General features: G+C 34.4%; 1 protein-coding gene across 1 annotated transcript; it reads left to right on the top strand.

Annotated features, from left to right (window-relative positions):
* The first annotated feature begins 24,877 nt into the window (after positions 1-24,877).
* Positions 24,878-52,284, top strand: LOC100015767 (serotriflin-like). The gene is made up of 7 exons (XM_007484076.2): positions 24,878-25,141; positions 28,581-28,709; positions 34,435-34,525; positions 37,539-37,684; positions 44,608-44,705; positions 46,914-46,999; positions 51,811-52,284. Exons 1-7 carry the CDS (start codon positions 25,028-25,030, stop codon positions 51,936-51,938), a joined length of 792 nt encoding a protein of 263 aa, XP_007484138.2. The 5' UTR covers positions 24,878-25,027; the 3' UTR covers positions 51,939-52,284.
* The last annotated feature ends 19,805 nt before the right edge of the window (positions 52,285-72,089 follow it).

Raw genomic sequence — 72,089 nt, 5'->3', positions numbered from 1 at the left:
TAATATTAACTTCTTTTTAGCTCTACTTGTATATATATGTATATATATGTATACATATGTTTGTATTTATGCATACATACATCTATAGATAGATAGATAGATAGATAGATAGATAGATAGATAGATAGATAGATATTTATGTCTTGGCATTTCATACTACACAGTTTGTCACTGTTCCCTCTAAGTGTAATTCTTTTAGCTGCTCAAGTGATAATAACATTTTTTAAGAGTTACCATTAAATTCTTTTCTTATAGAGATGCATATCATTTTAACTTATTAGGTCTCTTAAAAAAGAAAAAAAAACAGGGGGAGGTTATTTTTTTGTTTGTTTTTCTTTATTCTCTTACTTTCTTTTTTTTTTAAACATTATTTTACTTGGTCATTTCCAAACATTATTCATTGGAAACAAAGATAATTTTCTTTTCCTACACCCCCCCCCCCACCGCTCTCATAGCCGATGCATGATTCCACTGGGTATCACATATGTTCTTGATTCGAACCCATTTCCGTATTGTTGGTATTTGCATTAGAGTGTTCATTTAGAGTCTCTCCTCAGTCATATCCCCTCAACCCCTGTAGTCAAGCAGTTGCTTTTCCTCGGTGTTTTTACTCCCAGAGTTTATCCTCTGCTTGTGGATAGTGTTTTTTATATCCCTGCAGATTGTTCAGGGACATTGCATTGACCCTACTGAAGAAGTCCATTACCTTCAATTGTACCACAGTCTCTGTGTATAATGATTTCCTGGTTCTGCTCCTTTCGCTCTGCATCACTTTCTGGAGATTGTTCCAGTCTCCATGGAATTCCTCCACTTTATTATTCCTTTTTGCACAATAATATTCCATCACCAATATATACCACAATTTGTTCAGCCATTCCCCAATTGATGGGCATCTCCTCATTTTCCAATTTTTGGCCACCACAAAGAGTGCAGCTATGAATATTTTTGTACAAGTCTTTTTGTCCATTATCTCTTTGGGGTACAGAGCCAGCAGTGCTATGGCTGGATCAAACAGTAGACATTCTTTTATCTCCCTTTGTGCATAGTTCCAAATTGCCCTCCAGAATGGTTGGATCAGTTCACAACTCCACCAGCAATGAATTAATGTCCCTACTTTGCCACATCCCCTCTAGCATTCATTACTTTCCTTTGCTGTCATGTTAGCCAATCTGCTAGGTGTGAGGTGATACCTCAGAATTGTTTTGATTTCAATCTCTCTGATTATAAGAGATGTAGAGCACTTTTTCATGTGCTTATTAATAGTTTTGATTTCTTTGGCTGAGAACTGCCTGTTCATGTACCTTGCCCATTTATCAATTGGAGAATGGCTTGATTTTTCTGTACAATTGATTTAGCTCTTTGTAAATTTGAGTAATTAAACCTTTCTCAGAGGTTTTTATGAAGATTGCTCCCCAATTTGTTGCTTTCCTTCTGATTTTAGTTACATTGTTTTTGATTGTATAAAAATTTTTTAATTTGATGTATTCCCAATTATTTATTTTGCATTTTGTGACTCTTTCTAAGTCTTGCTTGGTTCTAAAATCTTTCCATTCCCAAAGGTCTCACATGTATACTATTCTGTGTTCGCCTAATTTTCTTATGCTTTCCTTCTTTATTTTCAAGTCATTCACCCATTTTGAATTTATCTTGGTGTAGGGTGTGAGGTGTTGATCTAAACCTAATCTTTCCCACACTGTCCTCCAATTTTCCCAACAGTTTTTATGAAATAGTGGATTTTTGTCCCAAAAGCTCGGTTCTCTGGGTTTGTCATATACTGTCCTGCTGAAGTCACTTACCCTGAGTCAATTCCACTGATCCTCCTTTCTGTCTCTTAGCCAGCACGAAATTGTTTTGATGACCTCTACTTTATAATATAGTCTGAGATCTGGAACTGCAAGGCCCCCTTCTGTTGTATTTTTTTTTTCATTGTTTCCCTGGATATCCTTGATCCTTTGTTCTTCCAAATCAACTTTATTATGTTTTTCTCTAAATCAGTAAAAAAAAAATTTGGAAGTTCAATGGGTATGGAACTAAATAGATAAATGAGTTTGGGTAGGATGATCATTTTTATTATATTGGTTCATCCTACCCATGAGCAGTTAATATTTTTCCAATTGTTCAAGTCTAGTTTTAGTTGTGTGGAGAGTGTTTTGTAGTTGTGTTCATATAGTTCCTATGTTTGTCTCGGGAGATAGATTCCTAAGTATTTTATTTTGTCAAAGGTGATTTTTAATGGGATTTCTCTTTCTAGTTCTTGCTGCTGAGCTGTTTTGGAAATATTTAGAAATGCTGATGACTTATGTGGGTTTATTTTGTATCCTGCAACTTTGCTAAAGTTGTTGATTATTTCAATTAGCTTTTTGGTTGAATCTCTAGGATTCTTTAAGTAGACCATTATGTCATCCGCAAAGAGTGATAACTTGGTCTCCTCCTTGCCTATTTTAATGCCTTTAATTTCTTTTTCTTCTCTAATTGCTACTGCTAGTGTTTCTAATACAATGTCAAATAATAGAGGTGATAATGGGCATCCTTGTTTCACTCCTGATCTTATTGGGAATGCATCTAGTTTATCCCCATTGCAGATGATATTAGTTGATGGTTTTAGATATGTACTGTTTATTATTTTTAGGAACAACACTTCTATTCCTATGCTTTCTAGTGTTTTTAATAGGAATGTGTGTTGTATTTTATGAAAGGCCTTTTCTGCGCCTATTGAAATAATCATGTGATTTTTGTCTTTTTGCTTGTTGATGTGGTCAATTATGTGGATGGTTTTCCTAATATTGAACCAGCCCTGCATCCCTGGTATAAATCCTACTTGATCATGGTGGATGACCCTTCTGATCACTTGCTGGAGTCTTTTTGCTAGTATCCTATTTAAGATTTTTGCATCTATATTCATTAGGGAGATTGGTCTATAATTTTCTTTCTCTGCTTTTGGCCTGCCTGGCTTTGGGATCAGTACCATGTTTGTGTCATGAAAGGAATTTGGTAGAACACCCTCTTTGCTTATTATGTCAAATAGTTTGTATAGTATTGGGATTAACTGTTCTCTGAATGTTTGATAGAATTCACTGGTGAATCCATCAGGCCCTGGGGATTTTTTCTTAGGAAGTTCTTTGATGGCCTGTGGGATTTCTTTTTTTTTTTTTTTACAAATTTTTTACAAAAATTTTTATTTTTGTAAATATACATCCATATCACCTAGGTTGGTATATTTATTGCCATATAGTTGGGCAAAGTAGTTTTTAATGATTGCCTTAATTTCCTCTTCATTAGAGGTGAGGTCCCCCTTTTCATCCTTGATGCTGTTAATTTGGTTTTCTTCTTTCCTTATTTTAATTAGATTGACCAGTACGTTTTCTATTTTGTCTGTTTTTTCAAAGTACCAGCTTCTAGTCTTGTTTATTAGTTCAATAGTTCTATCACTTTCTATTTTATTAATTTCTCCCTTAATTTTTAGAATCACAAGTTTTGCTTTCTTCTGGGGGTTTTTAATTTGTTTGTTCTCAAGTTTTTTGATTTGCATATCCAATTCATTGATCTCTGCCCTCCCTAATTTGTTAATATATGCACTCAGTGATATGAATTTTCCTGTAAGTACTGCTTTGGCTGCATCCTTTAAGGTTTAAAAGGATGTCTCACCATTGTCATTTTCCTCAATGAAATTATTGTTTCTATGATTTCTTCTCTAAATAACCGATTTTGGTGTATCATATTATTTAATTTCCAATTAATTTTTATTTGGCTCTCCATGTTCCCTTAATCATCAATATTTTTATTGCCTTATGATCTGAAAAGGTTGCATTTATTATTTCTGCTTTTCTGCATTGTATGCCATGTTTCTGTGACCTAATGTATGGTCAGTCTTTGTGAATGTGCCATGTGGTGCTGAGAAGAAGGTGTATTCCTTTTTGTCCCTATTTATTTTTCTCCATATGTCTATTAACTCTAATTTTTCTAAGATTTCATTCACCTGTTTTACCTCTTTTTTATTTATTTTTTGGTTTGATTGATCTAAATTTGATAGTGGTTGGTTCAAGTCTCCCACTAATATGGTTTTACTATCTATTTCCTCCTTCAATTCTCCTAGTTTCTTCATTAGAAATTTGGATGCTATACCATTTGGTGCATACATGTTGATTAGTGATATTTCCTCATTGTCTATAATCCCTTTTAACAGAATATATTTACCTTCCCTATTCCTTTTGATCAGGTCTATTTTTGCTTTGGCTTTGTCAGATATCATGATTGCAACTCCTGCCTTCTTTCTATCAGTTGACGCCCAAAACATCTTACTCCATCCTTTAAATCTAACCTTGTGAGTATCAACCCGCCTTATATGTGTTTCTTGAAGACAACATATGGTAGGGTTTTGGGTTCTAATCCAATCAGCTATTTGTCTACGTTTTATGGGTGAGTTCATCCCATTCATGTTCAAATTTATGATTGTCACTTGTGGATTCCCTGGCATTTTGATATCTTCCCCTAGTTCTGACCTTTCTTCTTTAGCTATATCCTTTTGAACCAGTGATTTACTTTGGGGCAGTCCCCTTAGTCCCCTCCCTTGATATGCTTCCCTTTCTAGCCCCTCCCTTTTTATGCTCCCTTCCCCTTCCCCTTCTCCTTCCCTCCCTTTTTATATTCCCTACCCCCTCCCCCTCCTTAATTTCCCTTTCTCTCTTACCCTGTTGGATAAGATAGAATTCAGGATCACACTGGATCTAGATGTTCTTCCCTCTCAGAGTTGATTTCACTGAGCGTAAGGTTTAAGTAATGCCACTTCTCACTCTCTTCTTCTCCTTCTCATATGAGAGTTCTTCCCCTCCCCTTCCCATGTGTATCTTTGTATGGGAAAGATTATTCTATTTATTCCCCCCCTTATTTCTTGAAGTAAATCTTAGTATTGTCGATGATTCCCCCCCTCCCTTTTTCTTTCTTTGCCCCCCCCTTTCACCAAGTCTTCTTGATGCCCCATTCTTTCCCTATGCATGATTCTTCTAACTACTCTTATGATACATACAATTTTTGAGAGTTACACAAAACATTTTCCCCACATATTAATATATATAATTTGATATAAATGCAGTCCTTATAGAAGAGAGTTTGACTTAAAGAAAAAGATAAGATTTATCTCCTTTTCCCTTTCTTTCATATTTATCTTTTCATGTTTCTCTTTTTTTCTGTGACTGGATGTCAAATTTTCCACTAAGTTCTGGTCTTTTCTTAGCAAATGCTTGGAAATCTTCTATTTTGTTGAATTCTTAATTACCATTTGATGATTCTCTTGAGTTCTGGGTTTGGACATCACATTTTCTTATCAGGTCTGGTCTTTTCTTTACAAATGCTCAGAATTCTTCTTTTTTGTTAAATATCCATACTTTCCCCTTTAAGAATATGATCAATTTTTCTGGATAATTAATTTTTGGTTGTAGACCTAGTTCCCTTGCTTTCCAGAATATCACATACCATGTCTTTTGGTCCTTCATTGCAGATGCAGCCAGATCTTGTGTTAGCCTCACTGTAGTTCCATGGTATCTGAATGACTTCTTCTTAGAAGCTTATAACATTTTTTCCTTGGTCTGATAGTTCTTGAATTTGGCTATAAAATTCCTGGGTGTTGTCAGTTGGGGATTAGGTACAGGAGGTGATCTGTGGATTTTTTCCAATCTCAAATTTTCCCACTTGTTCTAGAATAACAGGGTAGTTTTCTTGGATAGTTCCCTGTAGTATGGTGTCCAAGCTTTTTCTTTTGTCATGGTCTTCTGGTTGACCAATGATTCTTAAGTTGTTTCTCCTGGAACGATTTTCTAAATCTTCTGTTTTATGAATGAGTTGCTTCACATATTCCTCCATTTTTTTCATTCTTTTGGTTTTGTTGTATAGTGTCCTGCTACCTTGTGAAGTCGCTTGCTTCTAGTTGTTGTATTATGAATATTAAATACTGGATTTCTTCCCTGGCTTTTTAGTCATTTTTCTGCTTCTGGTCTGATTTTCTTTGGAGGTCATCTTTCATCTTCTCTGCTTCATATTTCATTTTCTTTGCCTCATCTTTCATCTCCTTTGCCTAATTTTCAAGCTGATTTATTTTGACTTTTAATACACTGATTTCTGTTTCCAGATGATTTATCTTACTTTTAAAATTCTTTTTCCCAAGTATCTTCAGTCTCTCTTAATTGTGTTTTGAATTATATTTCGAGTTCTTTCAAAGCCTGTATCCAATTCACTGTGGTTTCTGTTTTTTTGCTTGATGTTCCCTCATCCTTCTCTGTTCTGTTTGCTCTTTGTTCATTGCCTGTATAGAAGCTGTCAATTGTAATTTCTTTTTTCTTTTTCTGTTGTTTGCTTATAGTTATCCCTTCTTTACTCCCTGCAGTTGTCTGCACTTTTGCTCCTGTCATTTTTGGGGGGGGTTTGGGCTTTTTTGTCATCCTTCATCCTTGAAATTTTATCAGCAAATCTCTCAGCACAATCTGTGGGGGAGGGGTGTTGGAGCTTAAACTTCTCTGCCCTCTGGAGGCTTTTATGGGATTAAATTCAGCAGTCTGTGGGGGAGAGGTGTTGGAACTTGAGCTTCCCTGCCCTCTGAAGGTTTTGATGAGATTAAGCCCAGCTGAGATGCAGAGTGCCCTGAGGCCAAAACCTCCTGAGGGGGGAGGACAATATAGAGTGTCTCCACTGCTGCAACTAGGCTACCTTCTCTGTACTCTGAGCTTCTTTTCTGACTGTTTTCCCACCACCTGTTTGATGCTCTGAACCTGGTACAGTGTTACTTGCAAAGTACTCCCTCCAGACTAGCACCCTTGCCCACTCAGAAGTTCCAACTACTGCTGGAGGCTTTGTGCTCTAGGTGGAGGAAGGGTCCCTTCCCTTAAACCTGAGTGTTCTGGAATTCTGGCTTTTGGGGTCTTTTAAGTTGAATTTCTTTCATAGTTCTTTCCTCCAGAGAGTTCACTTGTAATATCATTTTGAAAGCTGTACTTTAATTATCCTCAGAATTCTAACTGACTTCATGGCAAAGCTCTGTTTTGTTTTGTTATTTTTTAGGTTTCATTTTTCACTGTACCTTCTGGATTTGTGTCTTCACTCATTCTAAATTCATAACATTTCTTTATCATATTGCCTTATTTCATTGAATCATTTTGTAATCCTTAGTTTGGCTTTGCATTAGGACCAGGTCCCACAAATTAGGACCATTCTAATATATTGTAAGGAATATTTGGGCTATCTTAAGGCATTATCTATGTTACCAATCATCTTGTCACATGTGTTTCCATTTATTTGGAATTGTCTTCTTCAAGTAACTCCATTAAATCTCAAGCAGTGTCCTATAACCTTTTCATTCCATGAACTATATGACCTAGAGTTTGGTCTGTATACTGCCATTCTGTTCTGACTTTGATTCCCACACCTTATTTATACTTATGAGTGATACAGATAAAGGTTTGCCTCTACTTGAAATTCCAGTAGATATCTCCTGGCCCCAGTTCCTCTCAGGATGAAAGAAGTCTTAATAATTCAAAGTGACTGGCTTATAATCTTATTATTTCTGGTCCATGGCTCTCCTTTGGGTATACTACTATTCAATCCTAGCTCAAGAACTGAAACATTCCCCAATCTGACCTCTAAACTAGTTACAGAGAGCTACAGGAAAACCCATTGTTCCTCATGTTATATATGATAAAGACATGTGGACAGACCATTGGTCTTAGAGGGTAGGGACATTCACTCTAATTGTTTCTAATATATCCTTTTTCAACATCTTCTAGGTTTGGCAGAGAGTTCTAATCCTTTTTTTTAGCAGCATCCTTGGAGTTGGGCCCAACTTAAAATCAATATGAAGAGGGAGAGAAAGGTAAGTAATGTGGCAGATACAGATAAACACCATGTGGGTGATGAGGGACATAGGTAGATTATAATAATGGGTGCTGGAATCCATTCTCCCTAGACTCACATCCCCACACCCCTGGTATATGTTGCCTAGAGACCTACAGACAAAGGCATGCTCTCAAATCACATGACACTTCCAATCTCCACTTTCCTGGGGTCTGGCATGTAGACATGGGTGGTTTTGTTGTCATAAAATTCTCCTAAATGTGGCTGTTTCTATCGCTGTAAGACTACAAATGTTTGTTAGTTTTTTTTTTTGTATTATATTAATTTAACAGTCCAAAGAAAACTACTGATTACCTTGCTTTAGTTATGTTTAGGGATTTTATTTAATGTTTATCTCTTTTTGTTTGCCTAGCACAGTCCATCAATGCCTAGAACAGATCTGTATGCATAATAGGTCATTAAAAATGCTTGTCAAATTGAATTATTTTTTTTTCTTCTTGTAACAATTGATTTGCAGGGGACTAAAGATGGCAGGAAATGTTTCAATTTCCCAAGTATAGAGTAGAATTCCTAACTTGGATCATAGGATCCAAATATCCCACATACCACATCATCTAATCTTTGTTGCTGTTATTGTTGACACTCTCCCATAGATCTTGGCTGAGGTTAAATAACACCTTTTACAACTGCACAATAACACACCCAGAAATGTGATCAGTTCCTTTATAGGGATAAGGCATTGAGATATTCTTCAAGTACTTGAAGTACACATTAAACCTACTATACGTAACAACTGACATATATTAAGGTAAGGGGATTCCATTTTTATTTCATTCTTTGAGCCATATTGTATCAGCATACATAAAGAGCTCTATGCATCATATTATTAAAGAACAGCTGTAATTCATCACCATGAATTTCAAAATGAGACGGTGGACATCAGAGAATGGTACAAAACCAGACTCAATTTTTTGAAGGAAACAAGGGTATGTATCTTGCAGTTAATAAACAATGCCTGGAGATTATATCAATTAGACCAGAACACAGGGCAGTAGATGGAACCTGGCCTATATCTTTGTTCTGTTGCTCCAGCTCTTTTGTGTTCAAAGACTACATCACTCTGAGCTTATTCTTTAACCTTCTTCTAACATATGTCTTTCTTTAGATTTGGCATCTTTACTCTACTTGTCCAGGTTAGTTTCTGTGAATGCTGCCACTTCCATGAGTAAAACATTAGAATTTCATATCTGAAAGATGGTGGTGATGTTATTTGATGTAAAGAAATAATCCTCAATTTTTTCTCTTTTCAAAAGTTATTTCAAAAATCTATAGAATGTACTATTGATTTTGAAAACTTAGCATTACTATTGAAAATATTTTCATTAGATTATTTCAATTGGCTTTTCCCATCTGACAGAACGAATCATATAATGATAATATTGAAAGAATAGTCAGATTATGACGTGATATTTTAATTAAATTACAAAAAAGGAAAAAATCACTCCAATTTTTAATGTTTTTAAATTGCATGGTTTTTAAAATCTGTAGGATTAATCTATATCATATATATGTGTTTGTATATGTATTTTGACTGTACTTTAAAGAAAGAAGCAAATTTTCTTCCTTTCAGAGTCAGCTTAAGTACTGAAAACAATTAAAATTTCTTAGGAGCTGATTGCTATTGCTAGTTGTCATGCTGGCTAACATGACTTTTTCTTTGACTACAAAATAATGAAATAGATGTCATCCATACCTCATACACTAACTCTGGAGGAAAGTCTAAAAGAGGACATCCAGAAATAGTTTAGGTGATAGAATATAAGAATTATGAAGGGAAAATACATTTGGTGTATTTTCTAGAATTTTATGTTCCATAATGTTAATTTTTATTTAATTCAATCTAAGACATCTTTTAAGTTCTTATTACAAACAAGGTACTGCTCTAGATTCTGGGGATACAAAATACAAAATGAAGCTTTTTGCTCATAGAATGAGCTTACATGAGAGTAGGGAGGAATAATATATATATATATATATATATATGAAGATAAAAATATGCAAAATATATGGGGCATGGGCTATATGGAGCAGTGAGGAAAGGCTTTATGAAGGAGTTGAAATTAGCATTTAGTTTTCAAGGGAGCTAAAGATTCCAAAAATTCTTAAGGGAGAAAGGAGAATATTCAAGGCCCGTGTCAGGGGGAATGGGGTGAGAAAGGAGATGAATGGGTCTGTATCTATAATAGCATATGTCAGTTTTGTTGGAAGATAATAAACGACTTTTTATGTGTGGTATGTTATGGGATGTGTGTATGTACATGTGTGTATCTCATCTCTGAGATGTATTCTCCAAACATATATAGTAAGAGAGAGCTACGTTTCCTTCTCACTGTTTAAAGGAAAATACAAACCATTGGGTGAAAAGGTCTTTCTAATGCTGTTAATTTGAGTTCAAATTCAGGGTTAATTTACTTTGTGTGTCACAAATTAAGTTTGGAAAGGTTCCCTCCTTTAAAGAGATTACTGAGAATTTTATAGTACTTTAAAACTTATTTATACCTTTTGACCACTACTTTATTAGAGACTAGCTTTTAATCTGTTATATTTACATAAATTCTCTATATATTATATGACAGAGCTAGTTCATATAAAACTCTTATTCCACTCTTTTAAAAAAATTAACTGTTTTTCATGCAAATACTTTAAATTTTATATAATTGATTAATTTTGTGTTTATGGGTTCTATGTTATTTCTGATGTCTCAAATTCCACAGTGTTAAATGTTAAAGCCTTCATATACTAATTTTAATTTGTTTTAATTGATATAATTAATATATTTATTAATTATTGCATAAGATATAATAGGCAGAACTCTATTTTCCATCAGACTACTTTCTAGTCTTCCAAAAAGAGCTCATTAAATATAAAATTACTTATGTACTAATTTCTGTTCTGAAATTAACTCAGCACTAGATGATCATATATATATTTGATTCTTAATTATGGAATTGCTCATGTAGTCTATATATTTTATCTAGATTTTTAAAAATCTGCTACTGAAAGATAACACTATGTCAAATGATAAATGAGATGATCATCTTTGTTTTTCTTTTAATATTATAGGAAAAGTTTACAGTAATATTTGACTACAAATAATTACAGCTTTTAATATTTCAGATGCATATTTTTCATTATGTTGGGGAAAGATCTCTGATACTATATTTTGTGGGGTTTTGTGTAATTATTTACTATATTTTTGACAGGTCTTTATTACAGTTATTTTCCATATGATTTTATTTCTTACATATAATTTAATAAAGCTGAATCATCCTTTAATGCCTAATATATACAAATATACTAAATATGTTGATATTGTATATTTATAAATATTTATTTATATTTTCATTAATTATTAGTGATTCTTGATCCACATGATTTCCTGTATAGATAAATAGGTTAAATTACTTTTCTTGACTTTAGATCTTATTTTTATTTTTTTTTTTAAATAGAATAGTGACTAGTATATAGAAAGCACTTTAATAATGCTCACTGATTGACTTGTAAGCAGCTAGGTGGTTTCATGGAAAGAATGTCATACGTGGAGTGAGGAAGACCCAAATTTAAATCCTTCCTTAGATGATTTCTAGGTCTATGACCCTAGGCAAATCATAGCTTCTTAGAATGAATGAATTTCTTTTTCTGAAAAAAGACAATGATAGAATCTTTATCATAGAGATGTTGACAGACTCAAGATAATATTTTGAAAGCAGTTTTGCAAACATAAAAATATTATCTATTGTTATCAACTAACACTTATATATATATTATCTATTAGCATTATAATTACTGTTGAAGTTAATTTTGAAAAGCTATTTGATTTCATTAAATCAGCTTAAAAGCATCTACAGATAGATGCATCTGGATGAATTTATCTTCTGTAAGGAATCTCTCTTCAAATTGCATCCTGTGATAGGTATTTATCAGGAACATGGGAAGCACCCTTGATTGTCTTGTGTCTTGTGTTTTACACTTCTGCTTTACTTGATATTAATTATGTGGATCATCAGAGAAGCTATTTTTGTTTTTAACAAAGAATCTCATATGATTTCAGTAAATGCTTGGATGTAGTTAGGAATCTAATGAAATGGATCAGAGTCTGAAGGTTCAAATAATTAATCTGTAAAATTTATATATATATATATATATATATATATATATATATATATATATATATATATATATATATTCCTGGCAAGAACTGTTCCAAACATGCTAAAAAGCAGTAAAGAAGATGAAACATATGTAAAAACACTTTTTAAACTCTTCTTACTTCAGAGGCCCACTGCTAGGTATCAGATCAACATACCAAAGTAACTCAAACTGCTCCAATTTGGCTCCTTAGTTCATAAACAATTCAAATTGGCATCATGGAAATGGGAGGGAAAAGTTTATTTATCTCTAGATCCTTTGCCATCTTGTCCCACAATAAAGTCCTTTGAACTGGCATTTTGCTGCTTCTAATCAAGAGGTTTTTTGTTTTATTTTTAATAGTTGACAAATTATAAGTGCATTGGAATTTAGTGTTCTCTACATATCTGCTCCAATGGTATTTATGAAATTAAAAGGGAACAAATATAGGGGAAAGTCCCTAAAAATCAGATGGATTTCATGTGATATATTTATGGAAGGACTTGGACTTACAGTCTTATAGAACTGAAAGATGTGAATAGTTTATTATGTCAGAAGATATTAATCACATGGTATTAGAACATAGTTATGCCAAAGTTTTTGTTCATTAGTACTATTCATCTATAAACATTTCTCTGTCTCACATATCTCTAGTTTACTTATTAGGATTATATTTGACTCATGGAAGGAGATTTGTAATCAGATTTCTTCATAATTTCCCCAACTAAATTGTATAACATGAAAGACTTTATTTTGTTATTCCTTTAATTTTTGATAGAATTTGTTTGTACAGAAAATATGTGGATCTGTGGTTTTCTTCCCCTAAGCTCCTATCCTGGGAGTTCATTTAATTTGATTTTTCTTCATGGGACTGGATTTTTAAAAGATTCTCTATTTACTATCTAGTTAAACCATACATTTTATATGTTTGTTAATCTACAGTTAATCTACAATATAAAATGTAGTTTCTAATATTTATCAGTTCTCTGTTTGTTTTTAAATTATAATTTATCCTGGGAAAAGTGTGGTCACTGATCTTGCGGTCTACATTCTGATCTTTACCCAAGAAAGAGGTCCTGCTTCCCTACATCTGCAAGAACTAATATTCTTCTAGGTCCTAGAACTGTGACTGGGGCTCCTGCTCCTTTGTGACTGATCAAAAGTTCTCTTTTCTGTCCTGGAAGTATAATCCAGAACTGTCAATGGGCAAAATAATTGCCAGTCAGTGCCCGTTGCACCCAGTGCCAGCAAAAGTTGCTCTGTAAACTCTTTCTGACCAGTTGTCTGATTGCCTGTCTGGGCTGAGAGCTCCTGAAGCTGAGCTGCATGCTGGGACTATAGCTACCACAATATTATAGACCTCTTCTGTGGGACACTTAAGTGTTTCTGAGCAAGATTAATATTTCCTTCATACTTTTTATTGACTGATGTTCCAAAATTTTACTTGAGCTTCTATTTTGAAACTGGAGGTAAATGTTGGGAGAGTTTAACTGGATCCTGACCTGTACTCTGCCAATTTGGCTCCAAATAAGTGATCATTTATAAAAGTATTCTTTTATTGGTTATAAGATTCATTTTGATTCTTATTATTTAAAGTGATATAATTTATGTTTCACTTAGTTCTTATGGTTCACATTTCATCTATCAACTGTAATTTTTTGCAACAATATGTAAAGTATATAGTTAAAATTCTGCTTTTCTGTATTTATTTAGAAGTTCTTATCCCCCCTACTACATGTTGAATTTTCCTAAAGGTGCCTTAAGGTGAAACAACAGCAACAAAGGTTTCCCTCGACTAGGCTCCCATTCAGTAATTGCTAAAGATCTGTCATAGCTATTTTTTTTTCAGTTCTTAATTCTTTCTTTTTTATCTTTCAATCTTGTTTGTCTGGATTAAAACCTGGCTGTGAGGCCCTAGGCAAGCCACTTAGACCCCATTGCCTAATCTTTACTACTCTTCCACCTTGGAACTAATACAATATTGATACAATTTTTGTTGTTGTTGTTGGAACTTAGTATAACTGCAGATTGCATCTATGGCAACAATTAGATCTCACTCCCACCATTCCAAGCTGTCACATTACTACCCTCCCCCAATTTAGTAATAAACCTCTATAGTAGCAAATTGTTTTTTTTTTTTTGAGCCAAATCTCCTGCTCCCACAACCCTATTAACATCCTATGTTTTGATTTCCTTGCATGCCATATTCTAGTTCTATTACTGTATATTTTTTTACTTCCCTTTCTATTTCCCAAGGTAAGCAAGGTTCAGAAGATTCCTTCTCCTTGCTTCTTCCTAGCCAATTGTGAATGAACTTCACTCCTGGCCCATTTCTTTTTCCTTCCTTAATTTCTTATCTTTGTGCAACTGGAGTTGGAAAATATAAGTTTAAATTTGGCCTCAGAAAGTTACCAGCTGTGTCACCCTGGGCAAATCACTTCATCATCTTTCCTCGATTTTCTTATCTGCAAAATGGACATAAAATAGCACTCGCCTTCCAGAATTACTACGAAGATCAAATAAAATATTATTTGCAAAGTACTCTGCATAATGCCTTGATCCTAGAAGAAGAAACTTAATAAATGGTTATTTCTTTGCTTCTGTCTGTCTGTCTTTCTCTGCATCTGTCCATCTCTCTGGCTCAATTTCTCTTCCCCCTCCTCACACTGGTCCTTCAATCTGGAATGTGGAACTGTGGGAGAGAAGTAAGTTTCCCAATAAATAAATATAGACAAGCAAAACAATTTTTCATATTGATCATGTCTAAATTTATATCTGATTTTGATGTTTAAGTTCATCATCTCTCTGGGAAGAATTATATTTATTTCTCTGAACTATTTACTTAACATTTTCTTATATACGGCTAAGTCCTGATGAATGCCTGTAGTGAATTTCCTGAAGAGGTTGAATTGTCCCAAATATGAACTGCATATCTCCTTTGGATTAAAACCTTACATAATTTTACTTTGAGTAGTGCAAATTTAAAAATATATATACCCACTTCAAGAAATGTATTACTCCTTCTGATCCAGGCTTAGTTTCCACAATTTTGACTATTAAGAAAAGAGTTTATATACATATTTTTGTACATATGGCTCCTTTTCTTCTTTCTTTGATCTCTTTATGGTATATTATTTCTGAAACATTTCCATGAATACTATTTCTTTCTCCCTTTCTAAGGTATCTATTTGGGACACTCAAGGCCAATGCTTATTATTCTTTTTTGTTTCAACAACCCTTAGACCAAGTCTAATTCTCTAGTGATTTGTTTCCGACTTTCAACATGTAATCAAAGTTCAGCATGCAGTCTTTTTGAGTTATTTAAATATTTATCTTTGTTAACTTTCTTTTTTCTGCTTTGTTTGATTTTCAAAGATTATACCACTTTGTTTTTCTCACTAGGCAGTCTTGGGAATCATTAATGCTGTTTTAAAAGTTCATTTTTTTCTTGTAGGATTTTTTTTGGGGGGGAGAAGGAACCAAAGATACTCAAATGACCTCTTTGAGAAAACACTTTCTTGCAGAATATTATTGTTGTAGTTGTTATTGTAAAGAGTTCATATCAGAGATAGACTATCCAGACTATTACTTATAAAAGATTAGATATTACATAAAATCCTAAGGGACATTCAGTCAGTCAATTAATAAACATCTATAAAGCACCTACTATATGACAGCCACTCTACTATGAGCTAGAGATATTTTAAAAAGAAAGAAAAGATGTCTGCCCTAGAGAAGCTTGCAGTCTTAATGAGTGGGATTGAGGAAGAGGAGGGAGAGAAAATATTAAAATAACTATATATATATGTAATACATAAGGTACTAGAATTAAAAGGGATTACAAATAGTGTCCTATAAATTTGGGGATTATATGTAGGGCTTGAGGGAAGACAGAGAAGGTAGGAAATAAATATTGGGGGGGGGGGAGAACATCCCTTGCTTGAGGAACAGGCTACCAATAAAAATGTCCAGAGTCAGGAGATGAAGTATATTTTCAGGGGTAACTGTAAGGATGCCAGTGTCACTTAATTGAACAAAAAGTGGTGAGTGTGTGGGGGTAAGGTTTAAGTATATTGGGTTACATGGGATGTAACTGATTGAGCTTGGATTTGAACTTAGGGTCTTGGATTCTGGGTCAAGAAAGTACCTTTCATATCCTATCATGACACTCTTATACAGGAATTCAGAAAAAAATAGAAAAATTTTCTTAGTTTCATCAACTTCAGTTAACTCTTTCAAGATGATGGGATATATGTTGATGAATAGAAAAACTTAGTGTCTTTCCTTTTTCATAATTAATTCTTTAAAACATTTGCACAAAATGTTTAGAAAGAAAAGAAGTTACTACTTGTGACTGATTCCCATTTTAAATAAAGACAATGGATTTCATTTGGACTAATGTATAAAACTCATACATTGACACATATTCTTTTGCCATCAGGGAATAAAGAACATTTCCCTAATAATAATTCTTACCACAATAATTCAGAATCATTAATCAATTCATTGATGGATTTCTAAAGTGTGAGGATTCGTTTCACTGATAAAGAAAATAACTGTCAGTTTTTCTTTATCAGTGCAACGAATCTATAATCTCTATATATGTATATATATATATATAATGATCTATAATATATGGGCTTGGCATGTTATTTCACATGCCAAGAGATGGGGGGGTCTTGTCCATCTTCTCATAGTTACTAAGGGACAGAAGTGCTCCACTACTTTGTCATTCCAAATACAGCTCTTTATTATTGAGGCTAAAATTCTTTTCTTCCAGAATATCAGCATTTAGAAACAAACAAAAATGAACCAAAAGTTTTCAGTAAGTCTTAAATTTTACAATATATATATATATATATGCATTTTGTGTGTATATATATATATGTAAATATATATGCCATTAAAATCCCACCTACAGGAAGCCTTCTCTAATTCCTCTTAATGCTAATGTATTTTTTTGTTATTTTCCCTATTTATCCTAATTATAGCTCTCTTCTCTAAGTGCCTAGTAGAGACAAGGTACTTTTAAAGCATTTATCAGTTGACTGATTCTTACCTAGAAATAAAAAAAGAATCAAATTAAAGTCATATTTTATAACACGTGCATATATGTACAAGTATTCCTTCCACAGCATGGGCCTAAAAGCCTCTAAATCTCAAAAATCCATGTAAAAATTTTGGTCTTCCCTTTGTATCAGAGAAAAAGTCTGATTTTTTTTTCTTTAATAGGAGTTTTGCAAAACCTTATTTGCATTTATGGGTTATTAAACTTTTGCAGATATCTATATTTCTAGCCTTTGAGTTTTATCTGGTGGCTTCCGTGTTCTTTTTTGTAAACTTTAACTTTTTTACTTATTTTAACTTTAAAAAACAAATTTTATATAGTTGTGACATTAAAAGATAAAATGGGTTGGTAGTAAAAAAATAATATACACATAGTTTCTATATTGCTCAGTTTCTAAAGTTTTGTTTTGTTTTGTTTTCTGTGTCATCTGTTGGTCTATGCTGGTCATCACCAAATTCTGCAAAACTCCCCCCCAAATCTCATTTAATTTCTTGTGATATTTTGAAGCCCTAGTAGAGGAAAAGTCATGAGATAGTGTATGCACACATGTGTGCATAGGCATACAAGCATGTATATATGTACATGTATATACTATACGTGTGGGTATATAACATATATAATTGCATGTTTGTGTGTATAAATTTCTCTAATTCCTATATGTACATCTATGTTTGTATCACATAAATATATCTTTACCTACATCTGTAGCTATCAATCATTTACATCTGTATCTTTCCTGTATCTGCATTTACATTTGTATCTTTACCTACAATTATTCCACCTCCCTCTCTATGTGCATTTATATGCACATCTATAACTATGCCTGCACCTATTTTCATATTTGCTTCTGCATCTATACCTTTACCTACATCTACAACTATACCTGTCTACATCTCTGTGGCATGTCTGATGGACAAATCTAGATTTGGAGTCAGGAAAATCTGGGTCTCCAGTGCTATGTCTGAATTGGCTAAGTGAGAGTCTAGGCATCTTGCTTCCCCTTTTGGTTAGTATTGGGCAGCTTTCTGATTATAAACTCATTGAAGGTGCTGATATGCACTAAGAGAAGGGATTCCTCACAGTAAGGTCCTTACCCCCAGTGCCTGTGCATAATATGTGTGTGTGTACAGACATATCTTCATATATAACATGAATAGAAATCACCTCTCTCTCTCTCTCTCTCTCTCTCTCTCTCTCCCCCGCCCTCCCTCTTTTCCTGCTCCTTCTCTCTCCTTCCATCTCTCTCTGTCTCTGTCTCTGTCTCTATCTCTGTCTCTTTCTCTCTCTTTCTCTTTCTGCATCTCTCTCTTTCTAGAGACCTATAGAATATATGCACACACATATACATACATACATACATACATATAAATATAATAAATGTATATAATTCTCTTCTGTGATTCCACAGTTATGTCCACACTGAATTCAATCCAAAATTATTTCATTGTATATTTTATTTTGGTCACTAGATGGCGGCGTCAGATAGGAAAACATTGCACAAGAGTTTATAAACTTGAAATTGTGTGTTGTGAAGTACACAAAATGAAAATAATTTAAGTGAAAAATGCAATAATGCTTTTATTTATTGAAGCACAAATTGTCAACTTTTCAAGAATGATTGTTGAAATGATATTAGGATGCAAATGTTTTTCTTAAATGATGATCAATTCAAAATCACAGAATGCTGGATATAAATAGATAATATTTGACTTAACCTCCTATTCCTCCTCCTGGCCCCATTTTTGTTTGTTTGCTTGTTTTTTACTGATTAGGATAATGCCTATATAGCAATTATATAACCTGCCCCAAATCATCAAATAAGTGACAGAACTTGACTGAGAATCCAGAATTCTGGTCCTGATTTGCTTTAAAGAAGGTAGATAAAAACTATATCAAAAGAGAGCATTAGTTTTGTGGGGATCAGGAGTGATCAAGGGAATCCTTGAAATTCTGTGTTGGAGCATCTTCCATGGCACTGAGAATCATACTTTGCTTTTCAACAGAGTACCTTATTCATCCTCAAATCCTTATTAGTACAAGGTGTTATAATTATCTTTGTCTGCTTAATAAATGAGTTTTATGTAAACTAAATTAGAAATCTTTAAGTTCTATATGAATGCTATCATCATCATTATTTAGCAATGCTTTATTGAGCCTCCCAAATGTAAACATCTCTGGACCATTAAAACTTCACATTAGGGGGCAGTTGGGTAGCTCAGTGGATTGAGAGCCAGGATTAGATACAGGAGGTTCTGGGTTCAAATCTGGAATCAGACACTTCCCAGCTATGTGGCCCTGGGCAAGCCACTTAACCTCCATTGCCTAGCCCTTACCACTCTTCTGCCTTGAAACCAATACACATTAGTGTTTCTAAGAAGGAAGGTAAGGGTTAAAAACAACAACAACAACTTCTCATCAGTTCAAAGCATCCTATGTCAATGGGCTCTATTATTTTAGGGTACCCAATTGAGGGAAGAGATATATCTTTTTCCTCATTAAAATTCACATCTAATAGCTTTGGAATACCATCTAGCTGCTGAGACATGTTTAACTTGCTTTAAGATCCATGCCACCATTAGGACATTAGTACTGGTTGAATTGAAAAGGAGGGCTTAGTTGACTATATCTAGACTTGCAAATTTATCTTTGACCCTGTGGAAAATTAGGAACCTATTTTCATAGCCTTGAAGTTGATTTTTATCTTTTATTATGATGATAAACTTGGACAGAGTGTTCTCTCACAAAGCATATGATTGAATTATATGTAAATGTATGCATATAATCACATATATTATACAATTTAATCTCCAACTAGCAAGTGCACATCCTATCTATTATTAATCCTCTAAATGGTTAGAACATTACAGACAAGATATTTTTTTCTTAGCTACTATTGTGTTTGTGAATTTAATCACAACTACAAACTAAATACTCAACCATTTGTGGTATAATTTATTATTTTCCCTTATTTAGACTGTAAGCCTTTTGAGGGAATGGAAAGTTTCATTATTCATTTTTTGGCAAAGTTCTTTGAATATAAATGAGTACACAAAGAATCTATGATTTCACAGGGGCAAAAAGAATATTAATGTGGGAACTTCTTCCACCAGTGCAGATTTTTGTTGTTGTTTCATTGCCCAGGTCCACACAGCTAGTAAGTAACTGAAGTGGCCAGATTTCAATTCAGGTCTTTCTGACTATTCACTATGTCACCTATTACCCAGATTACTGAATTCGTAACCTCTTGATTCTATTATCCACTAGTGCTTGAATAAAGATCATAATATTTTTTCTACTCTGGGCCCCTACAAACATACATATTCCATCTTGGAAACAATAATATGTATTGGTTTCAAGGCAGAAGAGCGGTAAGGGCTAGGCAATGGGGGTTAAGTGGCTTGCCCAGGGCCACATAGCTGGGAAGTGTCTGATTCCAGATTTGAACCCAGAACCTCCTGTATCTAACATACTATAATTATGTATTTTTATATAAACCAGTTTAACCTTGACCCCAGTATGTACTTCACTTTTTGTTTTAACTTTTAGACTTTCTTATTAAATTTTAACTTTAATTTAGGGTTGTCTCTGCCCTCTGATTCTTAATGAGGAGCAGTTCTCAGAACATATATCCAACTGGGTTGGAAATTGTTATACAAAGAGAAAGATAGCATGGAAGAGCAGACTGTAATCCTATCTAGTTTGTAACTACATGTTCTCAAGCAAGTCTCTTAACCACTCCAAGACTCTGTACACAAATATGAATTGAAGGAGTTGGACTGACTGATTCCAGTCTCAGAATTGGACATTAAAATCCAATGCAACCCATACTTGATCAAGTAACTCTTATTATAACTAACATAATAGTGAAATAGTTGTCTAGTTTCTACTTTATGATCTTCAGTGTTGGCAAACACATCAGTCAGCTGATTCCAATTTAGGAAAGCTCTGAGCAATAAGACATTATTTTCTAAGGTCCTATCAAGCTCAAATATTGTGTAGTATTATTATCTAGATACAAATAGAAATGTACACAGTTCAATGCCTGTTATAAAGTATATGATTTTCAATTCAGTAATTCTTCTGAGTTCTTTCAATTTAAAAATTGACTAAATGGAACTTCTGATATAGAAAATCCTTGGAGAAAGTTCAAGAAAGTTAAAATTTGTGGAGGAAATGATCAACAACTAAATTTCTTATCATCTCATAATAACAATAAAATAGACTCAAGACGGGGTGGGGGAAAGCATTTTCCACAAGGGCTAGATGAATACCTAGACAAAATGGACCAAAATAATTTGTTATTATTGTTTCTGTTTTGTATGCTTATTTTTTTTGGTAATGAAATGCAAACCCTATATGCAAATTTGAAATAACAAATGACATAGAATTTAACAGGTAAATCTTTCCCAAGAAATATATTCCTTGAAAATTGGAATTAAACAAGTAGAAATCAATAATTCCATGAGATAGTACAAAATATTAGAATAAAATAAAAATTAAAACCAAACCAAAAATATGAGAGATCTATTTAAAAAATCAACTGACCAAGATAACAGTTCAAAAAGTGATCATTTAAGAATCACTGCTTTCCCTAAAAATCCTTATTAAAACACAAACACACACACACACACACACACACACACACACACACACACATGAAACTAAAAGAATATCCCTTGATTTGAAGTTTTAACCAATGATAGGGCTTACTCATAAGGCCAGCAATAAGTTGGGCACTATATTTCCACAGTATATTAGTCTCTGTGTACAATGTTCTCCTGGTTCTGCTCCTCTCTCTCTGCATCACTTCCTGGAGGTCATTCCAGTCTCCATGGAATTCCTCCACTTTATTATTCCTTTTTGCACAATAGTATTCCATCACCAACATATACCACAATTTGTTCAGTCATTCCCCAATTGATGGGCATCCCCTCGTTTGGCACTATATTTCAAGAAATAATAAGTTGAAACTGTACACTGTTAAAATCAGAGGGCAAAATAAGAATTGGAAAAAGTCAAAGTAATCACATCAAAGAAAAGTATATTGCAAACATCAAGAAAAGGAGTTCAAATACCAAGCAATATAATCAGTACCAAACAAACTAGCTTTGTTATACACAAGAGATCTTAGGATATAATATTTCAAAAGACAAATGATATAGACTTACAATTACCTAGCAAAATTGAGTATAATACTATTGAAAAGGGTAGAAAGAATAAGGAGAATGGGAAAACCCTATTATGTAATTGAGACTTTTCAATCATTTTTAGATGAATGGATCAAAGCTGAGTTGAACTATGAACATATGAGTCCAAAGAAACTTAAAAAGGTAAATTTATTTGATCAATTGTTAAGAAATATAGGATGATGCAGTTTTATATTGTAATTGAAAGAGAAGAACCAAATGTCATTAAGAAAAACAATTTCCTAAAAGAGCACTGATTTTTTTTTGAAAAGTATTGATAGTTAAACAAGAGGCAATTCAAATCCCTGATTGGCTACTTTGTATCTATATGAATTTGGAAAAATCATTTCACTTCCTTAAGACTCAAATCTCTTCATCTACAAAATTAGAACATTGAACTAAATGTCCCTTCCAATTCCAGATTTTCTAGGATCCTCATTTGACAATGATGGGCATGGATCAGGGATATTTTTTCTTTTTTTTCCATTGACCACCAAACCAGATAAGGGGGGGGGGAATCAATTGAACATAATTATATATAAAATATTTAATAACTTATTTGGGAATGTCAAAGTAATAGAGGAACACAATGTCCCACTTCTCTGCAACTTCACTAGCAAGTATAAAAAATGTTCAATAAGTATGAAAAACAATACAAAATGCAATTTAATTAGATAATGATAATAATGATAATAATAGCATTCATCTAATGTCTTTTAGGAGCCTTGTACTATGCTATGCATTTTTTAAACAATTTATTTGATTCTCACAACAGTCCTGTGAAGTAATATAATAATGAGTTATCATGATTGCTTTGAGGAGTGATTCTAGAATTTCCAAAAGGGCCCTTCAGACTACCATGGGATCTCTGGAGGAGGCTGGGAAAAGAATTAGTAACATATTTTCCAAACAAATTTGGCCCTGTAACTAATCTGTCTTGAAATATGTTGAACTCATATACTTATCTGAAAGACTCTAATTTATGGAATGCTGCCAGGCTAAAAAGACATCAGAGAACATTTCAAAATAAAAGAAATTAATCTATTTTATATTTATATTATTAATGTAATACTTAAAAATATATTAATTTTATAGATATCTTATGTTTTATATAGCCATAATATTAAAATATATCAGAATAAAAAAGAAATAAGAGAAAGAGTAAAAAGTTCAGCAAAACTAAGCCAGCATATTTACTGAGTATGACAATACTAAAAAGTATCTTAATGTGTATACAATTTAAGATTAATTATTTTAGAGATAAAGAGAAATGGAAAGCACCAAAATTTCTTCCAGTAAACTCAGTCTTCATCAGGGCTCTATAAAATATAGTCCTGTATTGCTAAATTAAGCTGCGGATCAACTCCAGAAGCATGCACAGACTTGGCCAACATCCCACAGACTCACTTTGGTTTTCCCAGATTTGTTCTATTTCAGATACAAAGCCTCAGGGAAGCCCCAGAGGACTTCAGAATTAAAGCCAGGAGACTTCACCATCTAGCCAGACCAGATGTACTGTGACATATGATCTCTACTTGAATACCTTGATATATATAAAAGTAATTGTGTACATGGGAGAACAAAGATGTGAACGAATCTCATTTGCATACTTAACATGTTTTAGATTAATGGTTCTTAATATGGAATCCACAAGCTTTTTAAAAATATATTTTGACAATTATTTCAGCATTATTGGTTTGATTTCTATTTTCATACATTTTATTTTATACATTTAGAAAAATTCTGAGAAAAGGTTAATGGGCTTCAACAGATTGTCAAAGGGAATCATAAAATACACTAAAAATAGCAAAAATAATTAAAATGAGAGAAAGTATTGCTCAGTGTTTCCCCCTATATATAAAATTATTTTCACCAATTAATTAATTCACTCATTCAGTTAGGTGCCAAAAGTGGATAGAAATACTAAAACAAAGAATCCATTAGACGTAAGTCTGAATCCTATCATATGTACAAAGTGAATAGGTCTAGGCAAGTTTTTACCCTTGCTCAGTGTCTTGCTCAAGTGCACCTTTGAAAATATAAATATTTAAATTATGGGGATATATAAAATTTTTAAGAATCACATAATCTTGCTTTGTTAATCCTGAACTTTATCTATCTTTTTCAGATTGTATATAGCCCTACTGTTCCCATTAAAAGTTTAGAGAGGTCACATAGAACAGAGAAACAGTTCCTAGTTAAAGAACATCTTAGTCCTATTTTAATTGACCAAAGCAGACCTTTAAATAGAAAATCTTAGGTGCCCAATTTACATACAACAGTCCATTCCTCTATGGTCAAGAAGTGAGGGATTGATGTTACTTAACCTCTTGAGAAAGGAAAGGGATTTTCAAATACCTGAGACCTCTATCCTTTGGTTTTTCTTTGATTCTGTTCTGTACATCTTAATGAACTATGTGCTCAAATGGTTGAAAATAATTTTATATTTGGTTAAGTCATGAACCTCCTAAAAGGTCTCTACACCGGTAGAGTCCTGAAGGACTCTACACTACTCTTCACGGAAAAGGAAATGAAGATTTAAATGCTGTCTTCTTGGGAGGGTTATTGTGAGAAAGATGGAGAAAAAAATGAAACAATAACCTTGCAGGATTCAAAGAGCAGTGACTTTGTAATCAAAGGACCTAGGATCAACTACTGCCTCTACTCTCTATAATTTGTGTTTTATCTTAGGAAAATTAGCTCTCCTTTAACCGCTAAGAGCCCTTCTAATTCCAAATCCTATAAACCAATGAAAATAAATTTCTTTTTTATTTCAGATATGGCCCTGAGAAATTTCTACTGCTTGCTTCCTGTGGTTTTCTCAGCACTTCCTGTGGTTTTCTCAGCTGTCTCGATTATTAAGGTACAAGCTCAATTTTATATTACCTGATTGACTTTTATACTAAACAAAGCAGACCAACAAATAAGACAAATTCTCATGCAACCAGAAAAAATAACGAAGGAAGGCAATGGGGTCACCCTGTTTTAGAAATTCTGAATTCCCAATTTATGAAATTATGAAAAGTCAGACCCACACAGTTCTTTGAATACTTGCTAGGAAAGATGTGATGGCAGTGGTAAATGAGGATAAAATATCATAATAAGGCAGAGAGAATATAGGGTTTAATAGTCACAAAGAATACTAGGAGAAATAGAGAAAAGGCTGTAGTTAAATAGCATGGGGAGGGATGGAATGCCAAAGGGAGGCCTGGAGAATGGGAAATAGATGAGGAGGGGGAGAAGCACAATGAATCACTCATGTAACCATAGCTTAGAGCTGGGAGCACTAGACAGAATGCCCCTGGTAGATATGGAAGAGTCCTGGGGGAGTAGGAATTTGAAGTCTCATTTTTATATTATAGTAGGAACAGACTAACTTTTTGCCAATTAGAGGGTAATTCATTAATATATCCAAAACATCTCAAAGTTGATAGTAAAACTTTAAAATTAACATATCTATGCAATTTCAAGGTTGTCAGTAATATTTAGTATACAGTTAGTCCTATTGAGGATGTTTAGAATTTGTCTGAGAACTAATTATCATTGGACTAAAAGACTCTGATAGAAAAGTCTAGATTGATTTCTCTGATTTAGCACATATTGTTAGGATGTGATTTTTGGTTAGTGGCTGACAAAATTTTGCAAATTATGCACCTTTGATTTTTGAGAGAGTTTGTATATGACTTTGGTGTTCGCTCCCCTTTGCAATCTTCCTACTATTGCCTCTTTCTACTGGCTAGTTATAAATTTACTGACTGGAAGGGGAGGTGGTCAGGTGAGTCAGAACAAGACATAAATTTAACACAAACTCTTACTCTCATTGAGGCAAAATGCTTGGGAAAATGGAGTGATTTTCTTATCATTATATTTTAGTCCTAAAGTTCATGAAATGATAGTATCCTAAAAGTAGAAGTGGAAGATAACACAAATTTGTTCTAATCCAACTTTCTCATTATTTTTCAGATGAGGAAACAGACTCTGGGAGGCTAAGTGACTCATATTTGGTCATATGTGTAGCTGAACTCTGAAACTTTATCTGGCTATATTTGTAGATGTGAGGCTTTATGTTATCATTGTGATACAATTATACAGTTCTTCAAAAAAAAGTTTTAAGTTTAAGTAGAGAGATAATATGGTACAATGAAAAGAATGAGAAATTTGGAATCAACAGACTTGAATTCAAATTTGAGCTCTGATATATTTTATCTGTGTTATCTTGGACAAGTCACTGACCATCTCTGAAGCTTAGTTTCTTTATCTCTGTGAGTATTAAGAAGCAGTTTAGACTAAGTGACTTTTAAAAAAATATTTATTTAGAATATTTTCCATGGTAACATGATTCAAGATAACCTTCCTCCCCTTTTCCTCCCCACTAGCAGAACTGAAAAGCAATTCCAATTGGTTATACATGTACCATTGTTCAAAAATCTATTTCCATGTTATTGATATTCATAATAGAGTGATCTTTTAACATCAATACCCCAATAATATTCCCATCAAACCACGTGATTAGTCATATGTTTGTTTTTTCTGCTTTTCTGCTCCCACAGTTCTTTCTCTGGATGTGGATGGCATTCTTTCTCATAAGTTCCTCTGGATTGTCCTGGATCATTGCATTACTACTAGTAGAAAAGTGAAACAGTAGAAAACATTTGATTATGCCACAGTGTATCAGTCTCTCTGTACAATGTTCTCCTGGTTCTAGTACTTTCACTCTGCATCACTTCCTGGAGGTCATTCCAGTTCACATGGAATTCCTCCAGTTCATTATTCCTTTCAGTATAATAGTATTCCATCATCATCAGATATCACATTTTGTTCAGTCATTCCCCAATCGATAGATACTCCCTCATTTTCCAATTTTTTTGCTATCACAAACAGAGTGGCTATAAATATTTTTTAAAAGTCTTTTTCCTTATTAACTCTTTGGGATATAAATCCAGCAGTGATATGGCTAAGTCAAATAGTAGGCATTCCTTTAAAGCCCTTTGCGCAAGTTCCAAATTGCCCTCCAGAATGGCTGGATCAATTCACAACTCTACTAGCAGTGTATTAGTGTCCCAGTTTTGTCACATCCCTTCCAACATTTATCACTTTCCTTTGCTGCCATATTGGTCAATCTGCACCTCAGAGTTGTTTTAATTTGCATTTCTCTAATCAGGAGAGATTTAGAATACTTTTTCGTGTGCTTATTGATAGTTTTTATTTCATCATGTGAAAACTGCCTATTCATGTCCCTTGACCATTTGTTGATTGGGGAATGGCTTGATTTTTTGTAAATTTGACTTAGTTCCTTATGTATTTAGAAAATTAAACCTTTGTCTGAGAGTTTTGTTATAAAAATGTTTTACCAGTTTGTTGCTTTCCTTCTAATTTTGGTTGCATTTTTTTTGTTTGTACAAAACCTCTTTAATAATATAATCAAAGTCATTCATTTTACATTTTTCAATATTCTTTATCTCTTGCTTGGTCTTAAATTCCTTCCTTTCCCAGATCTTACAGGTATACTAGTCTATATTTACCTAATTTATTTATGATTTCACTCTTTATATTTAAGTCATTCACCCATTTTGAATTTATCTTGGTATAGGGTGCTAGGAACAACTAGATCCCTGGATGAAACTCTAGGTCTGGAGTTGGGAGGACCCAGATTCAAATCTCCCCCCAAACACTTCTTAACTGTATGATCCTGGCCAAGTCATTTAATTTAAATTGCCTACTTTTTGCCAACCTTCTGTTCTAAAATTTATACTAAGTCAGAAGGAAAGGGTTTTAAAATAAATAAGTGAATGAAGTGATTTCCACAGCTAAATCTATAATCTTATGACTCTCTGACAGAGATGAATATCTACTTCCTATGAATGCTGCCCTAAAGTATTTTCTTTTTAAATGTCTTTGTAGTCCTATTCATAGACTATTATTTGCTGCCTACCTCTTAGCTATTATGATATATATTTGTGACATGTATACATTCATAAATGCACATCAATATCATAATAAGTCATCTAATTATGTCACTTTCCTAATCAATAATTGATCAACCATCAATGAGCATATATAAATATAGATCTAAGTATGTATATAAATAGCTACAGTAGATATATATAGCAATATCATGTATATATACACTATACATACACATACACATATGCATACAAAGAGCGAAATAAGGCATTCAATAATTCTGTATCAGATGAATATTTCCTTTTAAATATGCACACATATAGCTTAAAATTTTTTTAACATTATCATATTCAATCAAAATATTTTGAAACAATCCTGAAGTACCTTTTTTGGAACAGGGTGAACTATTGAAGGTCCCATATGATGCAATTTCTACTAAATCTGTGAATATCCAGGAAGAAATTGTTGGCAAACACAATGCCCTCCGGAGAGGAGTAATTCCCAGAGCCAGAAACATGCTGAAGATGGTAAGATCATGACTTATACAGTGAATGATGTGTAATCTTCCTTCATCAGTAAGAATCTGCTGACATTTTCTCGCCCCAAGTTTAAGAGACTTGGATCTTAATCCTGTCACATACATATGTGTGTGACCATCCAATAACAAAAGATATTTATCTTTCAGAGTTCTAAAAAAAATGCCCTACCTTACCTATTAATGAGTAAATAATATTTTTAAAAAAACAGTTTAGGAGCAGTGGCAAGTTGAGTAACCACAGAATCTTCTTTTCCAGGAATAGGAATTAAGATGCCTTCAGGTCAGGAATGGCCTTGAAGTTCTGGCTCATTATACTAAGAAAGAAAATTGAAACTGAGGAGGATATAGGAATTCCCTTCCCTCCAGAATAAAGAAGAGAAATTGGGTGAAAGACCAGGATAAAGGGTGATGGAACTCTAGCCTAAAAGCCACATACCCAGAAATGTTCAGAACTGGTGAGGGGTGTTGGGCATCATAGATAGATACAGCTATCAATATGATCATTCTAAAGCACAGTTATTACATCCTTGCTCAACAACTGATCAGCAGTATGTCATTATTAAATGTCTTCTATTTTTTGGTCAATATACTATGTGCTAGAGATGAAAAGAAATTAATAAATTAATAATAGGACTTCTCTCCTCCGGGAGCTTAAATTACACTGGTGAAAACCAATTAAGAAATGAAATGCAAAATATACTTGTAAATTTTAAAATAATTAAAAGATAATAGGAGGAGGAGAAAATACTATCAGATAAGGCAAATTGAAATGACTTTATATATAATATGGTATTTGATCTAAAATTTGAAGAGGGTTTCCAATTGGTTTTTAGGACATGATTTAAGTTCCTCTGCCATTTAAAGTTTTTAAAATCTCTCTCAACTCTGTCTTCCCAGCTTCATACATACTCTCAATAAGCACCTATTAATTGTTTACTATATACAAAACTATCTACTAATTTCTAAAGAGAAGAAGATCTGGGTCCTGCTCTCCAAGGGCTCACATACTAATGGGAAAGACAACTTGTGAAAGAAAAGTCTCTTGCCTTGCCCTTACCACTCTTCTGCCTTGGAACCAATACACAGTAGTGACTCCAAGACAGAAGGTAAGGGTTTAAAAAAAAAGAGAGAGAGAAGTCATTCACCAAGTGTTTGACATATAGTCAAGGAGGGAAGGTAATATATGAAATGAGTCTTAAAGGAATTAAGGCAGTAAGAAAAATTGAAGAGGTGGGACATTCTAAACAGGGGAGAATCACCAGCAAAAAGGAATAGAAAGACTATGAGATGTCTCTTGTAAGGAACAGCAAGATCAAAATTCTTTGAATCATAGAGTACATAGAAGGAGATAAAGTTTAAGAAGACTCTAAAGGTAGGAAAAGGATAACTTGTGAAAGATTTTAAATGCCAGAAGTTTTCATATTTGCTCTGGGTAGTAATGTGTAAGAGAGAAATTGCAAGGCAAGCATGCAACACAAACCTGAGGACAGAAGAGCTGTCAATCACGAGGAGCATTCCATTTGGCAACCAGGAAAGACAGTTGGAGCCAAGCCAGGCTGAACTGGGCTTAATTTACTTCTCACTTAATCTGAGAGAGACCCCTCTTTGGCTTCTGACAGAGTGGTGGAGAAGAAGCTGGGGTTTCTGGTTTTTGGACTAAGTTTTAGCTGCTTGTGGCCTGAAGTTTTTGCTGACTGACTGATATTTATCTGGCTGGTTAAAAGAAGAAAAAAGAAAAATATGTGTCCTCCAAACTCTCTGACTGTCCATTCTAGTGACTGATTGCCTTTTCCCCAATATCATCCAAACCTGCTAGACTAGAGGAACCCCCCCATCCCTCTCACCTCATCCTCCATCCTTTCCTGTCTTCCCCAATAAATCCCTCACTTGAGAAAAGAGTATCTTCTCTAAACCTCACAGTTCACCTTGAGTTACTTAGAAGGTGGCTGACTAAAAGGGGGGAGGGAAAGGGAGACAGGACGGAGGCATTTGAGGGAGGAGGGTAGGCGAAATCTTGATCCATTAGCCATCCAGTATAATTAATAGACACCTTCTGAAGTATCCCCTCTATTACAACAGAAACCTCAAAGTATCCCCTCTATTACAATAGAAATCCCAGAAGTAGCCCCTTTATTACAACAGTATCTCCTTTATGTTTATTCTGCAAATACCTTTTCAAACAGACCCTATACTCTGGCAGGTTTTAGTTCAAGTATACACACCCTCAGAAGTATCTCTATCTCAGAGTATCCCCTTTATTACAACTTATAGCAGGTTTGGATGATATTGGGGAAATGGCAATCAGTCACTAGCATGAACAGTCAGAGAGATAGGAGGACAAATTTTTCTTCTTTCTTCTTTTAAAAATAGAGAGAGAGGAAAATGGAATTGTTATGTTAGAGAAGCCAGTGTCACTGGATGGAAGACTGTATGTCAAGAAAGGTGTAAAGAAGACCAGGAAGACAGGAAAGGTCTTGGTTATAAAGGACTTTAAATACCAAAAAGAGCATTTTGCATTTGTACCTGGAGGCAATAGGAAGCCAGTGAAGTTTAGTGAGTAGGGGAAAATTGATCCCATAGTTAATATCAGATTCCCTTGCTGCAAAATTTTTCTGATATTTTTTTTCCTGAGCCTTGAGCTACGCATAGGCATTTCTTCTGTTGGTCTTTTTAATGCCTATGAATCCCAGTCATACAACATCTTACAAAATCTTGAAAAGCGCAAATAGCATCAACACACTTGTGGCAAAGGGAACACCAGTAGTTAATTCTCTTCTGGCATTTCCTCCATCACAGAAGATGTGTTCCATTGTCCCCATAACTCCTGATACACTCACCTTAATGGGGAAGGGTAAAATAATTTAATTATTGTACTTAAGCAGTACAAAGCATCATTTGTGACAGAATGAAACAAAAAGATAGTTAAATTGTCATGGGGATGAGAATGGTTTATAGCAAAATTGTTATGATAGAATAAGGCCCTGGAAGATTTGGTGGACAAAAGCTAAACATGGCAGGTGGTACACAAGATGGAAGATTATAGAAAATGAACCTTACTTCATAATTTTTCACCCTTGGATCAATCCTATTTACAGGTCAAAATTTGCCCTAGGGCAAATGGAAGAATCAGAAATTGACCTTAGGCTGACTTTTCTTTTATAAATTAGTTTATTGGGGGCAGCTGAGTGGCTCAGTGAATTTGGAGCCAGGCCCAGAGACTGGAGGTCCTGGGTTCAAATTTAGCCAAAAAGAAAAGTACATGTAGAAGACACTGGGGAAAATAGCCTGGCTAGAAGGGATGGTTCTTTTGAAGTGTGAAGTGACAAAATTAAGATGAGTCTAAATTATAAAAATCCTTGAATGCCAAGATAAAACACACACACACACACACACACACACACACACACACACACACACACACACACAAACACAGAAGCAATGTGATGTAATGGGGAAATGATAAGTTCTTAAACATGAGAGTAATATCTGGGAAAAAATAATTTGAGGAAGCCATGCATGGTGGCCATATTCAGGATGCATCACCACTAATCCCAAAGTACTAAGGCTGAGAGCTGGCCAGGGTCTGAGGGTATATTCTAGAAATACTTGAGGGTTTTCTGAATTTACTGCAGTTATAAATTTTGCAAATGGGTACAGTTAGTCACAAGGTACACAGGACGGGGACAGTGTGAATAGTTTTACACAAATTTCAGAGTTGGAAGGAGAATTAGGGTTTATCAAATTAAGCATTTCCATAGGTGAGGAAACTGAAGGCAAGGGTAAGAAATGACTCTCTCATAGTGATATGGCTAGTTTTTTTTGTTTTTGTTTTTTGTTTGTTTGTTTTATTGTACAGAGACCAGAACTAAGCTTTCTTGACTCTTGGCCCAGAGCCATTAGGACAACAAAACAACAATAATCATGTCAGTATTAGTCCTCAAATGCTATTCTCTATAATTACATTTATTTCAATTTCAGACTAAATTCAATTCAATGATCATGAATAGGGGGAGGGGGAGAAAGGGAGAGAAATACAGACAGACAGATAGACAGAGACAAAGAGACAGTGACAGAGACAGAGAGACAGAGACAGAGAGGAGAGATGGGGAAAGAGGGGAGAGAGAAGGAAGAAAGGGCAAGAGAGGGGGGAAGAAAGACAGAGAGATAGAGAGATAAAGACAGAGAGAGACAGAAAGGAGAGAAGGGGAGAAAGGGGAGAGATGGGAGAGAGGAAAAGAAAGAGAGGGAAGAGGGAGAGAGAGATTTCAATTCAATCAAAATTGCAAATACCCATGGGGAATAATTTTAATAAATATGAAATTGAATGCCTCATATGAGTATGGATTCTTTCATCTCCATCTTCTTGTTATTATGTCCTAAGCTATTGGGTTAACTGGATCATTTTGTGCTAGAATAACCAGTTGTTGTTTTTTTATTTTTTAATGGAATAATGTAAAATATAAAATGGATACTTTTAAGTAATTCACCCATCTCACCACTAGATGGAAGGATATACACATGATTTTAGTTTCATTAAGGCTACCTATGTTCCTTGTTCTAAAGTACAGCTTCAGAGACTTTATAATCACCTGGCAAACAGAATCCCCAATCTCTTTGGGGAATATATTGTATTGATATTGCATTATTTTGGAAGGAATAAATTAGGTGGATACCCTCTGGTTGTTCTGTGGGAGAGCTTGGACAAGAATCTTACAGGATGAGTAGGCATGAATGGACTGTGACCTGCATTGATGGAAGGAATCCCCAAATCATTGAAATTATAGAGATAGTGACATATCAGATTGTGAAGACTAATCCTTGGAAGCCATTGGAATTAAAGCACTTTAATCTGGAAGGTGTCATAAGATTTGCTAACTTGATGGAAAGGGAAATAGAGAAGCAGAATGTTTTAGTGAATAGAAAACTGGCTTTGAAGTCAAGAAAATGGTGATTTGAATCTTGTCTTTGACAAGGACTCTGAGATGAGATCTTGTATAAGTTACTAAACCTCTTAGTATCTGAGGCAACTTTCTCAGACAATAAATTAAAGAATAATTACTATTTTTCACTGGAAAAAAAGAGCTTTCTCATCCAGAAGCCCATACCCCAGTTTATGAGGTCCAGTTAAAAACAAACATACATACAAACAAACAAAAAAAAAACAGATCTACAGAGGTGACAATGTTTATATCTACTTAGTAGTCAAAATTTGAACCCTGGGTTCCTATGGTTATGGAATATTATATTTAGATCTAAAAGCACCTGTGTAATGCCCCTCTGAATTCTTCTATAACTCCCTCCCAGAGAACACCTTCTTCTAAGTCTTGTTATATGTCTTATGTACTAGTGGGCTATTCTAGTTGTACATCTGTTGTTTCTCTGTCTCTGCATATAAGTAGTTTTTTTTTTCTGATCATGCATTACTATATCTTTAGCTACTTCTTATACATAGTTCATCACTGATGAGATGTTACAATTCACCATTTATCTTTCTAAATGATCTCAGACCACCTACAAATGTAGCTCCAAGATTTGTCTTAGAAAAATTTAGCATCGATCTGTTTTTTGTTTTGTTTTGTTTGTTAACTTTTCTACGACTATGAGAAAATTTCATTGTTTAAAATGAATAATTATGCTAAGCTAAATTTAAATACCAAGAAAATATGTTATAAGCTAGTTACATTATGTAACAGATTCTTATTCTTCAACTTAAGGAATGGAATGAAAAAGCAGCACAAAATGCCAGAAACTGGGCAAAAGAGTGTGAGATGACACATAGTGCCACATTCAAGAGGCAGATTACAGGTAGGTACATAGTTATAGTTATCCTAGAGGACTTTTTAGCAAGTCCCAGGTCTGGTCATTCAGGGTGAACAGTACGGTGCTGATGAAAAGAGTCACAAGACCTGAGTTTGAATCTGTGCCCTGTCACATACCACCTTTGTAATATTGGGTGAATCACTTTATTTCTCTGGTCTTCAGTTTAATCATCTATAAAATGAATGGCTTGGCCTAGATCATTCCTCTTTTTTTACATCTTTCAATGAGATATTTACTAACATTTATTTGGGTAAATGCATTTTATCTACTAGCATATATTTGAGAAAAACTAGATTTCCAAAGAAATGATATCAGATGATGGGAAGAAAACATGATGGAAATTAAATGTTTTTACTTGAGAACCAAGAGCTTTAAAATTCAGAGAATGTCTTCCAAGTCTATCTTCAATGATCCCCAGTTGAATGCCCCTGCTCTACATGTCTTAAGTATTATTTTTAAGAATTGCATGCATACTGATATTTCTCTGACAAATTATATTTTAAAATGAATCGTAGACACTGCTATTTCAGAATATTAAAAAAACACTTTGGCAAAGATTAGGCCATACTAGCTTTTTAAAAATACTTTACCTTATATTAAAATTCCATAACTTCTCCAACAAATATCACTGATCACAGATATGCTAAGGAGGGTCAAGAACTTATACAAAGTCTCTGATGTGAGTCTAGGTGATTTCTGAAGTCCTTTGCAGATTTAGATATTAGATTTTTTGATTGAAGGACATAGTTGATGCTAACATTTTAATATTACTGTGGAGGTCTACTTTCTCTAATTTCTAAACATAGAGGGGAAAAGAACCAGTAAGAACCAATATTGGGGGGGGGGGCTCAACTAGGTGACTCAGTGTATTGAGAATGAGGCCTAGAGATGAGAGGTCCTGGGTTCCAATCCGGTCTCAGATTCTTCTTAGCTGTGTGACGCTGGGCAAGTCATTTAATCTCCATTGCCTAGCCCTTACCACTCTTTTGCCTTGGAACCAAAAAATAGTTTTGATTCTAAGATGGAAGTCAAGGGTTTTAAAAAAGAATCAATATGTTTGTTATTAAGGTAAGCAATGGGTGGATAGATGATGAATGGATTGTTCATGAATGCGGAAAGAGAGAGAGAAAAAAAAGTTTTACATATATAAATAACCACAGAGCTCTGGGCATATCTTAGGAAAATCTTAGGAAAATAAAACCTTAGGAAAAGTTTAAAAAGCGTAGTATTATCCCTTTGCTTACTTGGAAGAACAAACCTATAATTCTAGGGTCCAAAACCCCCTTTTTTCACAATGTATCTTTTTTAAAAATTTCAATCAGTCATAAAAATAAAGTTTTACAATATTTTTTATTTGACATGTTGAATCAGTCATTCAACATCATTTATGAAAGAACTTTTAATACTACATAAGCAATTAGACTCTAAGTATATCCTTAATTGTTATTTCATTTTTTGTCAACAGTAAATATTACTTATATGTACAATTCACAGTCTTGGAATATTCTATGTTAATGTTGGCAGAGCAAGTTGAAATAGATCTGTTTTACAAGAGGATTATCTCCCAAGAGGAGTTTTGACAAATGCCATCTTTTACAAATACAAAAATTATTCTCTTGGCAATTACACGCTAGCAGGAAATAATTACCATTCTTCTATAACTGAGTTGGCAAGTTACACCTATTCTTCTTTGGCTTTTTCAAGAGAGCCATACAAATAGTAGTACATCAGAAGCACATGCTCACTCAGCAGCCACAATCAGTTTCTTTCTTCTTTCTCTACTGCCAAATGAACAAAAGAGAACATTTGAACTCTAAAAGTAAATGTAATTTAGTATACATTTACAAAACCTCTACTATATCAGATATTCTTCTGGGCAATATGACTGTAATTGGGAAAATGAATATTATCTTAAGAAAATACCTTACCTTCTGTCTTAGAATTAATACTGTGTATTGGTTCCAAGGAAGAATCAATAGGCAAAATAGATTTAAGGAACTTGCCCAGGGTCACAAAGCTAGGAAGAGGCTGAGGCCAGATGTAATCCCAGGACTTCCCACGTCTAGAGTTGTCTATAAATCCACTGAGTCACCTAGTTGCCCCTAAGTAGTCTCTTCTTTCAAAGAACTCATATGCTAATAAAACTAGCAATATGGGATAGTTCATGCTTAAGAAGTAAGTAGAAAAAAATTATACTACTTCACTGTAGTGAATTGTAATTAATTCCGTAATTAATAAGTAAAAGAAGAGAATATTTTTCTATATGACGAACACAGTTGATAGAATTTCATGCTGCATCAATAAGATTTGAATTTTTTAAAAAGTCTTTGATACTTTCCAGAATGAGTTAGATGGGAGACCTTAGTCATCTCTAATGTTTTTCTTTCTTTTTCTCCTTTTCTCTTTCTGTTTTCTTTTCTTTCTGCTATCAAGATCCACTTTCTGTACTTCCAATTTCTAACTGTATAATACTATAATATATGAGAATATATTATAGAAATGACATGATTTTATATATAATAATCAATGTACTTATTATTCCTATATAGATTTTATTCTTTTCTTGTGATATATTTATGCATTGTGTAAATATTATATATAATAGTAAATATTACATATGTGTCTATAATAAGTTCAAGGTTAATTGGGTCCTCTGGGCTATCAACAACAAAACTAGAGTATTATATGATCAGTTCTTGGTCGCCTATGGAGAATAGACACTAAAAGGAGAGAACTGAACTGAGTATTAGTGATGTGACTGATTTGGTCATATATATGTCACTGCTTCAGTAATATCAGGAGGATAGAGAATGTGCAAAATATGAAGGAAGAAAAAGATGTATGGCAGATCCATTTTAAAAACAACCACAGAAAGATTTATTGAGGTCCTATAATGTGCAAGTAATAGAGTTAAACAAAATTAAATAATGGCCTTGCTGACAAATGTTTTATATTTACAAATGGATAATGTTTGATCCTAAGACTTCTATTTTTCCAGATATTTTTTGTGGAGAAAATTTGTTGTTTTCCTCTGATCCTCTGTCATGGTCAGATGTAATCCAAATCTGGTATGATGAGTCAGAAAACTTCAAGTATGGCTTTGGACCAATAAAACCAGGATTAGTTGTTGGGCACTATACTCAGGTAAGTTGTATAATGATATTTTATTCAGTTTAGTAATGCATTCTCAATTATATATAAATAGTTATAAGTGAATATGGGGTAACTAGATGGTGGTATGGATAGAGTTCCAGATCTGGAGTTAGGAAGACTCATCTTCCTGAATTCAAATCTGGACTCGGGCACTTACTAACTCTGTGACCCTGGGCAACTCACTTAAGGCTGTTTGCCTCATTTTATTCATCTGTAAAATGAGCTGTAGAAGTAAATGGCAGACTACTCTAGTATCTTTGTCACAAAAACATTAAATTAGGTAAAGAATTGAACCCAACTGAAAGCTACTGAACAATAGTGAATAAATTAGAAATGTATTCTAGTCACTTCCTTTTTTACCTAAGTATCACAGAAATCTACGGTTTATTTTGATGGGAACACTTTCCAGTGATATAGATCATAATATCTTTATAGTTACTCAAGTAGGTGTTCTTCATGAGTTGGCTACCATGAGACTAAATTGGAGATGTGTATGACTAAGTGTAGTTTAATTAGTCTTTAAATGTGAAGTCTATGACTGAAATTATATCCAAAGCCTTTCTCTTTTTGCAAGACTGTCTTAGTCTTGAAAAACTGAGGATTATCTAAGTGCTATACTGATATACTAGAGGACTTCCATAGAGTCACTAACAATGGCATCACATTAAATTTAGAAAATAGGATCAATGTGGGGGTTTTGTTTATTTAAATTTTTTATGTTTTTTCTTCTTTGATATTCTTTTTAGTTTTTTTCCTCAGATTAAAATGTTTGCACTCATTTTATATAGATCCTTTTTGTTTCTCAGTTAATCAATTTATTAACTTGATAATTTTAATAGATATTCTATATTTTAACATGTACTCTGGGGCAAGTTTAGTAATATTCTGCTATGTATCATGTAAAATAAAAAAGAAATATGATCACACTCATCCCAAGAATGTTTTATCTATTAGTTAATAAGCTAGTACAATGAAGCACTCAGAGAACAACTGCACACTAAAATATGAGATCAATTAAAGGAGAAAGTGATTTATGTATTGAGAGATGGCTCCTAACATTCTTGCTTGTTTTTATTCACTATAATACATTAACCTGGGTTAAGTTAAAGAGAAAATCTATAGGTAATAGAGAATTTTTTATTTCTACTTTAAGATTCTTGCTTTCATATTATGCCTCCTTTAAACAAATGACCCCATTTGATTAAATAATTGCAAACATATTTTGGCATATATTTTAGAAAATTATTTCAATGACACATCTTTGATTTCATCAGTGGATTTCACCTTCTTCAAATGGAAGTTGAAACTTTATGATATTTTCCCATAAATATGATGTAGATGATTTCCCCAACACTAAATATTCCCTTCTTGGACAACTGACAGAATTTTTAGTATACTTCACTGCTTCACATTCTCACTAAGAGTGATTTACCTTCTTTTCTAGTCATATATGTGTGTGGTAAGATATTTTATGACATTTTTGATGTACAAATCATTTTTAGTAACATCAAACAACCTATTTATGCACGTCTTTCCTTTACTTTCTGGCTTCTAATTTTAATGCAAAGATTGTAGTTTTTTGAATCTCACCATCATATAAAAATATTAGTTTTAAAGAGATAGGATTTATGCTACATCAATGAGATTTAGAGTTTTTTAAAGAATTAGACACTTTGCAGAATGAGATAAAAATCTGACTTTTGCTTCTTTTTACTTCAATATCAAAAGAGATCATGGTCTCGCTAAAAGCTTAAGATTGATAGCCTCTCTTGTCTACCTACAATCATAGTCTTTTCATCCATTTATATAATGAATTCAATCAAATAATTAATCAATAAATATTCATTAGGAGACTATTATGTTCGGTTCTATGTTAAACCTCAGGTAAAAAGGGAAAAGATAGTTTCTGTACTTAAGTCACCTACAATCTAATGGGGAGGACAGCATGTAAACAAATATAGAAAAAGTAAGCTATCTATAGGATAAATAGGAAATAATTAACAAAAAGAAGACATTAGATTTAAGAGGGATTGTGAAAGGTTTCCAATAAAAGGTAAGACTTTATTTGCATCATAAAGCAAGCTCTTAGGCAGAGCTGTGGAGGGGGAACATTCCAGATATGAGGGACAGCCAAAGAAAATGCCCAGAGCTGATAAATGGAGTGTCTTGCTTGTGGAGTGGACAGGAGGCCAGTGTTGCTGGGTTGAAGAGTACTTGGCATAATATATAAGAAGACTGGAAAAAGTAGGTTATCAAGGGATTTGAATGCCAGACAGACCATTCTGTATTTGATCTATAAGGTGATAGGGAGCCACTGGAGTTTATTGAGTAGTAGAGTTACCTGGTCAAACCTGAACATGAAAATTACTTTGGTGACTGGAGGATGGATTAGAATGGGGAGAAATTTGAGGCTAACAGACCTACCACAAGGCTATTGCAATAATCTAGGTGAGCTGACAAAGACTTTCACCATACTGTTCGAAGTATCAGAGAAGAGAAGGGGGAATATTCAACAGATGTAGCATGTTTAAACAGTTTAAATCAACAGGCCTTCACAGTTGCTGGGATATGAAGGGTGAGAGACAAAGAGGAATCCAGGATGACTTCTAGGTTGTGAGTATAAGGACCTGCAAGGAAAATGTTGTGCTCTACAGAAATAGGATTTAAGGGAAAGAGATAATGATGAGTTCTGTTTTGGACATGTTAAGTTAAAGATATATCTTCTGCATCAAGTTTGAAATGTTTGAAAAGTAATTGGAGATGAGATTTTGGGGGGTCAGAAGAAATGTTAGAGCAGGTTAGGTAAATTTAAGGATCATCAGCATAGTAATTAAATCTATGGAAGTTGATGAGATTATCCAGTTAAGTAGTTTAGGGGCAAAAAGAAGATGACCAAAGAGAGAACTCTGAATGACACACCCATGGCTAAGAAGGTATGATCTGGATCAGAATTTAGCAAAGGAGACTGAAAAGGAGCAGTCATATAGACAAGAGTAAAACCAAGAGAATGGAGCACTCTGAAAATCTAGAGAAAATGGGATATCAAGGAGGAGAATGTGATCAATATGGTCAAAGGCTGCACAAAGTTGGAGAAGAATGAGAACTGAGAAAAGCCCATTGATTTTTTTTACTCATTTACTCAATTACTCAATTACTCATTGTCTTGTGGATATTTTTCATACTTTCTTCCCCCTATGAGGTACAAAATGTCTTAAATTGACATATCTTCTTATCTCTGCTGGTTTAAATTCTATGCCTTCTTTATCATGCTTCCTTCTTATGATCTCCCTTCTCTCAAATCAGAAATTATCTTTCCTTTTCCTCAAAATTATGCAACATGGATATGGCTTTGGACTCAGCCATGTGGGCACTGGAACCCACCCATCCTATCTCACCTCCACTGGTCCTTGAACCAACAGCTTTGAGCCCCACCATCTTATATCTGGCCCCAAGCACCAAGATATTACTGTTAACTCTATACTTTGGCAATCCTATAGGTAGCTCTGGGGCAGGGGAAATATGCCTTTGACATGCTTTACTAAATTTCCCGAGCCCTCATCTGTCTGTTTCCTATTTACGCAAAGCCTGTCACCATAAAACAATTGATTCATCTTAAAATATTCACTCAACAATAAGTTTAAAAAGTGGTAATCATATAATTTACTCAACAAAAGGGAAAATTAGAAATAACCACAAAATAACAATCCATCCATATGCCTGGGTCACACTCTTCCTCCAATGCACAGATTATCCACACAGAAGTTGAGATAAATTTAAAGAAATTCAACAGGAAGTTATAGAAGTAGGGAAATCTACTTGCCTAGGAAAACTCATAACTCCTGAATCCAGTCTTCATCTCTGTGGGTCCCCTGAAGAACAATCTATACCAAACACAGCTTTGCTAAGTACTTCTCTTGTATTCCTCATTTCTCTGTGACTAGGGAAGGCTACTCTCCTTGCAAACTAATGAGGCAATGCCAAGCTTTTTTTCACTTATAAGTAGAAAGCTGAGAAAAAGAACAAAACAAAGTTACACACTTTCAATGATAAATATTTCCTTCAGCCAGAGAACTATCAGTCTCCTCAGATCAGCAAGCTACTAAGAAATTCTGCTTCACACCCTCCCCTCCAATTACCTGTAATCATCTTCATAGCAAATTGTAGATACAATACTTATCTTTCCCCGGTTTTTCTCTCTCAAAGCAGAAGAGACAGTAGAGAGCATGAAAGGAACCTTTTAAAGTATTTCTTCATGATTTACTTTGACCAATTCTGCTTATACAGATGTTCTTTATCTGTCATCTTCAACAGATTATTTTTAGAAAGGGATGTTAACTTTCATTTTCCACAAAATTTTAATTTGTATCATGAATTGTCATATTTTTCTATTCCATGTTATAGTTATTAATACATATGTATAACTTTTAAATTAGACCCAAATTTGTGTCGTATTTAATTTTCTATTTATACTAGTACTTAATGAGATGCTGTGCACATTCAAAATCCTTGATATTTTTTGAAAAAAATTTTATTTAATCAGGTTAATATGAGAGAGTAGAGCAATCAAAAAGAATGTCAGAAATCAATCAATAATGTAATTAACAAACAAAGTATTTACTATGTGTCAGGCATCATTCTAAGTACAAAGGAAAAGTATATATTATCTTTGCACTTAAGGATTTTCTGCAAGGAAATTTGAACAGAGATATATAAAAGATTAATTCAAAATGAATTGAAGGAGGGTGAAGCCAGGTAACTTAGTGGATTGAGTCAGGCCTGGAGATGAGAAGTCCTAGGTTCAAATCTAGCCTCAGACACTTCCTAGATGTGTGACTCTGGGCAAGTCACTTAACCTCCATTGCCTAGCCCTTACTGCTCTTCTGTCCTAGAACCAATGTTTAGTGTTTTTTAAAAAAATGGACTGAACGTATTTGTAGAGGAAAAAAAGGAACTAGCAATTGGGGTAAGTAGGAAAGGCTTTCTGGGTTTCTGCTGGCAAAGGAAATTATGGATACATGAATTAGATTATTCCCATTAACATTTTTTTCTTCTGATCAGATTTATTCAATAAGTTCTTTCTTGGTATTTACTTGGTTTCCAAAATAATTGTCTTGCTGCAAAGATAATTGTTCACTAGAAAACATTCATGTGAGGCTGTTTAGTAGTTTTTTTAACCACAATTTAATTTGACTTTTTGATACAAATCTATTCTGTGTATGTTTAGTTGACAGGAGACAAGTTTTCCCTAAGGCCTGTCAGCCTCAAATAAATCTCCCTTTCAAGTCATACATTTCCTTATAATTGCAATTTTGATTAATCTGTTGGATTTCAAGATATATAGATCTTAGAGACAAAACTTTGAAACATAGAGAAAAATTGTAATTGAAAAACCTTTTTTCAGATCATAATCTCTATCATTTTCTGTTATGGAAACTAATATCTTCACCATTTTCCTTAACTATCTCTTTTGTTTCCATTTGATCTCTCTACATTATCAAACTAAGAAAATTTAGATCTAATCTCATGGGAAATATGTTCACAATTAGGAGGTACCTGCCATGTCTAAAAAGGATTTAGCAAATTCAAAGCTTGTGTGGACTGAGTCTAAAGACCTATATTTATGATTGGCCTGGCAAGCATGTACTTTCAGGTCCCTCTAAGAAAGAGAATGCCATGTTTCTTCTATACTCCCTCCTCTCCGACGTAATTTTCTGTAGGACTACCACTAGAAAAATGATGAGGATACTGATCATAATTTTTTCTATCCAGTTCTCCTTTGGGGTATATAATTCTTTCCTTTGAAGTAAGTTTCAGGTATTATACAATAATGAGTCCAGCATTGAACTGTGCATATTTTTTGCTAGTGTTTCCTGGAGTGTACCCCATAGTGAAAAAAGTCAAGACTTAGGACTAGTTATCCAAAAATGTACGGTAATTGCTTAGGCAAGCTTGGCAGGATACTCTAATAACCAAGTTATTTTATAGCTATTTACAATTGGGTAAGACTAATAATAATTCATTTCTCCTTTCCTTGGTTCTCCCCAAACAAGTAGTTTTAGAAAAGTGGACCCCAACACAAGTTATATGGCTGAATGGAAAAAGTAATTATCTGTTGAAACTGATTCAGACTTCTTTGATATTTACAACTGGAAATAAGAAGAGAAGGAAGTGACTAGTACTTCCTATCTTCTAATGTTCAGCAAAATATCAGGTTTTTTTTCTCTTTACTCTTCTCTGATGATCATGTAATGTCTGGGCCCAGTATGAATATCAATTTATAGTCTAGTTCATTGTCCTTCCAGGGATACTTGTGTGTGAATGCTAAAGAATAGATTCTTTATTTATGAAATTCATATTAATGTACTTTGAGTTTATTATTGAGGCAGAAATATCCCTGACAGTCCACATGCTGAATAGTTATAATTAAATGTGTTTTTCTCTTTACTAAATGAAATGTGTTCTTATTCAGTGACAATTCCCCCAAAGCTGTAATCCTGTCAAATGACAAAAAGGAATTGGAATTTTGAGTGCAGTGGTCTTTTAACAAATGTGGTTTGCTCCCTTTTCTAATAATTCTTAAGGAAGAAAATTAGGCACTATCTCCCTGAAACTTTGTAATAAAGGGCCATCAAATTCCCAGAATAAAATGTAAAAAAAATTTAAAAGAAATAAATCATCAATTTAACTTCCAGACTTTTTTTTCTGTTTTATATACTTTGATTCAAGCTGGAAGGAAGGTAAGGCCTAAGAATGTGAGAAAACACTAATTTTCATCATTTCCTCATATAGGTTTTTTAAAAGCACCTGAAGACTCAAAACAACTTCTTAAACTTTTTAAAAATTCATGGTATTTTTTAAAATGTGTTTAAAAATACAACTGAAGTTTGATAGCCACATTGCTTTTGTCTCTTCAGACTGTTTGGTCCACTTCTTACATGATTGGCTGTGAGGTTGCTCATTGCCCCAGTAGGGAGACATACAAATACTTCTATGTATGCCACTATTGTCATAGGTAGGTATAAATGTATATTTTGAAGTTCATTGTGATTCTAAATAATGTAGTCAACTAAAGCATAATGATTTACCTTCTTGATGATTTCAAAAGTGAAATTCAAATTAACATTTCTTTTCAAGAGAAGTTATTTTCATGAAGTTTGCATTGCTGATTTAATAGCTAACAATAGATTCCTCAGGATTCTTAGTCATAGTTCTTTTATTTCTTGGCCATTAAATTTACACTTAAATGGCTTCATATTCCTAGGGATAGGTGCAACCTTGGGGACTGTCTTTTCACATTCTTCATGTTTACTCTTAATGAAAGTGAAAAATGGAGAGGTAAGTGACTCCCCCAATATCTCACAAATAGTGTCAGAGCTTGGCTGTGAATGCAGGTCCTTATCAGATGTACAAAGAACATCACTTCCCAGTAGCTTTTGTTGTTATTATCAATATTATTGTTGTTATCATTATTATCATCAATTAACATAATCTCCACTGTTGTTGTTTTTGTAGAATAGGAGGAAGGGAGCCATATTAAGAAAACTCAAAATGCCATTAAGTCTAATAATAAGGAATTAGATATGTTCATGTTATAGAGAAACAAAGATCACCATCTCCCTTTGTATCTCAGAATATTCACCTTACTCCCTAAAAGGATCTTTTGTCTTGGAGAAACTCATTTAGACATAAATGAGAGATCCTGAACTAGAGATCTTCTTTTACAACATGGTATCAGGGGTCCCTAAATGGCACAATGGATGGAACACCAGACCTGGAGACTGGAGGTCCTACATTCAAATATGACCTCAGACACTTCCTAGCTAAGTAACCTTTGGCAAGTCACTTAATGTCAGTTGTCTAGGTCTTGCCATTTTGTCTTAGAGTTAACTAATATAAGAGTTTAAAGAAAAACTGTATCGCACTTCTGAAAGTCTAATATGTTTTATTGTATCTAGTGATATATTTATACAGCCAAACATTGTCTAAATACTCTGAGGTAACTAAAATATAAATTCTGGAATAAAAAGCTTACTTCTTTCCATATGAAGCACTTATTATTTCTACGAATAAGCTAATTTACATATGTATATATACATATATATAAACATGCATACTTTACATCTTAGAATGAATACTGTATATTGGTTCTAAGGCAAAAGAATGATAAAGATGAGGCAATTAGGGTTAAGTAACATGTCCAGGGTCACAACTAGGAAGTATCAAAGGCTAAATTTGAACCCAGGACCTCCAGTCTCTGGGCCTGGCTCCAAATTCACTGAGCCACTCAGCTGCCCCCAATAAACTAATTTATAAAAGAAAAGTCAGCCTAAGGTCAATTTCTGATTCTTCCATTTGCCCTAGGGCAAATTTTGACCTGTAAATAGGATTGATCCAAGGGTGAAAAATTATGAAGTAAGGTTCATTTTCTATAATCTTCCATCTCATGTACCATCTGCCATGTTTAGCTTTTGTCCACCAAATCTTCCAGGGCCTTATTCTGTCATTACAATTTTGCTATAAACTATTCTCATCCCCATGACAATTTAACTATCTTTTTGTTTCATTCTGTCACAAATGATGCTTTGTACTGCTTAAGCTATTAATTAAATTATTTTACCCCTCCCCATTAAGGTGAGTATATCAGGAGTTATGGGGACAATGGAACACATCTTGGAATAGAACACAAATGGAAAAACATCTGACTGTTTCAGGGGAAATAATCTAGGACCCCATAATTCAATCCACAAAGGCAAGTTGTCTACCTCTATGTCTCAGGTATCTGGACATACAGGAAGTAATACTTTTCATGTTCCACTGTATATTAAGTCACCTTTCAAAAGAGTCCCAGTTTCAAAGCAAAAATCTCACCTTCCAAAGTAAGTTGAATGAAGTGCTGTATAAATGAAAGAGTTGTAGGTTGCCTTTCTTGTGGTACCAATTACAAATATCATCTTGTGCCTAGGAAATAATATGTAAATTTGTTTTGAAGGAGAGGGTGGAAACCTGAGTGTCAAATTAAAACATAACAGAAAAATGGGTTTGGCATGCCAATAATACAGAGTAGAGTTTATGGACAGTTTATTATCTGAATTACATATGAATGATTACTTATATGATTATGTGGATTTTTCTTATTAAGATAGATGGCATAGTTTCTGCCAAGAGTATAACCCTTGGACAAAACTGTTATTTAATTAGTTCTGATAATTTGGTTTTCTAGGGGAAATAATCCTGATACTTCTACTCCTTATAAGAAGGGGATCCCATGTGGAGATTGCCCCCACCATTGTGAAGATGGACTCTGTAGTAAGTTTTCCAAATCAAGATAACTTAAAGAGAGTAATTGACCACAAAGTCACTGGTCCCAAATAACATCCATAACACTTTTTATTTCTTTTTATTAAGAGAATTTATTTCCAAGAATCTCAGCCCCTTCCTCCCCTTCCCACACCAGAGAAGGCATCATCTGAGAAATATATATGTATATATGCATATATATATACATAGATTATGTCTTCAGTGTTCCCATTTTCCAGTTTATTCTTTATAGGTGAATATTAAGAAGTTATTCTTCAAGTATTAAGTCTGTAGCTATATATAATGTTCTCTTTTCTTTTACACCTTTTGTTATTTACTGTATCTCAGTTATTTTCCAACATTTAGGAGCTTCTCAGTCAGGTTGCCTATGGGATGCAGATAGTGTTATCCTTCTTACCCACACATTTACTAAGAGACTAATTGTAGAGTAGAAAGAACACTAGTTCTGGAATCAGAAGATCTGGGTTCAATCTTTACCTGATTTTGTGTCTATTCTCTTTGTTCCCTTGATCAATCATTTAAGCCCAAAGAACCTCATTTTCTTCATCTGTAAAATGAAACAGTTGGACTACATGGTTTGCAAGGTGTCTTCTAATTCTACATCTTTGATGATCCATGATCTTAGAACAGAGTGAAAAACTGAACTGGATCCCAACATTTGACTTTGCTATCAGATTCTTGGTCCTATAAGCAATGCTAGCACAAAATAAAATCATTAAAGAAATAGGTGTGGTGTTGGTCCTACTTTGCCTCTCTTTTATATATTTTCTTCTCATGTCCTATTTTCCAACTTTCTGCCCATTGAATATACTCTGATCTTAGACATATCTCTTGTTCCCTCAGCCATATTTTAAGCCTTTCTGCCAGAGCCTTTTTCCTATCCTAAATCTCAGAATTTCATAGTCCTTTTCTTTTATTTATGAGTTCCCAGCTAGTTTATGTGATAAAATAATCAATGCTAAGACAATGCTGAAGACTTAAATCAATACCAAACTAATGAATTAATGTGCCACCCTTCCTGGTGGATACTTGGCCTAAGACATTCAGGACATATAATACCTCGACCAAATATGGCAATTGGAAATTTCATGGACACTAGTGTCTCAGAATCATACAATCTTACAGATTATATAATTGGAAAAAAATTCAGAGACCATCTAGTCTAAATATTAACTGATCAATAATAGTTTCCACAAAATCCTTGACAAAAGGTAATCCAGGCTCAACCTGAAAACCTAGAAAGCCATTATCTCAATCCCCTTGGTATCCATTCTAATTGTTAGAGCTTTTTGTTTTGATTTTTTCTCCTTTAAATAGAACTAAATGTGTTACTTTAAAACCTTTGCCATTTGCTCCTTATTCTCCTTCCCAGGCTGAGCAGACAATTCTAGTTCCTTTGACTCAAGGAAACCTATCAATACTTGAAAAGTTATATCCTTCTTAAAACTTTGCTAATTCTGGTTAAAGTTTCCACAGGTTTTCAAATGTGCCCCATATATTATGTTAACCATAACTTACATGATTCCCTTCCAATGGACACACATCAGTTTTATAGTATCATTCCTAAAATAATGCTCCCATAAACAAACAGAATATTCAAGAAATAATCTGGCCATAGGTTATCACTTTTTTCATTCCATGTAGAGATATTATCATTCTATTTGCTCTGGAAAATTATCCATTCTCAATGCAGCCCAAGATAGTATTATTTTTAACTTCTTTATTATTCCATCAACAAACACTATTTTTGACATCTAATCATACGTTTTCTATAAAATTTTTGACAGATCAATCTCTACTCACCATCCTCACCCCTTAATCCAGTTTGGTTATTGTGCAATTGATTCTTTGAACTGAAATTTACATTTATCCCTGTTTGATTTTATCTTAGATTTGGTTGGTCATCTAGTTAGATATATAGTTTTGTAACAACTGATATGATAAACTTTGTCTTGATCCAAGTTGTTGAAAATGTTGAAAAGTGGAGGGTAAAATATGAATTTCTAAGATATTATGCTAGAGACTTCTTTCCAAATCAGCACTGTCATCATCAAAAATAAAATACTTATTAACATTTATGTAGTACTTTAATGACTACAAAGAACTTTTTAAAAAATCATTTCATTCAATATGCATGATAGCTTTGAGATATATAGTATTATTATTTCCATTTTACATATTAACTGAGTGAGAAAAACTGAGACTTGTTCAGGTTTACACAGTGTCTGAGAAATGATCAAAACACAAGATAGTAGTGACTGCAGTTCAATACTTTATCTGCTCTGCTATATAGCTGTCAGAAGATTCTTACCTCAATTATTATGTAGAGGAAGATTATTCTATTTGTTAAACTTATTTGTACTCCTGAGGCTTTAATCATTCAAAATTTCTGAATTTCTCCATTTCATTATTAAGTACGAAGAGAGATTTAAAAATTATGTGGTTGAAATCTAGATAAATTAAACATACAGTTCTTCCCTTATCTTCCAGTCTAGTTACCTTTTCCAAGAAGAAAATGAAATTATTCTGGTCTAATCTGTGTTTCTAACAAAGACTCTTGTCTACTATCTTCAAACTGTCCCGATGATAATAGGCAACATGTTGTGTAATGGATAGAGTATTGAGCTTGAAGTCAGGAAATTCTTTGTTTAAATTCTGCTCCCAACATTTACTCACTCTTTGAGCATGGACACACTATGTAAATTCTCTGAATCTGAAATTTTTAATTTTTTAGAACGCTTAAATCTTGTGGGCCTCATTTTCCTTATCTGTAAAATGAGAAGGTTAGGCTTAAGACACTATAAATTTTCTTCTACCATTAAATCTCTGTCCCTTTGATCTATTAATTAAATAGTTTTCTTCATGCCCACCTTTTCCAACCCTCTGAAAAAGATAAGTGCTTAAAGAATCATGTACCACCTCCTTGAGTGACATTTTATTATTCCTACAAAGGTTATTCACTTGTATAATTTTTTTAAAATTTCATATATAATACTCTATTTATCAAAATATATATGGACTTATATATACATTTATATACCCCATCTTATACAACTTCTAAAACATAGATGGCACTAAAATCTTTTTTTTTTGTTTAACTGATGGTTTTTAGACCATGAAAAATATATTACAACATTCTAATCATCTGGAATTGACTCTCTATTATGTTCCATAAAATCTCTTTTCAAGGTTCTAACTCTATAGCGATTCTAATCTCTCACAATATAGTTTCATGTGTTTTACTGAAAAGACTGAACCCATCTAATCTGAGTGTTCATTCATACCATTTCCATATCCCTGAATTTCTATATATCTTTAGCTATTCTTCATTCTTTTGATTTTGTTTTATTAATTCTTGCTGTCTTGTGAGATCATTAGCTTCTACTTGCCCAATTCTAGTCTTTAAAGACTGGTTTTCAGCTATGATTTTCCTTTTTGGTTTGGTCTATCCTGCTTTTCATGACTTCCAGCAGGTCAATTCTGGTCTCCAATTTTCTTATTACTTCATGTGATTTCTGGGTTTCTTTTTCCAAGTGGGAGATTCTTTTAAACTGTTATTTATTTTCTTTTTTAATTATTTGAATTTCTATTTCTCACTTTTCTGCCATTTTCCTTCTATCTTTCTTACTTGGTTCTTGAACTCCATTTTGAGTTCCTTGAAAGCTCGTGACCAATTTCCATTTTTTTTTAAAGTTTGGATGTGTTTGCTTATTTGTTACTCTCTGCTGTCACCTCTGTATTCTCTTCCTTTTCTGCATAAAAATTATCAAAGATTAAAGGCTTTTTCTGTTGGAGTTTATTTCTTTGGTACTTGTGGATTTTAGTTCCTTCTCGTTGGCAGCCATTGCTGTGCTTATTTTTTTCTCTGTATTATCTTGGCTTCTCAGTCATAAGTCTGTGTGAGGTAGACAGGCAGGTCTTGGTGTAATGGGCTTTAAAGAGTCTTGCCCTGAGTTTATTTTTCCAGTTTCCATTGTGTCTGCCACAGCCAGCCAGGATTTGCCCTGTCTCCCTGCCAGTGCTCCCAGCTCCGAGCTCCATGCTCCCCAGCCTCTGGTCTCAAGTCTCACTGCCAAGGCTCTGTGATGCCCTCATAACACTGTGGTGCTCTTAGCCAGTGCCTGAGAATTTAGATATTGCCTGGCCCTAATTCTGAGTCTGATATGATAGATGGTGTGGGATAAGAGTAATCAGCTCATACTTTGGTAGGTTTAATTTTACCCACTTATAGTTTGGAACTGCCACAGAACTGGCTACCTTCAAGGCTGTGCCCTTGGAAGAGATCCTTCACTCATCTGATTTTGATTTTTGTCCTTTTGTGACAATTGGTTATGAAGAGAGTATGGCCCTTCCTTCTAATCTGCTGCCATCTTAGCCTGGAACAACTTATCTTTAGTTATTCCATAGTCTTAAGAGATATGAAAATCCCTCTTCATTAAGGCTAGTGTTGCCAAACAGTTTATTGTTCCCACACCCTTTGTAAGTAGATTAAGAATTATCTCACATTCTGCACTCTCATCTGTGTTTATTTGCACAGAATATCCCTCATGCATGTACATACATGTGTGTATTTATGTATGTACTTATACATTTATGTGTACATAAAATATATATGTGTGTGTGTGCATGTGTATAAGTACACACACGTATACATCTTGGCTCTTTAATTCTTAACTGAATTAACAATTCTAGGTATAATACTTGGTACATAGTAGATACTTCAAAATGTTTTTAAATTAAATTGGATTTTCTCCTTTCATTGACCATGTCCTATTTATCCAAATCTGTTTGTCTTTCAGCCAATCCATGTGCCTATGCTGATGATGCTGGTAACTGTCCAGATGCTATATCTTCTCTTGGATGTCATCATAAATTAGTTGCTAAAAGTTGCAAAGCTAGTTGCAAGTGCACAACTGAGATAAAATGATGTTGTCCTTCCTTTGGTTCAGGTCACCATCCTTTAGTATATGTACACAGATTTATCTAATGCTAAATGATTGTTTTGGTTTTGTTTTGGATTTTTTGCTTTTTTCTTGCTTCTAAATATCATGTTCTTCTCAAGACCTCAAAAGGCACAGTACTTTTCACATAGTAAGAACTTAACATGTTCAAATTGTTTTCTTTCTTTGGAGGTATAGAGTATAAGCTCCTTGAGAACACATCCTGATTCATATTTGTCTAACTCCAATGCTTGGTACATAGCAGAAATTGAGTAAACTTTTGCTTATTGAATGTTATCAAATAAATGCCAGATGAATGTTTGAATCTTAATTGCACATAAAACATTATCTAATTGTCTTTTTCCAATAAGAGATCTAGATTCTCATTTATTCAACAAGCTAAGTATCAATTCTAAGATCAAAGAGCAGTAAGGTCTTATAGCAATGGTTCTCAAACATTTTGGTCTCACTTTCCCCCTTGTACTCTTTAAAATTATTTAAGATATCTTAAGGAGATTTTTCCTATAAGGTTTATAGTTACTCTGTTAAATTGATAGTTACTCTATTAAAAATTAAAATATCCTATTACTTTGAAGATTAGTAACTTTTACCTTTCAAACAACTTATAAGTGTCTTGAAGACCACCATGTTATCCTGGGTCTCAACAGATAATAAAGTAAAATCTCATTAACCCACTGTAAGAAACCAAAGATAGTTCAATCCTAAGAAATACTTTCATGGTTTAGGACCCTTCAAAGAGTTGTGACAAGGAAATCACTTTAAAAGACTGATATATATTAATTTAAGGTCACCAAGGAATTCAGCTATGTAATTCCTAAATGAAAACTCAAGTCAGCAGTCAACCTTTTATGGAGTTTAATTACAAACAGGAGGAAGAAAGGTATTAGAGATAGAGAGAGAGAGGGAGAGAGAAAGGGGAGAGAAGGGAATAGGGCTTAAATACCCCTTCTATTTAGTCTGGGCCAAAAGGCCCAAGCCCTTAGATAGCTGAGGCAAAGAAAAGAGATCAGTCCCTATCACTCACGTGACCAAAATGGAGAAACAGTCTCAGGGGCCTCCACCTCCAGCTTCCTTCAGAGCAAGCTTCTCAGAGCACAACCTCTCCAACCAACCTCTCAAACCAACCACCTCTAGTCCTCAGACCCAGCTATCTTTAAGGAAACCATCCAAGTTCCCTCCCCTCAGTTCTCACATCTACTAATCACTGTCCATGTCTTCCCTGTGCCAATGGTGGCTCTACCTTAACCCAGGACCGCCCAGAGGTCTGTGGCTTTTCACATGTCTGTTGAAGGTCATATTCTCAAATAATTAAATCTTGATCTATGCTGCAGCCCTTCCTAAATCCTGTTAGGACTGAGTAGGGTGGAGATTGGAATAATTAAATTTTGATCTATGCTGCAGCCCTTCCTAAATCCTGTTAGGACTGAGTAGGGTGGAGATTGTAATATCCAAGACCTGGTTCTATCATTCCAAGTATCTCTATTGTATCAATTCTAAAATCAATCATGACTCAAAGAACTTCCTGTTCTATGCTTAAGCATAGGTCAAAGCCCTTTCCATTATTCAGCAAAAGGTTTCTGTCCTAAAGTAATCTTAAGAAGGGAGGAGGAGGAACCTCCCATGCCAATGGGGGTTCACATTCCAATAGACTATCAGTAAGAAAGTTTCCAAGTATGAAATTTCCCAATGGTGAAATTTCCAACATTTATAAGTCTAAGAAATTTTAAGGTTTACAGAGTTTGAAGCCACTTGAAAATCTAACATTAAATAAAGCCTATCTTGAACTATCAACACATATCACTAAAGGGTAGCAGAGTTATTGCCTCCTTGGTTCCCCCTGGAGCTATCATCAGGACCATGAAGCTAGACCAGACAATATTAATTGCTCCAAATGGCAACCAAAGATGTCATCTTAAACTAATGCAACTGAGCAACAGAGAGAAACCAAAATACTCTTTTGGACTTGTTCTCCCAAGCTTGGACTCACTTCATAGGATGATGGGGTTAGGAACAAAACTAATTTCTTGTTGTTATTTAAACAGAGAACAGAAAAAGGGTATGGTGTTCACACCACCTTGGGCCATAAAAACCATTGGTTGGGCAGTGGAGCCAAGATGGTGACTTATAAGCACCAAATTTTGATCTCTCTCCAATAATCCTTCCACAAAAATATTGATAAAGCACTTCAAATAAAACAGAAACTCAAATCCAACAAGGAGAGATGGACATGGGACTCTCCTGTGAAAAACAACTTGAAAGGTAATCACAGAGACTCTATATTCATTGGTTGAAAGACAGATGGTCTGTCTGAATATCCTCCAACACCAATCACATAATCAGCCCACCAGGCTGTGTGAGCAACAGGCAGAGTCTGGGGCTTCGAGAGGAAAAAAAAAAACCCAAAACTTTCTTTTGATGACCCAGGGCTCTAGCAATGGGTCACAGAGAAGAATGTGGAGTGACACCTGGCTATATATGCTCACTGCATTGGCGACAGGGAGAATATGCCCCAGGGCAGGATAACTGGTTAAATTCAGTATATTAGCAGAGGATTGAGAAAACAGAAGACTTGGTCTCAGGGCATAACAGCTCAAGCACTCTGTTTCAGTAACTCAGAAGAAGGGCAAGCTTATAATCCATAGGATAAGATAAATAAACAAACAAACAAACAAACAAACAAACAAACAAACAAATAAATAAATAAATAAATAAATAAATAAATAAATAAATAAATAAGTGAATGAATAAATAAATAAGTGAATGAATAAAAGGAAATAAAATGAGTAAGCAAGAGAAAAAAGAAGAAAGGTACAATGGAAAGCTTATATTGGAGTATGGATAAAAAAGAAGAGAATGAGATCCAGGGAACATCAAGAAAAGCCTCAAAAAACCATAAAGATGGAAGCAGTCTCTGGGGGAGCTCAAAAAGGAATTTTAAAGTCAAAATAGACAGGTTGAAGAAAAATGGCAAAATAAAAAATAGTAGCCTAAAAAGCAAAATATATCATCTGGAAACAAAGGCACAGGCATTGAAAGCCAGAATTGATCACCTATAAAATGATAAAAAAAAATGGAAGAAGAGGTAAATGACTTAAAAGAAAGAAAGGACCAAAATGAAAAGGAGAATCAAAAGGTCATGGTAGAATTTTAGTCTTTAAGAATTAGAATTGAGCAATTAGAAACTAATGACTTCACAAGACAACAACATACAATAAAACAAAACCAAAAAAGTTTTTAAAAAATGAAGATAATATGAGATAACTCACTGAGAAAACAACTGACCTTGAAAATAGATACAGGAGAATTTAAGAATTAAAGAATTTTTGGACTACTTGAAAATCATGTCCAAAAAGACTTTAGACATAATTCTACAGGAAATTATCCAAGAAAACAGCCCTGATATTATTGAAGAGGGTAAAATAGAGATTGAAAGAATCCACAGACCACCTCCTCCATTAAATCCCCAAATGACAACTTGCAGAAATGTTATAGGCAAGCTCAAAAACTTTCAGACTAAGGAGAAGATAAAACAAGCTGCTAGAATGAAATAATTCAAATATCATGGAACCTCAGTCAGGATTACTGATAACCAAGACATGGATACATCCACACTGAAGAAATAGATGGTATGGAATATGATATTCTGGAAGGAAAAGGAACTGGGGCTACAACCAAGAATAAACTATTCAGCAAAACTGACTATATTCTTTTGGGGGGAAGTGTTGCCATTTAATAAAATAAGAGATTTCTAAGTATTCCTGAAAAAAAGACCAAACAAACAGAAATTTTGGTACCCAGATATAGAATTCAAGAGAATTACAAAAAGGTAAATAAAGAGAAAATTTTTAAGGGATTCAATAAGGTCAAATGACATGTATTCCTATATAGAAAGATGATATCTGTAACTCTTAAATATTGTTATTATCATCATCATAGAAGTATACATAGACGGTATGGTGGTAAGCTGCATAAGATGATATGTAAAAATACATACATATATATATATATATATATATATATACATATATATATATATAAACTAAGAGTGAAAAAGAGGATAAAACTAAGAGAAATGTAAAAAGAGGTAAAATGGGGTAAAATATATTTCATAAATAAGGATGCAGGGTGAGGGGTTTAGAGGACAAATACCAATAAAATGGAAAGGAGGAAAAAGCTTGTGATAGGTAATACTTAAATCTTATGCTCATTGGAATACACCCAGAGGGGAAGAACAGTCCAGTCCATTGGGAGAGAGAATTATATCTTGCCCTATTTTAGAGAAGTAGAAGGGCAATAAGAAATGGGTTGGTGGGGAGGGAGGAAATATAAAGGAGGGGAAAGGGGGGGAGACTAAATAAAATCAGAATACTGGAGGGGAGGGGAAGAGGGAAATTAGAAAAGGTAGGATTAAAGGAAGAAGTCAAAATAGAGGGGAATACACAGATGGTAATCAAAACCATGAATCTGAATGGGATGAGCTCACCCATAATGTAGAAGCAGATAGCAGAATGGATTAAAAAACAGAATCCTACTGTATGTTGTCTATAAGAAACACACAAGGCAGGTAGACATACATAGGGTAAAAGACTGGAACAGAATCATTTGGGCTGCAACTGAGGTAGATAAAGCAGGAATTTAAATCATGATCTCAGACAAAGCTAAATAAAAATAGATTTGATTGAAAGAGGCAAAGAAGGAAATTATATGTTGTTAAAAGGCAGTATATACCAAACAGTATAGCATACAGATTCTAAAAGGAGAAAATAAAGGAGCTCAAGGAGAAAATAGACAGTAAAACTATATTAGTAGAGGAGCTTAACATTCTCTATCAGAACTAAATAAATCAAACCAAAAAATAAATAAGAAAGAAGTAAGGAAAGTGAATTAAATGTTAGAAAAACTAGAACTTATAAATATCTGGAGAAAATTGAATAGAGATAAAAAGGAATATACCTTATTTTCAGCAGTGCATGGCACATATACAAAGATTGACCATGTGTGAGGTCATAAAAACACTTCAAACAAACATAGGAAATCAGAAATAATAAATGCAATTTTTTCAGATCATAATACAATAAAACTCATAATTAATAAGGGCTCATGGAAAGGCAAATTTAAAATTAATTGGAAACTAAATAATCTGATACTTCAAAACTGATAAGTCAAAAAAATCATAAAGAAAAATTATGGACTTTGTTGAAGAGAATGAAAATGAGAAGACAATATATAAAAATCTATGGGATACAGTCAAAGCAGTACTCAGGGGAAAATTTATACCCCTGAATGCCTATACCAACAAATTAGAGAGGGAAAGAATCAATGAATTAGGCATACAACTTAAAAAAAAAACTAGAAAGAGAACACATTAAAATACTCAGATAAAGCAAAATTGTAATTCCTAAAAGTAAAAGGAAAAAAATAATAAAATTGAAAGTAAAAGAATTATTCAACTAATAAATAAGACTAGGAGCTGGCACTTTGAAAAATATAATATAGATAAAGTATTGATTAGTCTCAAAAAAGAAGGAAGAGAATCAAAATAACAGTATCAAAGTTGAAAAGGGTGATCTCATTTCTAAAGAAGAGGAAATTAAGGTAATTATTAAGTGCTATTTTGCCCAAGAATATGGAAATAAATATGACAATCTAGGTGAAATGGATGGATAGTTACAAAAATATAAATTGCTTAGATTAACAGAAGAGTGAAAAATACTTAAACAATCCCATCTCAGAAAAGGGAACTGAACAAGCCATTAAGGAACCCCCAAAGGAAAAAAAAAATCCACAGGGCCAGATGGATTCACAAGTTAATTCTATCAAATATTTAAAGAATAACTCACCCCAATACTATACAAACTAATTGACAAAATAGGCAAAGGAGTTTTACCAAAATCTTTTCATGACACAAATATGGCACTGATTCCAAAGCCAGGGAGACTAAAACAAAGAAAGAAAACTAAAGATCAACCTCCTTAATGAACATAGTTGCAAAAATCAGAAATGAAATATTAGCAAAAAGACTACAGCAAGTTATCACAAGTATTATAAACAGTATGCATTTGAAATCATCAGCAAGTATCATCTGTAATAGGGATAAGTTAGAAGTCTTCCTAATAAAACCAGGAGTGAAGCAAGGATTCTCGTTATCTCCTTTATTATTTAACATTGTACTAGAATTGCTAACAGTAGCAATTAGAGAAGAAAAAGAAATTAAAGGTATTAAAGTAGGCATTGAGGAAACTACACTATCACTCTTTGCAGATGATATGATGATTTACCTAAAGAATCCTAGATGCAGCAAAACTACTGCTGGGTTTGTACCTGAAAGAGATAATAACAAAAAATACTTGTATGAAAATATTTATAGCTTTGCTCTTTGTGGGGGCAAAAAAATTGGAAAATGGGGGAAGATGTCCATTGATTGAGGAAAAACAAATTGGGTATCTGATAGTGCTGGAATATTGTGCTGAAAGGAATGATCAACTGGAGGACTTCTATGTGAACTGAAAAGAACTCCAACAATTGATGCAGAGGGAAAGGAACAAAACTAGAACATGTTACAGAGATTGATACATCATGGCACAATCAAATATAATAGACTTTTCTACTAGTAGCAATGCAGTGATCCAGGACAATCCGGAGGAACTTATGAGAAAGAACTCTATCCACATCCAAAGAAAGAACTGTGGGAGCAAAAACACAGAGGAAAAACATATGATCTATCATGTGGTTCAATGGGGATATGATTGGGATATTGGTATTCAAAGATCACTCTGTTGCAGATATGAACAATATTGAAATAGGTTTTGAACAATGACACAAATCTAGGAGAATTGTTTGTCAGCTTCAAGAGGGAAGAGGAAAGAGGGGATGTGAATCATGAATCATGTAAGCATGGAAAAAATATTCTAAATGAATTATTTAAAAAAAGAATCCTAGAAAATTGACTAAAAAGCTTTAGGGAATATTCAACAACTTTAGCAAAGTTGCAGGATACAAAATAAACCCACATAAAACATCAGCATTTCTGTATATTTCCAACACAACTCAGCAGCAAGACTCAGAAAGAGAAATTCCATTTAAAATCACTATAGGCAAAATAAAATACTTAGGAGCCTATCTGCCAAGACAGACACAGGAATTATTTGAACACAACTATGAAACACTTTTCACACAATTAAAACTAGATTTAAATAATTGGAAAAACATTAATTGCTCATGGGTAGGATAAGCTCATATAATAAAAATGACAATCCTACCCAAATTAATCTACTTATTCAGGGCCTTACCTATTAAACTACCAAAAACCTTTTTATAGAATTAGAAAAAAATTATAACAAAGTTCATCTGGAAGAACAAAAGATCAAGAATATCAAGGGAAATAGTAAAAAGAAGTGAAGAATGGGGGGGGGCTAGTAGTCATTAAAATAATATAGTACTTACTCTGAGACAGAAGGGTGGGTCAATGGAATTAAGAGTAAATGACCTTACAATCTAATGTTTGATAAAACCAAAGATCCCAACTTTTGGAACCAGAACCCACTATTTAACAAAAACTGCTGGGAAAATTGGAAATCAGTATGGAAAAAATGAGGTTCAGATCAACATCTCATACCCTATACAAAGATAAATTTTCAAAAAACAGGTAAATTACTTAAATTTAAAGAGTGAAATCATAAGTAAGTTATGTGAACTTAAAATAGTATACCTGAGAGATCTATGGGAAAGGAAAGAATTTAAGACCATGCAAGTGATAGAGAACATTACAAAATATAAATTGATTATTTTGGTTATATTATACAAACAAAACAATTGCAACCAAAATTAGAAGGAAAGCAACAAACTGGGAAAAAATTTTAAACAAAACACTCTGAGAAAGGTTTAATTTCCCACATATGTAAGGAAATTAGTCAAATTTACAAAATATAAAGTCATTTCCCAATTGGCAAATGGTCAAGGGATATGAATATGCACTTTCCAGATAAAGAAATCAAAACTATCCATAATCACATGAAAAAGTATTCTAAGTCCCTCGTGATTTAAGAAATGCAAATCAAAACAACTCTGAAGTTCCACCTCACACCTAGTAGACTAGCCAATATGACAGCAAAGTAAAATAATAAAGGTTGGAGGGGATGTGGCAAAATTGGTACACTAATATACTGCTGATGGAGTTGTGAATTGATCCCAGCCATTCTGGAAGGCAATTTGGAATTATGCCCAAAGGGCTTTAAAAGACTGCATGCTCTTTGATTCAGCCATACCACTGCTGGATTTGTACTCCAAACAGAAAATAAGGCAAAATGTTGGCACAAAAATCTTTATAGTTCAACTTCTTATAGTGGCAAAAAAAAAATTGGAAAATAAGGGAGTGTCATTTGATTGGGGAGTGTCTGAAAAAATTTGTGATATTTGATGGTGATGTGCTGGGAGCCATCAGGCTATGATGCTTTGACAAAGTCACTTGTGGTAGGTAAGGAAGCCACAGAGTGATCCTTGGCAAGATGTGATTGCCCACTCAGTCCCCCTTGCATAACCTCTCTCATTAACATTCCTTATCTATGGAATTGACTTGATTAAATATAATTGTGCTATAAGGAATGATGTAAGGAGAATTTCCATACAACTTGGAAAGACCTTTGGGAATTGATGCAAAGCAAAAGGAGCAGAACCAGGGGAACATTGTACATAGACACATTGTGGCAAATCAAATGTAATAGACTTTTCTACTAGTAACAACACAATGATCCAGGACAATTCTGAGGGACTTACGAGAAAGAGCACTATCCACATCCAGTGAAAGAACTGTGGGAGTAGAAACTCAGAAGAAAAACATATAATCAATCACTTGGTTTGATCGGGATATGATTGTGGTTTCAGCTTTAAAAGATCACTCAATTAAAAATATGAGTAATATGGAAATAAGTTTTGAATAATGATACACATATAACCTAGTGGAATTGCTTATCAGTTCCAGGGGAGGGGAGGCAAGAGGGGTGGGAAAGATCATGAATCATGTAACCATGAAAAAATATTCTAAATAAATAAATAAATAACAGAAATGGAAGGGAACAATACACCAAGAAACAAACAAACAAACAAAAAAAGAAATTGTATCAATCAACATTGACTAACACTGATATTTTTCATTTTTAATTCATTATTATTCTTTAGATTCAAATATAAAGATATTAACATTTTAATTTTAATGGAAACTAAACTCAAAGGCTACCATCATGTAATAAATCCATATAAGTTGTGGGGTTTTCCTTAATGGACTTCCCTGACCAGCAGGGTCCCACAAGGGAAGGGGCTCACCTTTGTGATGGGACCCGAGGAGAGGTAGGAACCGAGAACCAGGGTGGAAATGAAAGACACGGACAAATCAGTGATTGGATAGGGCAGGCAATCCCTATGATTTTCCTTAAGGCGGAAAATGAGGATAATGGAATACAAGGTGGTTGAGGAGATTAAGATAGAGAATGCAGGCCGAGATGGTTACAGCCTCGGGGAAGGAGAAGGTCAAGAAGAGAGAGACATAGTCATTGAGGAGCCCAGTGGAGCTCCATGGAAGGGAGAAAGGCCAAGAGGAAGTTCATGGGATTGCCTCTGAATTTATTCATGTCCTGCTTGGGCGGTACTCCCAAGGACGTAGTAACCACATCACAAAGTATAGACAATTAAGATTGGGTGGCAAGGTAGAGGGAACACCTTTGGGCGTGTAGGACATAACCACACTTTCCGGGGCAAGTCTCAGAACATGTTAATGGACTTGTGTTGGGCAATAGGTCTCGTGATCAGGTCAAGGTTACCTTCACAAACCTTATCGGTAAAGCCTCATGCTTGGAGACACAGTAGTAATACAGTCATCTATATTTCATAGATGTGAATATGCTTGGGATGCTACAATAAGTCAATATATTTAATCCATTTCTGTGCATGCTTTCCCAGAACACTGGATTATGATTAGAACATTTTTTCCTCAATCCCTTTCATCAGCTGTTTTGAAGGTTGGTGGATGATAAGACTATTCAATTACACTGAGGTGGGAATAAAGGGGAAGAAAGTATGTGTTGATATTATCATTATGTTCCAGATATTTGTGTTTATATATTTGTGCCTATTACTATTAAGTTACATTTTTGGGAGGAAAAAGCCATTGTTTAAGTGAAGGCCAGGCCTGCCCAGCCCTAATTTCATTCTGTAGTACTGAGGAAAAGCACAAGGAAGAGGATGGTCACTGGAGTCAGCCCATCTAGAACAGCAGAAAGTTAAAGGTAATAATTACCTCACTTCAGGATAAATAGGAAGAGATAGTGCCTACCCATCTAAACCAACAGGGCAAAAGAATGCAGAATTTGGATCTTGGCATAGAACTCAATCTAAGAACTAATGATGGATGTAACAAATATCTATTTTGAATAAATTAAGAAACTCTGTAAGAAAACAAAAGTACAAGAAATTAACCACAAAAAGAGATAAATTCAAAAATATATAGTAGTAGAGTCATAGAAAAACAAATAGCTCAATCTCAAAGATTCTAAGAGTGGACAAAATAAAGGAAGCCAAAGATGGGATAAAAAACAAATCAGAGTTCTTGAGGGAAAAAATTAAAGAAGGATAAATAAATTATATGAGAATGTAGAAAACACAACCCATTTAACTAGCCATTTACCATCTCCATATCCCTGGATTGTATTGTAAATGTAATGTAAAATCATTATAAGGTTCTCAGAACAAACTCACTAAGTCAATTTTTCCTTTTTTACTTAAGAATAGAGAATCATAATTTCAGAGTAAAAGTATAATAGTATATGGCTCTGGATTAAGCACCATACATGGAAAATAATATTGGCATACACCCCAAATCATGGCGTATAACATCAATTTCATTGGCCATGTTATTCAAGATGAATTTAATTTTACTATTAACATGGAACTCCCTGATTCTGATAGGGTAAGTGTGAGATTAGATAGCATATGTAGAGAAAAGTTATAGATAGACAAAGAAGTGAATCAAAGAGCCATTATGATAACAACTATTTGTTTTATTACCTATGAGGAAAACATTTATTTTAGCAAAGCCTTGATGTCAATGCGTTCAAGTAACATCAGTTTGGGTCAACTCTCCTTCATAATTGGTCCAGGATACCTGGTTTCATTGCAACAATGACTAATTTTTCTGTAAAAGGCAAAAGATGATGATGATGACAGCTGCCCCTGGAACCTGAACAGTTCCTGCCACTGTAGTCATGTAGTAGAATAAAAAAGTCCTTTAAATATGGAATCAGAGCCTATCAGACTAGGTGAATATCTGAGACCACATGAGTCACTATACTCTCTTCTAACAGAAACATTTCTATATGGAGACAAAGCAGGGGTTGGGTCCATTAAAGCTAAATTCCACTATGTCCTTGGGAGTTAACTTCCTTAAAGACTTATGAGTAGCTTATTTCATCCCTCCTAAAATTAACATGCTAAACCAACAAACTTCTTTCATTAGACTTGACTCTAACACTTATATTTCTTATAGGCACCACCACATTTCCATTCTCCCAGGTTCTCCTAATAATCATAGTATTTTTTAATCATCTCTCTATCAAACTGGGGCTGACCTCCTCCCCAAAGAGGAATATCCAAACAACATCTCACAGGGCAATCCTCCTATATATTTTCTGGGAGTAATTCTGACTCTTATCAGAGCAATGGGTTAATACTTGTTATAGAGTCTTAAGTCTGTCAGAAGAGAGAGAAAGAGTAAAGACCACCCCTTTCAAAGCAGGGTTCAGGGAAGACAGCTGCTGTTTAACTGGGCCAAGGGAGAGGAGATGGGGAGTAAGTATCCCCCCCTTCAGGCTGCCCTCAGATATGGCTGCTCATCCCAAAATGTCTCTTGACTTCTCTCTGTTACTACTATCTTTCCTCAGAGAGAGAGAGTGTTACCCTTTCCCTTTAGCTGGAACTGTTTCCCACTCCCACTAGAGTCAGTTGGAGAAAGACAAAAAACTTTATTCTAACTGAATCAATTTGGGAATAACACAGAGAAATAGCTGCGGGAAGGATTTTTGTGAGGAAAAAGGGAAAAAAGCCATCCTTATTCTAGATACCCTTACCTCCCTCCTCAAGTTGGGGAACCCAGGCCTTGGCAGCCTTGGGCCCTTGAGAGATTCAGGCTTGGATGGCCCTGGTTGTGGCCCACTGGACATCATCCAGTCCCCAGGGCACCCAGAGCTGTCAGGTGACCTTGTCAGCTGCTCCGTGTCTTCTCAGACTGCTGCTTCAGTTGGGAATTGGTAGAGGGAAGGGTGTCCAATCACCAGGAGAAAAGATGTAAGTCTTTCTTCGGGAGCAAAGTCTTGACCAGACCTCTCCTTAGGTTGTCTCAGATTTGAGAGAGCTAACTGCCTCTCTCTGACAGAAACTCTTGCTCTCTCCCAAGATTCCAAAACATCTCCTGGGGCCCCTCCCCTGCTGTGACTGAGACTTCATCAATTTCCCAGACTGTAACTCCAGTTCCAGGGTTCGCAACCTCTATCATACACTTTATCCAGGATAATTTGGTCTCAAGAATCAGTTTTAATATTTGTTTCTTTAAGACCTTGTGCATTCTCTCTACCCTTCCCAAGGAAGGTTTATAGGATAGAATATGCAGCCCCAATTTATTTTTAAGACTCCCATAATATGCTGAAGTGCCCTGGCAATCAAGTGAATCCCATTGTCTGAGTATATTTTCTACCAACTCATACATTGTAATGATGTGCTCCAGTCTTGGCTACCACTTGAGTAGTTGTTTTTGAGATAAGGTAAGCCTCAACCAACCCTGTTGAGTGATCTACTATTACCCTACCCACAAACATTTCAGCAAAATCAACTTAGACACTTTGGAAGGACCAAAAGTCTTGAGGGCAGCCTCCTGGTGGTTGACTTTTCATGGCACTCTTATTTATTCTTTTGCAAATAATGCAGCCCTTGCAAATCTGCTTTGCTATGGCATAAATTCCAATACATCCAAATCTCATGATTATAATTTCACATAGAGCTTGGACCCCTAGAGGACTTCCTTTATGTAAAATACTCATAACTTCCCTCATTGCAGATTTATTAACTATTTCCCTCTCCTTGTGGAGCATCCATCTCCCTTATATAGAGGGTTATGCTCCTACTTACTTAAGTTTTTCCTTTTCTTCCTTTGAGAAAGAGGAAGGAGGTTTTATTTCAGTTGGGAGGATAGGTATCAGGACCATTAATTTTTCCTTAGATTCTTTTAAAAGAGCAGCCCTCTTAGCTTCTTTGTCTGCTAGTCTTTTTCCTATGGCCTCAAAAGTGTTCATATTTTTGCATTTGTTAACAGAGAAAACAGTAATATCTTCTGGTAATATTAAACTTTCTACAACTTTTTTCAATAATTCATCATGTAGTAGTGTTTTCCCCTGACTGTTTATCATCCCTCTCTCCTCCCAGATTTTTCCAAATATGTGCACTATTCTGAAAGCATACTTTGAGTCAGTGTAGATAGTTCCTGAATTATCTGCCAATCATATCAATGCTTGTTTTAATGCACACAATTTACGTGTCTATGCTGACCAACTTTAGGGTAGTCTCCTACTTTCTACCAAGGAAGTATAATTCCCGTCAATGATTGCATATTGCATAACCATTTTATCTTTTCCCTTCTATTACTCTAGATGATCCATCTATAAAAAGGTATCTTCCTTCTATGAGCAGGGATTTTTGCTTTTATTCCTTATCCTTTCTTTGCACAAATGTCCTTTGTGCCTCCCTGAGATTGCCCCATCACTTTATATTTATTTTTTATTAATATTAGTCCAAGCCTTGGTTACAAAATATAATTTAAGTAGTCCTTGTGCTGATTATAGATATTGGCTTGAAACCTCTTAAAAACTTTCAAATTCACTTTGCCTGAGATTTCAAACCATAATGAAATATGTGACAAATCAATTCTTTTAGGAGAGGAGGGTAAGAAATACCACTCTTTGAAACCTTTGAAATTAAATTCAGATAGGTCAAATAATAGCCAATTAATCCTTTGCTATAAGTTAGAACATTTGCTATGATGATTTAGCAGTAAAACCTTTTAAAAGAATAATTTTACAAGTATGATTATCCTAGTTTTTTACCAAATCTGTTGATTACTGAACATGAGGTTATTGAAATTTGTACAATTAACAATTAGCATCTGTAATCATATATAATCTGATAGACAATTGGCAATACTGAATCTTGACTTTATATTCAGAATGAAACTTTTATCCCCAGTTTACTTCAAGGTAGCCAGCAGCAAAGAGAGAAGGTGACAGCTTTTTTTTTTTTTAACTTGCCTTGGTTTGGGGTTGATGAAGTCCAAAACAGAGATTAGGACTGAATAATTCATTCTCACTTGTTAAGTCAGTTTTTAGAGTTGAGGAACTCAAAATTCAGGGATTTCCAGCTATCTTTCAGCATTCAGAAATGTGGAGAGACAAAGAGATCACAAAACACAGACTTGCTTTCTAAAATCCTAGCTCTGTGCACAAAGACAGACAAAAACACAGACAGACAAAAAGACAGAATTAAAAGAGTCAATATCCAGCCTGGTTCACTATCTCTTAGATAAAGTTTTACTGGCTGTGTCCACAGGTTGAAATAGGTTTAAAAGAGAGACAAATAGACCAATACATAGATAAAGACACTTGAACTTTGAGGATTACATCTAAACTCCAGACTCTGCTGCTATACCAGTGGAGAGGGGAAGGGGAGGGGTGGCAGAGAGAACTGGATCTGAGCCCAGAGTGCCCACACCCACAGTCCTGACTGGGGTCTCGAGCAGCAGTTCCAGGGACCCCTACTTCCATACCCTTCTGAGTTTGCTCTCCCACCCCAACAGCTGGTTCCCAGATTTTGTAGCCCTCAATTATGGTAATACTTCTGTGTAGTCCCCAGTAGTGAGAGTAGGCCCCAATAAAATCAGAGCCATCAGGTAGTTAGAGCCAGACATGTAGTTTTTCCCCTCAGCATGAACCCAATCCATTTTCCTCTCCAAGATACCAGATGTCCTGCCAGGAATTACTGGCACAAGAATTCTATAAGAAACCTAACTAGGGAGTCACCCATTGACAGATTGATCTATTACCTAAGAAACTCCTCTTGAAAATCACTGAAGTAGTTCATTTCCATTACTCTTATCTTGTAAATCATTACTTAACATTGTTTCTCTATGAAGCTTACCTAATCCCTTTAGCTAAGTCATTTACCTTCTAAATTGTAGACCCCAACCCATTAAACTTTATCAGCACTCAGCTGTGTGACCCTGGGCAAGTCACTTGACCCCCATTGCCTAGCCCTTACCACTCTTCTGCCTTGGAGCCAATACACAGTATTGTCTCCAAGATGGAATGTAAGGGTTTAAAAAAAAAATCTTTATGTGTAGTTCTTAGACAGAATTGATCTTCCTGTAATCCCCTGGTTCCCTGGTTAATGACCCACAGACAGTGTCAACAGAGCTGGACTTTGCACTTGTGAATCAGTTATAGTGATTATAATATTTAAGTCAATTCTGAAGATACCCTCCTATATTCTGATGCAGTCTACATCTCTCCATCTTTTCCCTAAGGATCTCATGTTACTTTGCAAAATGTCTTACTGCAATTTGTACATATATAGTTTAGCTAGAAACTAACAACCTCATATGATAGTAAATAAAGGAAATGGGATCAACTTAGTTTGACTGATTCTTAATGAATTTATATTGTCTTACAGTGATCACCCTCCCCACAATATATACTTTTTTCTTTTTTTTTCTTTTTTTATTTGGTTAATTTCAAACATTATTCCTTGGTTACAAAAATCATTTTCTATTTGTAGCAGTCCAGCCCATAGGTATTATGGAGAGACAAGGATTGTGAGTGAGCACATGGCCATTCTGCGCATGGCAATGAACTCTATTCCCAGTGTGGCTGAAGTTAGGGCACGAAACCTTGCTTCCTCTTGTCTCACTCACCTGAGGATAATAACCCTACCTTCACCTTGTCATAATTTGCAATTATCCAATGGCAATACACTATGTAACTCATCTATATGTATTGAGGCATCATGTAACTTATCAATATGTATTGAGCTCATTTGTGTATCAAAGAGAATAAAAGAAAGGACCGCAGCCAGCTCCTCCCACTTCAAGGACATCCACAGGTTTGCCAAGGAGCAACTTCTCCCCTTTCTCTCTCCTCTCTATCTTTTTCCCTGAGGCCTGGCCCTTCAGTCAGGCCTTCCTGTCTCTCTCTCTTTTCCAATGCTAATACCTAGCATTATCTAACTCCTTTAGTTTCTAATCTCCTTTCCTACTGAACTAGTATTATCCTCTGACCAGTGCAGTGTTAAATTGGGATCATTGGATGGGAATAGCCTTAATAGTAATGTCCAGTGGTTGGAGCAGGGCTGTGGCTCCCGAATATTAATAATTGATTACTGACTCATTTATTCACATCTCTAAGGTTGGCTCTTTCACGCCCTTTGTGGGATTCAAAACTTCTATCCTGTTTCTATTTTCCTACCTTAAAACTTCTCGCGGGCTGGGAAGTTTTACTATTCCTCCCTCACCTTCCTCCCCCCCCCCCCCATAGCCATTGCTCAGTTCCACTGGGTATTGCATGTGTCCTTGATCAGAACCCATTTCCATGTTGTTGGTATTTGCACTAGGATGTTCATTTAGAGTCTACATCCCCAGTCATATACCCTTCAACCCAAGTAATAGAGCAACAGTTTTTCTTTGGTGTTTTCAATCCCACAGTTTTTCCTCTGAATGTGGATAGTGTTTTTTCTCCTGTATCCCTCCAGGTTGTTCAGAATCAATGCATTACCACTAATGGAGAAGTCCATTATATTCTATTCTACAACAGTGTATCAGTCTCTGTGTACAATGTTCTCCTGGATATGCTCCTTTCACTCTGCATCACTTCCTGGAGGTTGTTCCAGTCTCCATGGAATTCCTCCACTTTATTATTCCTTTTAGCACAATAGTATTCCATCACCAACATATACCACAATTTGTTCAGTCATTCCCCAATTGAAGGGCATCCCCTCATTTTCCAATTTTTTGCCACTACAAAGAGCGCAGCTATGAATATTTTTGTACATGTCTTTTTCCTTATCATCTCTTTGGGGTACAAACCCAGCAGTGCTATGGCTGGATCAAAGGGCAGACAGTCTTTTATCGACCTTTTGGGCATATTTCCAAATTGCCCTCCAGAATGGTTGGATCAATTCACAACTCCACCAGCAATGAATTAATATCCCAATTTTACCACATCCCCTCCAGCATTCATTACTTTCCATAGCTGTCATGTCAGCCAATATGCTAGGTGTGAGGTGATACCTCAGAGTTGTTTTGATTTGCATCTCTGATTATAAAGATTTAGAACACTTTTTCATATGCTTATTAATGGTTTTGATTTCTTTGACTGAGAATTGCCTATTCATGTCCCTTGCCCATTTATCAATCTGAGAATGACTTGATTTATTGTACAATTGAATTAGTTCTTTGTAAATTTGAGTAATTAATCCTTTGTCAGAGGATTTATGAAGATTCTTTCCAAGTTTGATATTTCCCTTCTGATTTTGGTTACATTGGTTTTGTTTGTACAAAACCATTTTAATTTGATGTAGTCAAAATTATTGATTTTACATTTTGTGGCTCTTTCTAAGTCTTTCTTGGTTTTAAAATCTTTCCCTTCCCAAAGATCTGACATGTATACTATTCTGTGTTCACCTAATTAACTTATAGTTTCCTTCTTTATATTCAAGTCACTCACCCATTCTGAGTAGGGTGTAAGGTATTGATCCAAACCTAATCTCTCCCACACTGTCTTCCAATTTTCCCAGGAGTTTTTATCAAATAGTGGATTTTTGTCCCCAAATCTGGGCTCTTTGGGTTTGTCATAGACTGCTTTTCTGATGTTCCTTGCCCCAAGTCTATTCCAATGATCCTCCTTTCTCTGTCTCTTAGCCAGTACCAAACTGTTTTGATGACCACTGCTTTATAGTATAGTTTGAGATCTGGGACTGTAAGGCCACCTTCCTTTGTATTTTTTTTTCATTATTTCCCTGGGTATCCTTGATCTTTTGTTCTTCCAAATGAACTTTGTTATTTTTTTTTCTAATTCAGTAAAGAAAAACTTTTGGAAGTTTGAGGGGTATGACATCTCCCCCCATTTTCCAATTTTTTGCCACCACAAAGAGCGCGGCTATAAATATTTTTGTACAAGTCTTTTCCCTTACTATCTCATTGGGGTATAAACCTAGCAGTTTTATGGCTGGATAAAAGGGTAGTAATTCTTTTATAATTCCAAATTGCCTTCCAGAAAGCTTTGGGCAATTTATAATTCCATCAGAAGTAGATTAATGTCCCAATTTTGCCACATCCCTCCAACATTTGTTATTTTCATTGCTGTCATATTGGTCAATCTGCTAGGTGTGAGGTAGTACCTCAGAGTTGCTTTGACTTCCATATCTCTAATCAGGAGAGATTTAGGACACTTTTTCATGTGATGATTAATAGTTTTGATTTCTTCATCCCAAAACTGCCTAGAATAGAAGTTCCTTGACTGCATTTCAGTTACTCTTTCACTCCAATGTGTAATCACTTCTCTTTTTTTCTTTATAAACCCTTACCTTCCATCTTGGAATCAATACAGTGTATTGTTCCTAGGCAGAAGAGTGGCAAGGGCTAGGCAAGGGCTAGGCAAAGTGCTTGACCAAGGTCACATAACTAGGAAGTGTCTGAGGCCAGATTTGAACCTAGGACCTCCCATCTCTAGGCCTGGCTCTCAATCCACTGAGCCACCGGGCTCTCCCCCTGCAATTACTTCTTATGCTTGGAACTCTAAGGACTCCCAGAAGGGGAAAGAAAGGGGGAATATAATGGATTTAATTCCTAGGGTAGGCCTTGGATTTAATATCAGTGAGGTATACTCATATTTTAATGTATGTAGAAATTATCTTCTAAAAGTCATTTGAAACCTATTCCATAATATCTATCATTCCTTCTTACCAAGTCCAATATAGTCCAAAGTTAAATATTAGTCTTTTATGTCAATCAACTTGAAATCATCACATGAAAATTATTCTATAAATGTGAGTACCTGTTATTTACAATATGAAATTCAAATTACAGTTCATTAAAATAGGATTAAACACAGCCCCAGAGGCTTAATTTAAGTAATGAAAAAAAACATCATGTTCCTTCCTGATTCAACCACAATGTTTTTCCCTTTTACACAATAATCCCTGTTCTGCCACATTATTTCCTAAGAAAATATATAGTTACATCTATCACTTAAACAAACTATATTTCCCTTTTCCTTGTTTCAATGATGTTTATGCTTCATCCACAACGAATATAGACGGAACAGAATAGTGTAACAAAAACCTCAAAGCTTAAGCAAACTTTCCTACCTCCAAAAAGGTTTATTAAAGATATTAAGGATTGGACCGATTTTCTTCTAGAGGCAATATGTCCTAGAGTAGTAGTTTCATATATATATATATTTCCATTAATATCCTCCATTATATTAGCAATATATATATATAGAGAGAGAGGAATTATATATATATTGCTTATACATATATTACTTATATATATTGCTAGAGGAAATGTTATATATATAAGCAAATGGCAGAGGGGATCACAAGAGACAAATTGGGATATTTTGATAATATGTATTTCAAAAATTTCACACAAATAAACCTAAAATACATAAAAATGGAAGGTAAATGGTAATAATTTATCTGTAATAAACTTCTCTAAAACAGATTTTTTATCTACAATACATAAGAAAAGGATTTAAATTTATTTAGGAATCAGAGCCATTCCTCAATAAATACATGATCAAAAATATGAACCAGAAATTTTCTCTTTTTCAGTTCAATTTTATTATATTTTCAATTTTGGTATTTCCCTTTCATCCTCCCTCCCTTTCCCCAAATTATTGAGTGGGCAAGGAAAACAGAACTCATTATATATATATATGCATATATTTATATGAAAGAAATTTCTTTAATAAGCCACGTCCAAGAAAGACAGAGAGACAAGAGGCAGAGAAACAAGAGACCAAGATAGAAATTCA

The sequence above is a fragment of the Monodelphis domestica genome, chromosome 2, assembly GCF_027887165.1.
Source record: "Monodelphis domestica isolate mMonDom1 chromosome 2, mMonDom1.pri, whole genome shotgun sequence".
NCBI classification, from domain to species: Eukaryota; Metazoa; Chordata; class Mammalia; order Didelphimorphia; family Didelphidae; genus Monodelphis; species Monodelphis domestica.
The sequence above is the reverse complement of the archived record's forward strand: the minus strand, read 5'-3'. Positions and strand labels throughout refer to the sequence as shown.

What these genes read in the sequence shown, in the direction of transcription:
- LOC100015767 (XM_007484076.2), top strand. Translation starts at nt 25,028, where the DNA reads ATGAAAATAAATTTCTTTTTTATTTCAGATATGGCCCTGAGAAATTTC. An exon ending in CAGCTGTCTCGATTATTAAG is followed by an intron (nt 25,142 to 28,580) that starts GTACAAGCTCAA and finishes TTTTTGGAACAG; the next exon opens with GGTGAACTATTGAAGGTCCC. An exon ending in CCAGAAACATGCTGAAGATG is followed by an intron (nt 28,710 to 34,434) that starts GTAAGATCATGA and finishes CTTCAACTTAAG; the next exon opens with GAATGGAATGAAAAAGCAGC.